Source organism: Tachypleus tridentatus, chromosome 9, assembly GCF_004210375.1.
Source record: "Tachypleus tridentatus isolate NWPU-2018 chromosome 9, ASM421037v1, whole genome shotgun sequence".
NCBI classification, from domain to species: domain Eukaryota; kingdom Metazoa; phylum Arthropoda; class Merostomata; order Xiphosura; family Limulidae; genus Tachypleus; species Tachypleus tridentatus.
The window spans coordinates 126,020,270-126,081,217 of NC_134833.1; the positions used below are offsets into that span (position 1 = coordinate 126,020,270).

The 60,948-nt window shown below is 33.0% G+C and overlaps 1 protein-coding gene across 1 annotated transcript; it reads right to left on the bottom strand.

Moving 5' to 3' along the window:
- Window positions 1-809: 809 nt before the first annotated feature.
- Window positions 810-58,667, bottom strand: LOC143227484 (uncharacterized). Its single transcript, XM_076458926.1, has 9 exons — window positions 58,570-58,667; window positions 56,432-56,568; window positions 50,635-50,747; window positions 39,918-40,095; window positions 30,861-32,229; window positions 16,260-16,357; window positions 10,040-10,146; window positions 6,169-6,340; window positions 810-3,728 (listed from the first exon to the last, which is right to left on the bottom strand). Exons 2-9 carry the CDS (start codon window positions 56,538-56,540, stop codon window positions 2,812-2,814), a joined length of 3,063 nt encoding a protein of 1,020 aa, XP_076315041.1. The 5' UTR covers window positions 56,541-56,568; window positions 58,570-58,667; the 3' UTR covers window positions 810-2,811.
- Window positions 58,668-60,948: the final 2,281 nt, after the last annotated feature.

Here is a 60,948-nt window from a genome sequence, read left to right on the forward strand (position 1 = left end):
GCTTTTATACTCATTAGGTGAGATTCTGAAATGTTCAACAATATTTTAATATACGCTAGTGTTTTAGTAAAACATATATTGTTGATTTTTACTCTCCAGAATCTTCTACAAATTTAGAGAACAGGCGGGGCTCGCGCGATACATTTCCAAAAATATAAGTCATATACATCAAACTGAAGCAAACGTAGATTTTAAAAATCTGTTACAGTATGATGGTTACGATGCAGTTTTTTTTTAATTTCACACTTTATAAAAAAACAACAATAACAACCTTTCCACCAGAATGAGAATATCATTGAAAATAAAGTACAGGTAACATTCCATGTTTAGTATGTTTTTAGTTGGTAAAGTACAGGTAACATTCCATGTTCAATATGTTTTTAGTAGCTAAAGTCATTACTTTCAGCCAGTAACGTCCTGAGCACATTTTAAGGTCTTTTTTTTTTATTTCAAACATTTGATTGTCAGAAAATCTTGTCATATTATGCCAACTTTACACAATTACTAAAATCAATACTTTATAGAGTTCCTACTAATAAGATATATAAACAAGTTAAACTCGAGAAATTTCTAACATAGGCAAAATAAAACTGTTTTATAGTACATTATTTATTCTTTTGTGTTTTTAGAACAAATTCTTCTGACTAAAATAACCAGGCAAACAGTGGTCAGTTTGAAACCTTTTTACTAACATAGAAATTTCTAACATAGGCAAAATAAAACTGTTTTATAGTACATTATTTATTCTTTTGTGTTTTTTAGAACAAATTCTTCTGACTAAAATAACCAGGAAAATAACAAACAGTGGTCAGTTTGAAACCTTTTTACTTCATAATATATTAAGAACTTACTGTTCTCAAAACATTTTCATCTGATGTATTTAATTTTAAATTTCTTTCAACTGTTTTTATTATTTCTTCAAATTTATTACAGGGCAAGTCAGAGTTACAGCAATCAGCTCAGTGTAACTACATTGAGCAGTTGAATAAACCAATAAATCAGTCTAATGTCACTTTATTTAAAAGCTAGATCAATATCAAAGCAGTCAGCCCAGTGTAAGCACACTCAGTATTTGAATTAAAACAGAACCCACCAGAAAGCTTAATAATAAATTATACCTTTCTCATCCACTACATATACATCCTTATCAAGAACTGAAGTTTGAGACTAACCATAATATGGTAAATAGAACAATGCAAAAAAGGTGATACTTACTAGTAAGCTCCATCTCCACATTTTCTTATACATAAGAACATGATTACTATGTATGTAATTTTCTTTAAGCTAGTGAGAATAAGAAGCCTACTTTAAATGCTAAATCCTATGCATTTTGATTCTATTAAAAACTTGGATGACTACAATGTCCAAGAAATGTTAGATTACCTTTCTATCTTAAGCAGATTAGAATATAAAATAACTTTTGTTTTGTGATTATCTTTGAAAATTTTGTTTGACACTTAGCAGTTCCAGTACTGTCTACCATATTCTAACAAAAAATTCTTTAATAATCATTTACAAGAGCTATATTTAAGATACGAGACCAGGTGATACCTCCTCACATGCTTTTGAGTTACAGTTATGTTCACAGTACAAACACAAAGTCTCCATACTATTATCTCTCATTTTTAAAAGATCCCACTTTAATTTAAACATTTTGCTACAAGGAGAGATCTTAAACATTTCCAAGCAGTGTACTTTCTTTGTCTTTTTAATCAGTTCTCTAACCCCAGTTTTTTCATTAAACTATATAACTATAAGGGGTAATCTGGTGTATGTTCATTATCTATTTGCAATTTCTCAGAAATGATATTGAATTGTTGTATAAGGTTTAGAGAAGAGCTACTAGGATGATACCTAGGATCATGTGGGGATATCTAAATTTATTTTTGCCTGAAAAAATATTAACTTCAGATATGATTCTGATTGTGTTGAAGTGTCACATTTAATGGAAAGAATGGTAAAACTAGGGAAAATGAATATAAATTTTAACAGTTGTTTTCAGTTAAGGCAGCTTTATTTTTCTTAAAGGGAGGTTGGACTTTGGAACAGGTTGTTTTCAGAAGTGTTTGATGCTTTAAATTTAAGGGATTTTATGGGAAAACTTTATAAATATTTTAAGGATAAGGACTGGCTTTGAATTTTTTTGAAGGTTTAGTTAAATTAAGTGGTTATAATACAAAGGCTGTCTGTGCTGTGCCAGCCACTGGTATCAGAACCTATTTACTTTCATGTCTTTAGATGTGGGGGAATGGAAGCTTACACAAATTTAATTTTTTTTCCTAGTGTGTATTCTCCATGGTTTAGTTAAGTTATAGTTACTTAAATATTTTCCACAGCTGTAGGGTTAATACCCAGTGTCTGTTCTTTCTTTTTTAAGTAACTACTTTCTATCAATTGCTTTTCACCTATTTGATAATTGTAAGACTTCTTCCCAAGTGTGTCATTTAATGATTTTGTAAGTAACAGATTGATACAAACTGTTTTCAACACACTCTACAACTGTAAGTGCTCATCCCAGAGTGTTTTCTTTGATATATTTCTAATTAACCCTTTGGTCCAAGCTGATTTCCACAATTTTTCAACTGTAGTTTCTACCCAGCATGTATTCACTGATGTTTATATAAATTATTATTTGTTTGAAACTGTTTCTTATAATCTGTAGAATTTTATGGTTTATCTTCAGTTTGTGTTCTTGAATGTTTTTTCAAGATACTTTGTACCACATTGTTTCACACAAACTCCACAGCTGTAAGGTATCTCACAATGGTGTATTCTTTGGAGTATTTCTAATTCACTCTTTTCTCTGTACAACTATGTTTTCTCTCCAGTGTGTACTCTTTGATGTGTTTTTAAGTTGCTGTTTGTACCAAAGAGTTTTCCACATACTGTACAACCATAAGGCTTCTCTCCAGTGTGTATTCTTTGATGTACTTCTAATTCACTCTTTGTCCTAAACTGCTTTCCACACACTGTACAACTGTAAGGTTTCTCCCCAGTGTGTATTCTTTGATGTACTTCTAACTCACCTTTTGTTCTAAACTGTTTTCCACACACTGTACAACTGTAAGGTTTCTCCCCAGTGTGTATTCTTTGATGCCTTTTTAAGATAGTACTAGTACAAAAGTGTCTTCCACATGTTGTACAACTGTAAGGTTTCTCCCCAGTGTGTATTCTTTGATGCCGTTTTAAAATAGTATTTGTACCAAATTGTTTTCCACACACTGTACAAGTGTATGGTTTCTCGCCAGTGTGTATTCTTTGATGGATTTTTAATTCACTGTTGGTACCAAACTGTTTTTCACACACTATACAACTATATGGTTTCTCCCCAGCATGCCTTCTTTGATGTATTTTTAAACAACTGTTTCTCTCAAAATGCTTTCCACACACTGTACACTTGAAAGGTTTCTCACCAGTGTGTGTTAATTGATGTATTTTTAATTCCTTGTTTTTTCCAAATTGTTTTCTACAAACTGCACAATGGTATGGTTTCTTTCCTGAGTGTAACATTTTTTGTTTTTTTAGGTTATCAGATGTTTTCCTATAGCTGTATAGTTTATCATCACACACAGGTATATTAGATGCTTTAAGGTTATTTCCACTTAAACCTGTTTCTCCATAAATATTGTTATTTGAGGTTTTCATGTCTTCTGTAAAGTGATCTTGTTTTATAACATGGTAACCATGAAACTGTCTCCCACTACAGATGTTCACACTAGTTTTTATATCTAAAACAGATATAAATGATGTCACAAAAACAGTTAATAATACATATATTATAAATATAATAAAAAATTTATAAAAACTTTTCTGCCTAGGTCAGAAAAGCACTGAAAACATAAATTGTTGGTAACATACCAAATTCAAGAGAAGTTTTAACTTGACAAAATATGAAATCACTTTTAGATATATGATAGTAGAGCGTCACAATAACCAATGTTATGTTTAGCCAGTACAATCTGGATTAACTGTTACACATTTTCTAACTACAAGTTGTTTATTATCATGATTTGCTTATTTTACCAAGTTAAGCAACTCCAATACTTTATAGTTGCTGTTCAAATATTCTATACACATTAAATGCATATCTATAAACATCCAGATTTAGACTAAACGAAAATATTTGTTTATGTATTATTTATCAATTTTAGGTATAATTTCTGGGATTAGAAGCTGATTAGTGGCTTTAGCATGTTAAATTAATAGATTGGATACATAGGATTTTATATTTCAGGTTCTATAAAGGTAGTAGTGATCAGAGAATCACATCTTTAGAAATAAATGTCGGCTGTACATTCTCTGAACTTGTTAAAACATTAATCTACAGAAATACGTTTCAACCGTTATTTACAAAGTTTATACATCAAGAACAAGAAGATAACAAATACTGATAAGTTAGGAAGTTTCTTAATGTTTCATTTTATAGAAACAAGTACTATTCTTTCCTTTTTACTTTCTGAAAAATTCTATCTTAAATGTTTTTAAATGTTTTGTTGTCCCACTTTATCACTTCAAAACCTTTCACAAGATAATTTTCAAGAAGTTGTAAAAATGCACTGAACATAGATCCTATATTTTATGGTTCAGTAATTCTTAAAATATCACCAATAATTCAAACAACTCTTTGACTGTCTTGGTACAGGTATGTTAAAGTGCAACCCACAACATTCCAAGGTTATTTACATTTTAAAGTTATCATTTTCCTATACTATGTGAAGGGTAGTTGCATGTGCTTTGCATGCTAAACAAGCAGCTCATACTGAGGGGTACTAGGTGGTGTGTTAAGTGAGAACATTTGTTTTAAATGTATTAGGAGGCAGAAGAAGATTCAGAAAAACTATTGTGTGAGTGGTGATACATATCATATCTCCCCTAGTATGAGAAATTTGATCTTTAGGTCTTCTCTAATTTATAACTTCTCTGAGAAATTTAGAATTTAATGTAAATTACTCATTACAGAAATTACTAAGGTAAAGAGACTTCAACAATATTTGTTTGTAAAGTCATACTCAAGAAAATCAGACCAGCTTCCCACATATAATCTTTCATAAATTGTCAATACTTCTCTCTGCCACTTTATACCACATTATTTATGGAAAGAAAGTATTTCGATCTATCAAATAATATATTATATCACATTATTTTTAGTACAGAGTATTGTCTATATTGCTTTGAGTTTCAAAAGTTCCTCTGCAGGTGTTTAGGGTAACAATATAAGGGAAACTTTACAATCTGTTATGCCAAGTAAATTACAATTGTTATACACCAATGTTTGCTTTTTATGTTTTACTCATTTGTGTTTTTAGGTGCAATACTTTAGTGAAGAAAAATTTTTAGTGTACTAGTACCATAAGTATCAGAAAATAGGCTTAAATGTATTAAGCAACCAACAGCAAAAAATTAAGAGAACACAATTAAGTAGTATATTTCTTGTTTTCGATGTGTGTTACATTATTATAATTATAAAAATAAGTAAAATATAACACCTATGAAAAATAATTAAAATAAAAACCCTTCTTGAAGTATGCTCATGAGCAGCTCACAAGATTGTCAATTATTACGATAATATAAGAAAAATATTTGCAGAGAGGTTTACAATTAGTGCTACAAGAATATTGGCTACATATTGGTGATAGGGCAGTAAAACAATACAATTAGATATATAACATTACAAGTTTTCACTACTTAAGATAAACAAACTGTAGTTTCATGTTACAATTTGCAGTCATTCTAGAATTTAAAATGAGGGTAATTTAGACTAATTTGTTTTTTTTTTTTAATGGTACTTGCATGGTCAGTGAAACTGAAGTCTTGCCTAAGGAGTTTGGGCAAATTAAGTGACTGATACAAGACAGTTTTATGATATGAAATTTAATAAATTTGACATAAAGACAGCATTTTAAATCTTAACAACAAAATCACTTTGCATTTGGAGTGGTCAACATTCTGACTCCATATGTTCATGGACAAATTTTCAGTAAAGACACTTTTTTTTTTTGAAAAAGGCTTGTACTATTTACCAAAAGCTTGCCAAATTATGTAAAAATACAAAAGCATATTAAAATTCTTAAGGTTGCTTTAGGGTTAAAATATCAGTTACAATGACCAAGCCTGTTTGGAAAGTGTTAAAGCAGTTTCAACAAACATATTTTAGATGTTTTTACTTACCAGATGTTTTTTCTAATCCAGATTCAATATCTCTTTGAAATCCAGTTTCTGTTTTCACATTCATAACATTACAGTATAAACTACCCTCATCATCACTGTAACTAAACTTTGAAATAACATCATCAGGTAACAGATCACCAGACTGCTCCACTTTCACTTGAACAAGTAGATTCTAAAATTAAACAATACAATGAAAAGTTTAACAGAGATAACAAATACTACAATCATTATATATAGACTTCACAGTTCATTCACTAATATGAAACATGAGGATTTAATTAATAAATATAACAATTCAAATATAGTTACGAATGCAAAAAATACTAAAACTATTTAAACACAACATATTTTATGTCTTATTTTCCAGACAAACAAAACACATAGGAAAAAATTTAGATCAAATGAGTTACATTTCTGTTACTTGTAATTACATAATTTGGATTGACATCCAAGACATTAAAACCACAGATTATTTTACAGGAAACGTCTAATAACAATTTTCTGATTTAAAAAAACAAGGAAAAAATGAGCTTATACAAACATGTTAAAAATACTAAAATTAAACTTATATTAGGTAATGATGAAATAAAGTAATGCCCCTGTGCAAAATTTCTAAGTATAACCTTTGGTACATGATGCATCTTAACACAACACTTTTGAAATAAGTCAATTAGCATAAGAATTAATTACTTAAAACCCGTAACAGGAAACAATAATGGGTGCAAGCAAACCTAATACTATTATAAAAATATATAAAAGGTATATCTGCCCCTTAGAGAATATGGTTCACAAATCACATACAATATGCCCAAAAGTATTAGCAAATCAATACAAATCCAGCAAAAACAAACTTTTTAGGTTAGTTCAAAGATTGCCAAAATTTACCCCAATTATTTACATACATAAAGCTTGTGACATCCCCATACTTAAAGACAAATTAGCAGCACTAGCCTAAAAATATTACCAAACAGCAAAAACAAGAAACTTCTTAACTGCCAAGCTACTCAATATGACTAGCATCCTTCACAAAACAATATACCTTGCTTCAAAAGCACCTTAGTTAGGTAAAACAATTTCTGAGTAAGGTTTAATACTGAATTTTCAGTGAAAAAAAAAGAATCATTTCTCCTTTTTTTCTAATTTCAGCACTGGGCACAGGGCATGTAGTATGTTCAGCATCTGAGTTTTGAAAGTGGATTTTCTCAGAGTATTACTGTTTACCTCCTCAAAAATTCTAGGGCAATTGGATTTAAAGATCCCAGCCTCCCTGTAACCCTGATTGTGGGAAGTTTATTTCTGCATACTTTGTTGAATGATTGTCTTCTTGCTTCTCATTTTCTTCTGAATGATGTCATGTCTTTAGCTATGGTTTTTCTCTCTCTCTGCTGTGGACCCTCCAGACATACTTCTGCTTCCCTCAAGTTTTTGAACTCATTAAACAATATAGAACCAGCCTCTCCAGCTAAAATTAAATGTCCCACAAATGTGACAAACAAATTATTTTGAGAAGGGCAAATGGGGATAGCAATATTCCTAAATGTGTCAGGATAAGGAAGTTTCTTTCCTTTCAAAACTAGATTCCTGTCACAAAACTTCTGTTTTCATTTTTTATGTAACATAAAAGCTGATCATATTCAGAAATTCTACACATTTATATTATGTAATATAGTGGCTGGTAACATAGAATTTTATGTAATCCCATTATGTAACATGATGGCTGATTTAACATGTGCTAGTAAACATTCACATCAGGTACAATATAACAGCTGATTTAATATGACTATACTCATTACACTTATGTACAACGTGACTGATTTGACACAGAATTTTATGTTCACATTACTGACCATATTATAATTGATTTAATGAAGAATTTTTCAAACTTTTTTCACTATAGAGAGTTGAGTGTGTTATGTTAGCACAATACTGGACAGCTAAATGAACAAATCATATTAAAACCACAGATGATATAAAGATGTCATGGAGTAGCATGCATCAGAACTACATTCTGACATTGTTTGGCATTTTATAGATAACATGATGCAACTGAAAATTGATCACATTTTGAAATTATGTACAACTGTCCTTTCTGACATAAAATATTCATAAACATACTCCATAAAGATACGTTTAGATTGGAAATTTAGAATTTCAAAAATGAAGATATTTATTGGAAATGAAAAAAAGGAATACTGAGCATTCTGAGATGCCAAAACTAGAGCTAGCTTTTGTAATTAATTTACTTTAAGCATTGATTAGTGTTGTAAAAACTAAATTATTAATTAAAATTACATAACTGATGGTAGGGTTATGATGGCTTATCATGGCTTATGATCTGAGGGTTTCAGTTTTAGCTCCAACTGCCAATAAGTTTGTTTGCCCTCATTCAATCTTCATTAATTAAAAAAACTATCAGTCACTACTTTTAAACAGCTGCCTAAAGAGAGGGGGGCAACTGGTTGGCAGGTCCCACTGTTACCTACTTAGATGCTTAAGTATTAAATAAAGAATAAATCTACTTTTTCTTACATTGTATCATATTTCTAAGTTATAACTTAACTCTGTAGCTGTGTTCTTTAATGTTGTATAAGCAGGCATGTATTTAGAAGAAGGGGCATAAAAGATTCTTTTATCCACATTTTTCAGAAAGTAATTACTGTATTACAGCAGTAATACAGCACAAGAAGGCATATACTGAATAATATATTGGTGTTTATGGTATTCAAACAATGTACATGAAAAACCGATGAACAGGCTATTAAATTATTTCTAATTTTAATCATGGTATGTTTTGAATAAAAACATTACCACTCTTATCAGTGATGATAAGATGTTTTCATAATTTAATTATCCACTTATCTGATTTACATAAGATCAATGTGAGGTTACTTCCAAGTTAAGAAATAAATGCAATGTTGACTAAATGGTGTTTTTAATGAACATTAGGGATTTACTTTTTAAGTGTGAAACATCCAAGTTTTCTTTATAGGAATTTTATAGAAATATTTTAATAGCGTATTTGTCACAACATGTACATATCACAATCTTCAGGAGAAATCTGTTAAATGTAATGAGTAACAAAAATGTTGAGAAACAAATTTAATCACTTAGCAAACACCACTATTTACTCAGCTATAGGCAATACTACCCAGACAGACCTGCAACAAATCATGGTATTCACAGCATGGCATATTGCAACAGATAAGAATCCACAAACATGAAGCTAAATGGCAAAAGCCATCTACATGCTTTAAGCAACAGTACACAACATAATCACAAAAGATCTATGTGAGAAACAACACAACTTGAGTACACAAGCTGCTTCTTTAACATATTTATTTGGTCAAGTCACCAGATGCACAGCTTACAGAGTCTGTATCAGTGAACTGTTGAAATGGTGCTAGTAAATTATCATTATGGTACAACTGAAGGATTACGGAAGGAATGCAGGATGGAACATTAACAGCATGTTTCACAATGAAAACTGTTGTACTACTACAGAAAAAAAGCACAGCTATCACACAGAACTTCATGACCAAGGAATGAAATTGTAAGTATTATAGGTAATTCAACACAGAATAAGTTTTACAGTCAGAAAAAAGTCCAAAGTTTTAGGTTTTTGTCTTATACAGTTCTTTATGATTCATGAATAAAAAGTGTACAGTAAGTTGACTGCAAACACCTGTACAAGAAAAAAAGTGTAGTTCATTTACTCTTAATAATGTAGCAAACTTGTCAGGGATTTCTTCAGCTTGTGACTAAAAATATATCATTAGTATTTATATTCCACACAAACAAAACTGAGAGACACAAATACAATTATATAGTCTGTTTAATACCACAACCATAAAATATTTAACCTACAAATTACCTCATTTTTCTCTGATTCTCCATCACACTTTACCTCTTGCTCCTCTTTTGTTATACCAAACTTCAAAATGGTAGGTGGAGAACTTTCTTCCAAAGAATTATCTTCTTCTATATAAATAATGTAGGTTTGTCTATAACAAGACTAAGCATAATTTGTACTTCATTAAAGCATAATCAAAATCAATATAATGTGTTCAGATGAACAAGATTTTTCTCTTAACTTCCTACATGATATACAGGTGCACAGAAAACAATAAAGTGTTCATCCTAAGGCAGGTTTTGAAAATATACCTGGAGTGCCATGCATATTGCTAATTGTTATCAAAAATGGTTGTTAAACAGGTAGGTAAGTTTAAAGAACAAAGCATTTTCCTGCACCTGGTAGAAGAAAAGTAATTAAGTAAAAACAGACACAGTCCTGGAATTAAAATACACAGCATCCAAAACTCATAAATCCAGCAAATTCATGCGAGCAACTGAGTCAGAAGATATTCAGGAAGAACTAAATAGTTAGTTAGTTCTTAGAAATGCAAAGGTCTATGTAATGAGGACATTGATTAAAGAAGTAAAAGCATGAAAATTAACCAACATGTTGTCCCTTCGTCCTATGAGACATCCATTTCAGGATGGATATAATACCTTTAATGTCTCAAGATGCAATACATGGATGTACCTGATGAGGTTGGAAACCATCCAGTATTTCCAGTTCACTTTCAGAAAGCATCACCTTCTAGTACTCCATTACAGGAGCACAGACAGCCCTTTAGGCAAACTATTACAGGATGGAATAATTTCAATGAGAATGTTAAACAGTTTTTACTGTTATATGTATCATGTCATCCTATAAGTAATGTCAGAAAATTTAATACAGAAAGTGCATCATTATTTGTCTTTGTAGAAGGTTTTAATGATTGAAATATGTAGTAGGATGTGTATAAAAAATGTTCAGACAAATAAAAGAAACTAACCCAATTCCACTTTTTCAGATCATTAATCAAATAAATCCTTATGAAGATGGATGTGTCTGAGGAGCACATTAGGCATAAAAGGCTTTATGAAATAGTGTAGCAGAAACTACACAAAACATTCAAAGTGTTTATGGTGCAGAGTCTCTCAATGAAAGAAAATCTCAAAAGTGGTTTCAGAAGTTCAGATTAGTTGACTACAGCCTAAGTGATGTGCCACATTCAGGTCATCCTATTGAGCTTAACGACGACTTGCTGCTGGCTGCACTTGATGAATATTGTGCTGTAACAGTTGAAGAACTAACACAGAAGCCTAATTCAACCCATTCAACAGATCACCATTATCTGCAACAGCTTGGAAAGGTATCCAAATGTGGAAATTGGGTCCCCCATGATTTGATAGAAGCCAACCTAAGAGCAAGAGTAGGCATTTGCACTTCTCTGTACTCTCGTGAACGTAACTCACCTTTGTTAGAAAGGTTAGTGACTGGAGATGAAAAATGGATATTTTATAAAAATGTTAAGTGCTGCAGACAATGGTTCAATCTAGGTAAATTGGCTAAAGCACAGCCCAAAATGGACCTCCACCCTAGGAAAGCCTTGTTAAGCATTCGGTAGGATATTGTTGATGTGATCCACTTTGAGTTGGTGTCACTCAATGTAATGATTATATGAGACTTCTATTTCTACAGTTAGAGCACTTGAATGTTGCACTGAAAGAAAAGAGGCCTGCTTTGATCAATTGTAAAGGTGCTATATTACACCAGGATAATTTATGGCCCCATAGAGAAAGGATCACATCTGCAAAGATTGAAGAGCTAGACTGGGAAAAATTTTCACATCCTCCTTATTATCCAGACCTTGCCCCCTCTGATAATCATCTATTCTGAAGTTTGCAGAACTGTCTTGATGGAGAGGAGCTTAGAACACATAAATATGTCAAAACTACCTTCTCCACATTCTTTTCCTCAAAACCTCAAGAATTTTATAGAAGTGGCATTCAGAAGCTTGTGGATCATTAGCAGGAAGTAATTAATAATAATGGAACATACATTATTGATTAAATAACATTAAAAGCATCTGAAATCCTTTCTCTTTTTCTGAACCTAAAATTGGATATTACTTAAGGGATGAACTGATATTATAATTTATCCCAGATGAGTCTCTGATTTATTGTGTTATGTAAACTATGTGTTAAGATTTCAAATATCTTGAAATTTGAATTTAGAAGTTGAATGTTGATATGTATCATATTTATAATATTTGCCAACAAGATTCGTCCACACAATTTTATTTTTAACACAAATATATTTTAATATACAAACAGCAATACAATTTACAATGATGGGTATTACCACTAGTTATTACAAATAATGATGTATATACAAAAGATTTACAAACTTACAAACAAAACTAAATCTTCTATCTGGCCTGGAACTGATTATTTTATTGATGGTTTAAGTCCATAATAAGCAAATTAATTTTATGTTGATTCATAGGTACACTCTACTTGACAGGAAAGTTAGCTAGCTCTTTTCTTGTCTGGTCTCACATGGTTTTAAAAGCTCACTTTTTATCAAAATCCTCATGGTAATACTAATATTTGAAGACAATTTTCTGAAGTTAAATGGTTTGTAATGTTTGGAATCTATATACATTTCTTGTCAAATCCTGTAGTTCTCTGATTAATAAGTATTTATAACAATCATAGCTTCAAAGACTTATAGTATATTGACTGTAGCAATTCAACAATATTCTGTTGTCTCCCCACGTATTATGATATGTACCTTTTATACTCATTAGGCGAGATTCTCGAAAATTCTGCTAGCAATCAGAAGTGTTTTATATAAATACACTGTTGATATTTCACTCAAGAATCTTCTACAAATTTAGAGAACAGACAGAACTTTTGCAATGCACATTTAACAATATATAATACATGCATTTCTAAATATATACTAAACTGAAACAAACATAAACATTAAAATAAAATGTTTAACAGTAAATCCATCACACTGCATAAATTAACAAACCTGCCTAAAAACAGTCTCATGTTTCAAACTAATTTTTCAACTACTGTAAGCAATCTTAATTACTATGGGTTCAATATAGTCTGAAGAAGTCATACAATACAATATAAAAATTGAGGTTTACAATTGTTGAATTTAAACAGTATGTTAAAATTGTCATTACATAATACTGTATTCTTTATCAGTAGCAGCACAACAGTGCAGCAAACCTTAACTCAGATATCTAAGAGAGAACATTCTAAAGGTTTATTAGTTTTCAGCAAACTACTACAAATCACAGAAACAAAGTCTAGGATCTCAGGAAAGTATTTGTTAGGTGCCAAAACATTGTAAAAATTTCATAAAAAGTAGCATTGTTGTAATCAGGGGCATAGATTTTTTTACACCCGATGGGGGGGGATGACTTTTGCAACCACTTATGTAGACTGTTCAATTTGTAAATTGATAATATCTGATTACATGAACCTGAGAGCTGTAAACATGCAGTCACAGAGTAATCTTGTTGCCATGATACTTGCATTATACTTAGGCCGACTGACTGATACTTACAAACTATTGCTTAGATCGAAAAGCTTAGAAGCACGCCTGTATTAAAGATGTACATTTCAGCTACTGAAAAATCATACATCTAAGCCTATTTATGTAATTTGACTGGTAAGAACACGAGAATCACAAGAACAAACACACAATTTGTAGGCCTGTGATGCAATAAAACAATTGAACAGACCAAACTGTAGGGGGAGATGATTGTATGTACCATACCCCCCACCTAAAATGAAGGGGAGATGTATCCCCCATCCCCCCAGGATCTATGCCCCTGGTTGTAATGCAAGCAATTTGGACAGAGTAGAGTTGGTGAGATAGCAAGTGTTATAGTAGAATGTTTTTACATTTCAACTATTTTATTAGAAGTAGTTCTTAACAGCATCAATATAAATATTTTTCTTACTGATGTAATTGTGTTTACTAGAAATTTTATTAAACTGCCCTCAAATAAATTCTTTAAAAATTAAATTCTAATGCTAAACTGAAGTTCTTGATTTTGATATCTTTGTGGGTTCTATTTTTAACTTTTAAAAAATTCATTAGATTGTTTTTCTAAATGACTTAAATGAAGTATAAGAAAGTTGGAACTAGCCATTTCATACTCAGACAACTGTTGCAGGTTAAACTTTTTTATTTTATTTATTTTAGCTTCAGGAAGAGATACTGGTGAACAGATGGAAAAAAACTAGTCTGGTGGAGCAGAAGAAACAGAAACAAAAGAATAGAGGAGGTCTCTATATTATCCTTTCTTCAATGAGATTTATGTTTTTAAGAGTAAAAAAAAACTAACAAAATGTTTGTTGTTGAACATAAAACTACTGAATGGGTTATTTGCACTCTGCCCAATTGTGGATTTGTAAGTATTTTTTTCATTCCTAGTTTATTCAGCTTATATTATTTGCTTTTCACTGCAGGAATAATTATCATGATTTGAATCTCTGGGTTTAGTTCCCATTGGTTCATATCTTGCTAATTTATTTTCAAACTCCTGATGACAGGAAAGACAACTGCAAAGATTTTTTTTTCATTTTTGAATTGATGACTGAAAAAAAGAGAAGTGGCTTGTACCACATAATTACTGCTGCCTTTGAACAATCAATTAGCAAATACAAATAAATCCTCATTCTGACTAGTCTTCAGTTTAAATGTGATAGTGTTTACACTCAATATAGAAAAAATATAATGTTCTTTCTGAAGAAAAAATATTTGACTTTAACTTATTCCAGCAGTCTTAAACAGTAGTGACAGCAGTCATGGAAAGGGGACACATGATGGAATATGCAGTGTGCTCTAAAGAACAGCTAATAAGTTGGCAGTTGAAGGAAAGGACAGCATGAATTAATAGTTCCAAGTTGAAAAGTTAAAGAAAAGGACAAACACTGAAATATCAACTGTGGGAAAGGAAGAGGTATCAATATGGATAAGATGTTACCACGAAATATTTCTGGTTTTATACGAAGTAGAAAACCTAAAAAAGAATATATGATGCAAAGTAGCTTCAAAAATTTTAAACTATATATGTTTCATTTGTTTCCATAGTATCGCTGGTGCCAGATGTATCCATTAACACTTTGTACACAAGCTCAGTCAAATAGACTGAGTATGTAACCATACAGTAACCACACTTTCCACACTATAATGTTTAATATAGTATGTACATTTTCATAAAACTTACCAAACTTTCATTAAACATTACAAGACTTTTGCATTGGAAAAAAAACATTTAATTGAGTATTTTTAATAAAAATTTGCATGTGAATATATTGAGTAGTTTTGTTAACTATCCAAGTGCAAAGTGATTCTTACATTAAGATTAAAAATACTTTTATTCCCATGAAAATTTTAAATTTCATTTCTGTCATCATTGAAACTTCCTGAATAATCATAATTTTGTTTTTCAGAAAAACTTTTCCTTTTATCAGTTATTTTCTCTACTCTAACTCTAAATAAAGTTGGTCAATTTGACACACCTATAGTTAGTCCACAAATGTTTATTAATCAGAGCCAACATAGGACCAACAAGATCCTTATACACTCAGTTAGATCCAAATACATTTGTTGGTGATTATTACTTCATATAGCAATAAAGTTTGTAACAGATTCCTTCTAAATTCATTGTCTGTCCATCAATGAGTTTTCACAATCAAATAGACTCAGCTAAGGTCTCAACTATAGAAGAAACTTCCAAAACAGCTTACAAATCAGACGAAAGGTGTATATGTAGATAATTGTGGGTATAATGCAAGTATTGAGGTTTAACCTCATTCACAGGTGATTGTTCGTTTAAAGATAAATATTGAGACACATAATGGGCCATCTATGCTCTGTCCACTATGGGTATTGAATCATAGTTTCTAGCACTGCAAGTCTGCAAACATACCACTGAGCCACTGGAGGTCACTGGTAATTGTATAAAATAAAGTTACAAAACTGTCACTGGATTCTGGTTTCTGATACCAAAGATAAAAATTACTAAGAAAATGCAGCATAATTTTACTTGTTAATATGAATCCCCGAGACATGAAATAAAGTCCTATGAAAAATTATGAAACTTCCAATCAGTGATGGAACATTACTAATTTAAAACAAGTAATATTCACAATATTTATGTTGAGAAAAATACAAAACCATTTAAATTTTAAATATATACACTTACTACTAGTTATTGCAAAAGTTTTACCTTTCTTTTTCATAAATTTTATATCAAACAAAGCATCCTGATTCTCATCAGCCAACTGTTCAACTTTCATCTTTAACACTTCCATGATTATAAAGAAGCTTCACCTTTATATTCTGTAACAAAAAAAATGCAGACCACAGAAAAATAATTTCAGAACCAAAGGTCACATATTTTAAAAAAAGCTATAGTCTTAAATAAATGCTAATATCAAAATTCACATTATCTTGATAAATTTTATATCTAATTATAAGATTTATCTTTATCGCATCTTGATACTAGAAGTTAAAAAGTAAAATTATATAAAGTAAAAATTAATTTTTTTTTACATAATATGTGAAGTAAACTAAAAGACCAAGAGAACCTTTAACAGTGGGTGAATTCATTTTGAACATGTATGTGATGACTGGAATTTGCAGTGTGATGCTACTTTGTTGACTAATGATTAGATAAATCTCATATATAAAAATTCACCAAAACACTTACGAACCATATACTAAATAATTCATGAGTTGAAACTTAAATTATTGATTTTTTCAGTCTTTTGATAGCTCTCAATGGATTTTTCCACAAATCTACATGGATTTAAATATTTGTACTAATGTGAACATGCACGGTTGATTTTCTTCGTACATATTAAGATAAATATATATATATATAATATATTTTATAAACTTAATACTTATCGTGTGGGTAGTTTCTGAGTTATAGTGGTGACAAGTTGCTGAAAATCAAGACGGGCTGACAAAAATTAATGTCATGGTTATTTATATGAAACGAAACTTAATAGTCTCTACCAGTGAGTTTCGTCCGCGATCAAACTTATATATATTATTAAACAAAATATATATCAGGCAAATCCAACGACACAAAAGTCAATGTGGAGCAAAGAAGATACAGAACTATAGTGTATGCTGGAATAGGCATACCACATACATAAACATATATTTACCTAAAATAACTGAGGTACCCTACGAAACATGTTATGGTTACTCGGAAAATTTCTTCGCTTCGCAGCAAAAGTTATATATTATTAATGAAGAATATCAAACGCAATCAGCGACATCTAATACAGCGCAAAACAAAGAAAATAACGGGCTATAATATACGAAGTTATATGCGCTGTTACTAGCTATAATGGGATATATACACTGCTGGCCAAAATCTTAAGGCCAATGAACATAAAGAAAAAGTACGCATTTTGCGTTGTTAGACTCAACCACTTATTTGAGTAGAGCTTCGAAAGATGAAAATAAGAATAGGGAAAATAAAAATAAACATTTTTTTAGCATTTAATAGGGAAAATGTGAACACTACGAAATTAGCCCAAATACTAGATGGTGAAAAGTTTGAGACCATACCAAAAAGAAGTCCTAAACAGGGTAGGAAATATCTAACAAGAAGTATCAGTAGTTAGTTGCACGGCCGTCATTGTAAATAACTGCAAACATTCGCTTTGGCATGGTCGATATAAGCGTTTGCAGAAGGCTTGTTTGTTTGTTTTTATTATAGCAAAGCCACATCGGGCTATCTGCTGAGCCCACCGAGGGGAATCGAACCCCTGATTTTAGCGTTGTATATCCGGAGACTTACCGCTGTACTAGCGAGAGGCTTGCAGAAGGCTTACTGGAGTGTTATTTCAAGTGGTGAAGATGGCTTCACGAAGATTATGCACTGTTTGGAATTGACGTCCATTTCTATAGACTTTCCTTGCCATCCACCCCAAAACATTTGCAATGGGATTCAGTTCGGGTGAACACGCTGGATAGTCCAAAAGAATCACGTTATTCGCCATAAAAGAAAGTCCTTTGTCCTGCAATCATTGTGGATTGCAGAGTTGTCCTGCTGAAAGATCCAGTCAATAAGGATGCTCTTTTCAACATGCCAATGCAGCCAGCTGCTGTTTGACGCCCTTGTATAACCTGAAGCTCCGTTATTCCATGGAAGGAGAAAGCACCCCAGATCATGATGGAACATCCTCCACTGTGTCGTGCAGAAAATGTCTCCGGTGGGGTATCCTTATCGTGCCAGTAACGTTGGAAGCCATCTAAACCATCCAGGTTAAATTTTTCTCATCAGAGAACAAACGTATTTACAATGCTAAAATTAGGGGTTCGGTTCCCCTCGGTGAGCTCAGCAGATAGCCCTCTGTAGCTTTGCTATAAGAAAAACACACACACACTAGTTAAATAATAAGGCATCGAATGTAGGAACACAAATTTGCGTTGTAAAAAATGACTTTCTTCACCAGAACTCTTATACAAACACGTAGTAGATAGTTTGATATTAAATATATTTCAATATTTTATTTGTTTTACAGGTTGTTGTTTTGAATTAAGCACAAAGCTTCACAATAGGTTATCTGTGCTCTGCCCACCACGGCATCAAAACCCGGATTTCAGCATTGTAAGTCCGCAGACATACCGCTGAACCACTGGGGTGCTGTTTTACAGGAATGACAAAAATAATTTGCAGACAACATATATTTTTCTTCTTTACACAAAAAAATGATACCAATCCCTACACGGTCCATTACAAAATACTATTGTATTTAATAGCTTTCTACACTATCCTAACAAAGCAGGCCCCGGCATGGTCAGGTGGTTAAGGCGTTCGATTCTTAATCTGAGGGTGGCGGGTTCGAGCCCCATCACACCAAACATGCTCGCCCTTTCAGCCGTGGAGGCGTTAAAAATGATGATCAATCTCACTATTCGTTGGGGAAAGAGTAGCCAAGAGTTGGCGGTGGGTGGTGATGACTAGCTTCCCCTCCTTTAGTCTTACTCTGCTAAATTAGGGATGGCTAGCGCAGATAGCCCTCATGGAGCTTTGAGTGAAATTCAAAACAAACAAACGAAACACCTGGATATATCGCTGAGAGGGCTCTCTTTCAGCATAACAAAGAAAGATAAACTTATAAACTATTTTTCGTTTTTTCCCGGTAAAATTTTAAGAGCCCAATTCGACACTGTTTTCACACAAGTCTCTCAATACAGAAGTATAGTACGTTTCTGTGAACAAATTATTTGTAACATCAGATAAAAATGAAGATGTTGATAAGTATGACCTAAAACAAGAACGTCCTGTTTTAATTTCACATTCTAGGGCTAGAGATAACACAAACAGTGCTTCATAATTCCTGTAAGGCGTTTTATTTCTATCAAACATTCGTTATTGCTTTTAGCAATCCAAAATCGAATGTTAGTTGATAGTCTTAAGTTAAATGATATTTCAGGAAACGTCAGGACATAAATCATATCAATTAAGGTTCACAATTTCTCTACAATTATAGTTATTTTGTGGCAAATAAGTATTTGTAAGGTCAGTAATATTTCATTCCTTGCCGATCTTTGCACTACCAACTAACTTGAAATACTCCAAGTTTACGAAATTGGCTAAAATTAAAATATGATCTTGGTTCATTTTATGCATAAAATCAAGATACACAAACAGTTTCTTACTCGCAATCACGGTTGCAAGTGCCCAATGGTAATTTAAAATGTTAGCAGGAAGTAACCAAACATCATGATTCGCATAAAAAATCAGTCTTTTTCTTCTGCACTCAGTAGCCATGTCATGAAATGGCTGCTGGAAAATTGAAATATCTATGGCATTTTTTTGTGCGTAATATCAAGAACGAGTCAATGTCCAAAACATTCAGCCATATTTATGGTAACAATATATTTATTTCTGCTTGTCTAAAAGACAAATCTCAAACCATAGCTTTTTTTTTTTTCAAAATCACTTTTTGTAAATTGTGTATGAGACCATTTACGAAAGTAATTAGCGATTGTAAGTTCAAGGGACATTTCTCTTTCTATAAAATGATCAAATGTAGCAAGGAAAATACATTTTACATACTTTAAAAGAAAGCTGAATGAATTTCTTTCTCTTTATTGTCATGCAGAGGAATGACAACTTTCTTTTTAAAACCTTTATGTCTGAAAAGAACATGACATAAAAAATTATTACAAGTGAAAGTAGTATCATATCCTAAATACAAATCAAGGGAATTTTTTGACACAATGCTTCTCAATTCATTTTCCAAACAAGATACATTGAAATTATATACAAATGTATATATAGCTGGCACTGTTAGAACTACGTTTTAAGAACATAAGCTATTTTGTCAGCAACATATACATCATCATTACCGAAAAGCTGTTTTTCTTTATCATTTTGTATTTTATTTCTCAGCTGTTATGAAGACATTGATAATATTACCTGTACACGACATGGTTTGTTTTGTTCTTAATTTCGCGCAAAGCTGCACGAAGACTACCTGCGCTAGCCGTCCCTAATTTAGCGGTGTAAGACTAGAGGGAAGCCAGCTAGTCATCAACACCCACCGCCAACTCTTTCACCAACGAATAGTGGGATTGACCGTAACATTATAACGCCCCCACGGCTAAAAGACCGAGCATGTTTGGTGCAACGGGGATTACAACCCGCGACCCTCGGATTACGAGTCGAACACCTTAACCCACCTGGCCATGCCGGGTCAGGGTATGTGTGATGCTGCATGCTAATTTTTGGTACTTTGAATTCGTCTGATTTTACTCTTTAATAATATACAACCTTTGTGTGGAACAGACATTTTAAAAGTCACCAAATCATTTTCATCGCCCCAGTTGCTTTATACCTGTATGTGCGTATGTTATGTGCTCTTATTTTCTTTGCTTCTCGCTGATTTTTCCCCTTCAATGCAATTTATATAAAATGGATTTCTTTATGGTATCAGTAGTGTATAATTTTACTATCGTAGTCACATTTCGTTTTACACACACAGTCGCATTTTTATTAACACTTGATCCGCAGATTCATTGGCTAAGTACACAGAGAAATAAAACTGAGTAAGGTTTCTCAAGTGTCACTACCGGTATTCCGCGAAATAACGATCCATCCGCATTATAACCACAAGCTACATTAAGGTAGCACTGACCCTTAAGGAGTATTTCAAAAATCACATTAGCTAAATTTTGTCTAAACTGAAAGTTTAATTTCTTCTCTAGATAGATAACTCATTTTTGTATTAATGACTATTTTGTCAGAACTTAGTTTTCACTGTAATCACCAATTTAACACCACGATAACTTCATCTTTATAACCAATATCAGTATGAAATTGAGCAAATTTGTTGATATTATATTCTTTCATGGTTTAGTTTTTCAAATTCAAAAATATTTACACCAGTTGTATTAAGCCTAATTACCACTAACAAAGGCATCAATTAAAATTAATTGCCCATAGCTTATTAAGAATGCAGAAGATTCAAACTCATAATTCAAGCTTTGTGGATGTTTAAATATATATACGTGTGTGTGTTTTTCAAATTTTTATCATTCCTATGTAAAGTTATGGTGTTACAACGGTTTATGCAATATACTTCATTACCCTTGCCGTATAAATTTTGCATATATGGCTGACAGTGCACTTTCAGAGATTATGATATCATTTTTTTGCTTTGTATTCAATTTGAAGGTTATAAGAAGTGTTTTCCCCAGTTCTAAGGTTAAGCAGTTTAAAGAGTGTACTAAACCCTTGAAGAACAGTTACTTGTCCCTATAAACTTATGTTAAAACGTAGCTAATACAGAAACTTACCTTTCAATCTTAGCCTCGATTGTTTCTGAAAATATGGCATACAAAACGCCACCACATAAGAATGCCATAATCATGCTTACAACTAGGATAAGTTTTATAATTCTTGAAACTATGCTCCTTCCCTACATTTGCTTTCTCTTCGCCATGAACATCCTCCACAACAAATAAAACAAGTAATTTTCCACAGTAACCGCTTTTGAGTTTAGCAATGTTTGTCGTTAAAACATAAATATAATAATAGAAGTTAGGCAACGTAGGAGCTTTGTTAGATGTTTAGCAGGCAAAAACCATGGCGCATCAAAACCAACAATATAATCAAAATAATATAAAACATACATCCACCCATGCCCAATATGGATTAATGAAAAACACACACACGTAAGAGAACTGCAAAAAAGACAAAATACTTAACAGCCTATTAAGTACGTTGCACCAAACATGCTCGCCCTTTCAGCCGTGTGGGCGTTATTATGTTATGGTCAATCCCACTATTCATCGATAATAGAGTAGCTCAAGAGTTGGCGGTGGGTGGTGATGACTAGCTGTCTTCCCTCTAGTCTCACACTGCTAAAATAGGGATGGCTAGCGCAGATAGCCCTCGTGTAGCTTTGCGTGAAATTCAAAAAACATAAAAACAAACAAACATAAATAAATATGCAAACACTGTCCAACAGACACCCACACAGCTCGCCAAATTACTTCTAAAAAATTACCTTTCTTGCGAATTCAACTGCTTTTACATATAAAACGATATTATCTCTAAGTACCTCTCACCAATTAACATTTACTTAGGATATAAAAATAAACGAGAGCCATCCTTAGATGTGACTATACTTCATCGTTAGTTTGCTTTTTTTTTTTAACTAGGAAAGCATTGAAAAGAGTACTTTGTGTAAACTATTTTACAGAAATCAAATTAATGAAAAATGTGCGAAACACATCAGGAAATATTTGCAATGTGCATTTGTGTGATAACGAACCATGAGAAATGTGTTCTTCATAGTGAATATTTCCTTAATTACAAGACATGGACATGACCAAAAATGAGGTTAGAGTACATACAATTAGCACAACCTTTGATCCTCATGTTGTAATTACTAAATTATGCTCCAATAGTAATCAAAAGCAGCGGGAGGAAGAGGTCCAGGTAAAACTCACCATCCCAGGTCTACCAAAATATCCAAGTACCGTTAAAAAGGAAGGTTTCCAAAGAGTTACTAGAGAATTTTTATATACAAGTAATAATATTTTAATAGAGGATATGTTTTGATATCAAAATTACATGAATTTCTCATTGAAATTATACTTCATTACATCCAGAGGGAGCTATATACCAAAGTTCTTGAAAGATTGTGTGAAATACAACTGTATGTCATCAGTATTCTGTTATTTATTTTTCTAGTGCACAATTGTTTCTCACCAATAAGTATTTTTGTCGTATCTTGAGGATATTAAGACTTCTATAAATTACCTCCTACACCATAAGTTCATATTCGTCTTTATGTCTAAAATAGAAAGAAATGGCAATAACACATATTTCTTTATTTGATGAACTTCTAAATGCACTTTAATGTTCTTACACAACTTACACAAATCACACCTGAAACTATTAAAACTAACTAAGTAGTTATGATGCAGTTTTCATTGTTTCATGCATAATAAAAAATGTTCTACCTGGATGAGACTAGAACTGAAGATAAATCATTGGTAACATGCCACATTCAAGAAGAAAAATTGTAGTAGAAGCAGTCTAAAATCACCAATATTACTTTCAGCAAGTTAGCTCTTGGAGACATTTTAAGATATTTCCTTACTTTTAATGTTTAGTTATTACAAATTCTTACAATTTATCAACTTTACACATTGGATAACATCAATACTTTATAAACAAGTTGAAAAAACATTAAAAATTCCAAAATAATGATGAAACAAAATTGTTTTACTATTTATTATTTATACTTTTATCAAGTGGAGAACATACTTCTCTGACTAAAAACATTACAATTACTGGATTCTTTATAACCCAAATTCTAGAATCTGGAGAACTGCAAATGTTCAGAAAATTAAATCCCTAGAAAAAAGTTGTGGCACTAGATTCTTAACACATCTTAAAACATTGATATATACAAAGAGTTTTTGAGCATTACACACAAAGTCCACACATAAAGATCTAAAAAAGCAACAAAAACTGTTCAGTTAGAAAGGTTCTTATTGTTTCATTTCATATAAGTAATTACTATTTACAGTTAAATACAACTGTTCTGTTATTTCATCTCTTCAAAATATTTTATGGATAATTCTCAAGTAGAGTATTCAAATCAGTGTAACCATATTCTGTAGTTGATTCAAGAGGAAAGTAGTGGAGCCAGTCCAGTGTAACCACATTCAGTAGCTGGGTTAACACCATAGTAGTAAACCCACTAATAACATTCTGTAGTATGACCAACTCCAAAGAAGTCAGTCCAGTTTTATCACATTCAATAATTAAAACATGAAAAAAAAAATCAGTCCAGTGTAACCACATTAACTCGCTGAATCAACACCAAAATATAGTAGTGAGTTCAGTGTAACCACATTCATTAGTTGAATCAAAGTAGAAAGAGCCCAGTAGAAGTGTTAATTATAAATTCTAGCTTCCTTATATATTTCACACATCTTTTAACACAAACTATGTGAAGGCTCCTAATGTGGTAGACAGAACAATGCAAAATGCATTACTTATTAATAATTTCTACCTTCCTCATCTACTATAAAAGGACAAGCAAGGAAGTATTAAGTATTTTTTTTACAGATAATTTGAAGAAGAAATACACATTGAATGCTAAATCCTACACTTCTCATTTACATTCCATTGAAAACTTGGATGAATACAATGTCTAAGACATGTTAGATCATATTTCTATCCATCCTAAAGAAATATGAATTAACTATAATTTGTTCTGTTTTATGGTTATCTTTTTTTATCTTATTTTTTCTACCTTTGGAACAAAACTTATAATTTTCTCAAATAAAAATGTATTTCAGTAGGTACTTCCCTCCTCTCACAAGATCAGCTTTTCTTGTATTTTTTTGCCTTTCGTATACAGAATTTTTCAGAAATGCACGACACAAACTTTCATCATCCTTCTGTTGGAATCCAAAGTTCTAACATCTTTCTCATGTAAATCATCATGTGTCATCTCTCCACTGATAGGAAAGCACCACTATCATATGACACACACAACTTCATTTAGATGCCACTATTTACATGCCAGAAGACAAGAGTATTGGAAAACTTTGGGTAGGACGGGTGGGAAGTTTGATTGAAGGGAAGTGCCCATCTAACTTTCATTAAGAAAATTATAATTTCTTATAAGGTTCTCTCCTTCTGTTCACAAGATTAGCTTGAATCCCACACTGAAACAGAGAAGGAGCCTCTGTGAGACAAGCACAGGCATATCCACCAAAAGCATCTGGAGAAAACCTCCAAAATAAGAGCAACAGATCAGATGATCTGAGGATGGGCACCACACCACATCTGAGTCAAGTATCTCTTCACCAGGTACATCATCATGATCAGGAGTGCCAGATATGATAGAACATGAAGGAAGCACATCCACATGTGAGAGGATAGTTTAACAATGAGATCTTAAAAGAAAGCAGAATCACTCAGTTCCATAATGGAAATTGTAGAAGTGAGAAAGATGTCATCCAATATCTAAGGAAAATTCATTACATGCACTCAACCCTTGTGGCCATGAAATCAGTTTGAAACAACCCCAGTTGTCACCAAACAAAGGAAAACTCAGGACAGAAGTAGAAACAGGTGATCCAGATCTTCGGTGACCCATAACACAGAAGACAAGTCAAGAGGGAAAAATGGACAACCTGAAACCTGTGTAAGGACTTATGTTGATTGAATCACTTGTTTTCCTAAACCTCACTTACTGGAAACTGACATCCACATGAATGTAAGAGGAGAGTACCCAATCAAAGTGGTGAACTACATGTGAATGTCTCAAAGTTTGGGAATTAGTAACTTGTCCCAAGGATTATGTGAACTTCCTATACACCAGTTAAACAACATTGCTGTACTCTGAACTGAATGATTATAGCCATCATTGTGAAACCCATTCAGCAGATTGCCTCCATTGTATGGCAGGTAATCTCCTTCTGCTTTGTATATGTTATCCATGGGTGGTATGGTTCAGGATGGGCATATGATGATGCAATTATCATGAAGAATTTATACTCTAATGATCTTGTGAAACACACTATTCCAAAAGTGAGTGTGCAAAGTCATGGAAAACGTATAAAAATCAACATGTCTTATAGTGTGAATTTGATAGCAAGATGTTTGCAAGTGGTTATAGCTATCCAAGTGGAACTGATTCTATGTACAGATATAATATCTTGTCAGGCACCACTAGCCACAGAGCAGTATCCAAAGTGAAACTGAAACAGGGGCCCCTGAAAGAAATGAAAGCATCAGTAAGACTAACCTCATGTCACAGCCACACTGAAGCCAACAGAATAGCCACAAGTAGCAGGCAATACTCTAAGGAAGCAGAAACAGCAACTAGTTATAGGTAGTGGGAGAGAGATATGTGAAATGTTGTCTACATACCTGATTGTAGAAACTCCTCTCATGGCTGATGAAGACAGGAGGCAAGGTAAAAAGGAAGGTGATGGATTTCATGGGAGGAAATGTGAAGAGATTATGCCAAGAAGGGCATTATAGAGAATAGGCCAATTCGACAAACACTGAACTAAATTGGTTGGGGTGACCAGGGAAAGATCACAGGAAGAGGAAGGTTACTAAGGGATAAAAAGGTGAGAATGAGGTCCCTGAAAGGAAGCCATCTGAGAAATACAACAGTGGGCACAGTCAGGACAGAGAAGTTTATCCATTTCAGGACCAGGGTAGAGATGAGAAATACAGGGCAGGCAGATACAGGAAAAGAAGAAATAATTTTCTTGAGCCATAGAGGTCTTAGGAAGGAAAGCACAATCCTCATAGAGGATAAAGTAGAAAAGTGGTACAAGGTCCTTCTACTGTCTGGGGTTAAAATATCCAACCTATAATGTCCACAAATCTAGGAGGAGGAGGTAATATACCTTCAAAAAGAAATGAAACAGGGAACACACAGACAGTGGTTCAAACAAAGATAAAGTAAGGGCATGAACAACCATGTAAATGTTTTAGGGTCAGAACAAAGAACACCTTGGTGGCCAATGGAGATAGAAGGAATGGATTAACATGGAAAGGACAGGAGAAGCAAAGATCTTGGGGAAATATAGATAACAGAAGGTATTAAATAACACCACCCAAAACCCAGTATTCAAGCAGACCAAAAAACTCCTCTCAAGCAGCCATATGAGAAATTCTGTGATATAGGAAACTATAGAGTAAGAAGCTGGAAAACTCCAAGTCCATGCTCAGGAAAAGAAACACTTCAATTATGTTTTGATAAATGGCAAAACAAAAAGAACAAGTGGAATGAGCTAAATGCAAAGCTACTCTGTGAAAGAATCCCAAACTTCTTGCCAAGTACATGTCAGAAACCAGGCATAAGGATGAAAAACTGACAGTGTGGGATGGAACACTGGTAATTAAGGTTGAAGGAGCAGGTCAGGACAGAAAAGAAGAAGAGAAAGAGAAGGAACTACCTACAGTTCGAGCAATCAGAAGGACTGTGCTGTAAGTAGCATACATGAGGGAGACCATCCAATGTGGCGAACAGATGGGAGGGTAAACATAAAGGAACAGTTGAGACTAATACAGGCTGCAGGTATCAGTAGCACAGGCTGAGGAATTGGAACTAAAACCAAGGTAACTTGTGATTGAGAGCAGTGGCAAAGACAATGATATAAGGCATACCCAGATACAGACAGAGCTATAAAAAATGGCAGGATCCAGGAACTACTCTATGGGATAAACACTAAACAAAGTCAATGTGTGTGGGCCCAAAAAGAAGATCTAGAGTGCAAAAACACAGGGATCTGGACCTGTTGCCACCTTGGTGATTGACATAAACCACCACAGGAGAACTACTGAAATGAATCATAATCAGCCAGTGGCTAGCATGAAAAAAAATGCACCAAAGCCTGACAAACAGTCAAGAGTTCAAGAACACTTCTGTGAAGGGAACTCTCCTCTACAGACCAATGACCCCAAATCTTCTTGTCATCCACTGAAGCACCCCAGGTCTGAAGGGATGCATCCATGAACAGATGTCAACTTGATCATGGTGGATGAAGCAGGACCCCTATTGATGTGCTAGCCCTGTTTAACCACTAATAGAAATAACCTAAAAGGAATGAGGGAAGGGGTATAAAATAATCCAAGGGATCTCAGGCAAGGTTCTATTGATTGCAAAAGACCCAGGAGTATGAGAAGGATCACAGAGGACTACATCCCCAAAAGCATGAGACCTTGCGAGTTGTGAGGAAACACATAGGGCTTTCTTAATAGCTCATTCCATACAATAAGGCTGGAGAGGAGAATGTTGAGTTTGACTGAGACGGGTATTGAAGAAAATACCCAAATAAATGAGGTAAAGTTAACCAACCAGCCCAACCATGTGACTTTAGCCAGGAGCTGGCGAGTATGACAGATCAATTCCTATTCGTAATGAGCAAGAAGGCAGCAATCATCCAGATAAACATTGAAGCATAACCCCATGGCATAAATATACTGAGCAAAGAAATGGACATATACAGTGCTAAGCCAAAAGGTGAGGTGCAAAACTTGTACCTAATCACTGATGGACAAACTGAAGATATGGATGTAAATATTCTGCTGCAGGAATGTGTAGGAAAGTGTTGGATGTATCCACTTTGATCATCCAAAGATCTAAAGAAAATGCCCAACCAAAAGAAAGATGTGTCCTCTATGATAAAGTGAGAAGTATGAAAATATTGATCAATAAAAAGATGCCAGTCCCTGGTCTTCTTAAGAACCACATACAGGTGGGAGTAAAATTCCTGTGAACCTGGAAGCTGGTTCGATACCCTGGTTGCAATGAGGTCTTGAACCTCCTTTGACAAATGCTGAGGTGTCGAGGAATCTTAAGAAGAAGCAAGAGAAAGGGAATAACATATCTCTCTGAGAGTATGTGTGAACTCTGATATTGGGAAGAAAAGGTCCTCACTGATGAACAAAATTCAAGAAATTAACTGCACTGGACATAGTCATTGGCGCTGCAATTGTCAGATTGTGTGTTGTCAAACTGTAGTACTGTGGGAAAGTAGGACATTTAAAGCATAGAAGGGGAAGGACAAGGGACAGAAACCAGTGCTGTGCTCAGCCTCAACTGTGACAAACAAGCTACCAAGTTAATAATGGTACAATGTTGATGGGCCAAGGCCATCTGCTACTCTAAAGATTCAAGAACCAAGTCAAACATATAATGCTGTAAATGGTGCCATTAAAAGCCTTTAGATGAAGGTCCTGAAGACGGGTCCACATCAAAACCATGTCATGGCCAAAAAGGTCTCAACAACAAACAAAACATGTTTGAAGTGCAAAAGCTGAAAACAACAGATGAGCCAACAGAGAAGAAATAATGCAGAGGATTTCAGCATAAAACTCTTCAGGAGCCTCTGGCAGAAAGTGAAGGCAGGAAAAGTACCATAATAGAGTTGTAAGAGTGAGATGAAGGCAAGAAAATTGGGGTTGGGTAAGCAGAAGAGGGTAATTAGGAGGTGAGAGAGTGCAGCTCATGTATAGCTTAATCTCCTGGTAAATAAGTAATGATATATCTTATGATGGGCTATCTGAGCCCATGGCTGAAAATACACCATCAGTTACTGAGGAAGCACCTGCAATAGTGACTATAATTTCAGAATTCACAAGCAAAAAAATTGGCAAACAAAAGAAAGTAATACTTTAATAAGAATGTTAACTCTACAACTGTGAAGTATAGTTAATAAAGAATGTCTGAATTTGACAGCTGCCAAACAAGAAGTGATAGTTCAGTAATTGCTTGTAAAGTGAGTCACATGCATCACATGATAGTAGTGTTATCCTATTGCTAGAGAGATGATGATTGATGATTTTAATGAGAGACATATTGGAACCTTGGATTCCAAAAAAGGGATGATGAAGGATTATAGCATGCTTATCTGAAAGAAGTCTGCATACAGAGGGCAGCACAAAATGAGAAAAGCTAATCTTGGGAATGAAGGAAGAGTACCTTATTGGAAATGAAAATTGTTTGGCATTTAATATTTCCAGTATAGGATGGTTTAAACTTTACACAACTTACCAACTTCTACCAAGAAATTTTTAACAACCATTTATCTGGGCTATATTCTAGATACGAGAGCAGGTGATACTTTCTTATGTGCTTTTAACTTACAAATATGTTCACAGAAAAAAAACAAAAAAAAAACTCCACACTGTGTTATACCTCATTATTTTCATATCCCAATTTCATCCAAACATTTTGCTACGATGAAACAGCTTTAAAGTTTATTTTCATGTCCTTGAATCAACTATTTGTTCCTCACTTTCTAGAAACTATACAACTATGAAAATTCATCCAGGTGTGTGTTCTTTAATGTATTTGTAAATCTCAGAAAGGATACTGAATTGCTGGGAAAAGACAACTTTTATTTTTCTGAAAGAATGACTGAACTTTGAATCAGGTTGTATTCAATTGTGGTGGATGCTGTTAATTTAAAAGAACTGAATGAAAGCTTGATAAAAATCTTAATGATAAGAATTTGTTTAGAGTTTTGTTCTCTTTTTGAGAGGTTAATTTAATGAATGCAACAGCCGTGATAAACAAAATGATCCCCTGTTGTCCTTTAATGTTACAAAATATAATTTTTAGCATGGCAAACTCTTACTTCTGAGATATAGGAGGAGTTTACATAAATGTAGCTTTTCTTTTCAATGTGTAATCGAAGAGATTTTTCTAAGCTACAGTTACATAAAAATTTTCCACAAAGACCTCAACTGTAAGGCTTCTTAGACAGTGTGTGCTCTTTCATGTATTTTTAATTCCAAATTTGCTAAAAGTGCTTTTCACAATCTGTACAACTATAAGGTTTCTTCCGAGCATGTATTTTTTTATGTGTTTTTAAGATACCAGTTGTATTAAACTGTTTTCCACATACTGTACAGCTGTAAGGTTTGTCCTGAGTATGTATTCTTTGGTGTGTTTTTAAAACACCATTTGTACCAAATTGTTTTCCACACACTGTACAACAGTAAGGTTTCTCTCCAGTGTGTATTCTTTGATGTTGTTTCAAGTTAGAATGTGATATAAATTGCTTAGAACACACTGTACAACTGTAAGGTTTCTCCCCAGTGTGTATTCTTTGATGTATTTTTAATTCACTGTTGGTTCCAAACTGTTTTCCACACACTGTACAACTGTAAGGTTTCTCCCCAGTGTGTATTCTTTGATGTATTTTTAAGAAAGCATTTGTACCAAACTGTTTCCCACACACTGTACAACTGTAAGGTTTTTCCCCAGTGTGTATTCTTTGATGTTGTTTTAAGTTAGAAGGTGATATACATTGCTTAGCACACACAGTACAACTGTAAGGTTTTTCCCCAGTGTGTATTCTCTGATGTATTTTTAAATCACTATTGTTTCCAAACTGTTTTCCACACACTGTACAACTGTAAGGTTTTTCCCCAGTGTGTATTCTTTGATGTATTTTTAAGAAAGCATTTGTACCAAACTGTTTTCCACATACTGTACAACTGTAAGGTTTCTCCCCAGTGTGTATTCTTTCATGTTGTTTTAAGTTAGAACATGATATAAATTGTTTTCCACACACAGTACAAATGTAATGTTTCTCTCCAGTGTGTATTCTCTGATGTCTTTTTAAGGTACTGTTTGTACCAAACTTTTTTCCACACACTGTACAATTGTAAGGTTTCTCCCCAGTATGTGTTCTTTGATGTATTTTTAATTCACTATTGGTTCCAAACTGTTTTCCACACACTGTACAACTATGTGGTTTCTCCCCAGCATGCCTACCTTGATGTATTTTTAAGCAACTATTTCTCTCAAAGTGTTTTCCACACACTGTACAATTGTAAGGTTTCTTGCCAGTGTGTGTTATTTGATGTATTTGTAGCTCATTATTTGTTCCAAACTGTCTTCCACAAACTGCACAATAATATAGTTTCTCTCCAGAGAGTAACCTCTTTTGTTGTTCTAGGTTATCAATTGTTTTTCCACAAGTGTATAGTTTATCATCACACTGAAATATATTACATGCTTTTATGTTATTTCCACTTAACTTTGTTTCTTCACAAATACTGCTTCTTGGGAATTGTATGCCTTTTATAAACTGATCCTTTTGTTTTATAACATGACAACCAGGAAATCGACTCTCACTACAGATGTTCACACTTGTCTTTATATCTAAAATAGATATAAACGATGTCACAAAAATAATTAATAAGAAATATATAACACAGTACTTCATTTGATGAGCATCTAAATATATTTTAATGTTCTAATATGATTAACAGAAATATACACATCAAAATAGCTAAGCTAAAACTAATTATGATGTAATTTTAGTAGTATCACAACTTGTAAAGAACTATTTCCCATCTAGATCAGAAAACAAACTGTTAGTAAGATACCACATACAAGAGAGGTTTGTACTAGATACAGCTTTAAATCATCTGTGTAACTATAGTGGTAAAGTATCACAATAAACCATTACCCTTCTGGATTAACTGTTTAGAGATATCTAGCATGAAGTCATTGATTAACATGAAACCTTCTAATGGTTTGTCTATTTAACATGTTAATTTTACACAAATACTTTATAGTTCATGTATTCTGTATATGTTGAACAAACATTTATAAATGTCAAAATTCATACTAAATGAAAATGTTTATTAATATATTATTTAACAAGTTGAGTTACAATTTCTGGGATTAGAAACTATTTGATTAGTGACTTCAGCATGTTTAATTAAGAGGATGGAGATTTAGGACTTTATGTCTCAGGTTTTATAAGGGTGGTAGTGATCAAAGAATCATGTGTATGTAAATAAATGACAGCTCTACAACCGTAAGGCTTCTTCCCAATGTACATTCTTTGATGTTCTTTATTGTTAGGAAAATTTGTTAAGGTGTTGTTTCAGAAAAATTAGTTATCTTACTCCCATTCATTTCAAGGCAAACTTCATCTGAAAACCTTTTCAAATGTTTTGTTGTCATTTTGTCACTTTAAAACCTTTTACCCAATAATCTTCAAGCAGAAGTAACAAAGGACACATTTCACTAAAATCTATAAGTTTCAAGTTACTTTTGTTTCAAATAGCACAGTAATATTTAGAAGATCACTACAAATTCAACCAAATGTTCTGATCTTCTTGCTACAAGTAGGTTAAAATCCATGTTACAACAGTTTAGGGAGTTATTTACATTCCAAATATAATTCATCTGTTTTGTCATTCTTTAATATCCAAAACTTGGTTTTAAAACATAGTTAACAAATCTAATTGTAATATGTAACATCTGAGTTCTACATTTTATAAAGAATTACTGAAAAAAAAAACTCTTGAAATCTTCATAGTGTGAGATCTGTGACATTTATCCTCTTGGTTGCTCCCTCTTCTTTAATTAATTTACCATTCCTCTAAATAAACCTAAATTACCTTTTATTTCTTTATAGAATGGCTTCAAATGAAGTTACATTCATTTCTCTTAAATATCTTTAAACTCGTAACAATATAGATTTTTTTACTTAAATTTAATTGTTTTATTGTTTGTTGAGCTGTGTTAACTTAATATTCCCACTACACAAGTCATAAATCACTTGGAAAACATATAACTATCATTAACTTATTAAATTACTGAATGCATGGTCAACTCATGTGAATACCAAACAAAAATTATTATTTTACCTGATCTAACCTATTATAAAACAAAAAGATTGTAATTTTTTACATTTTAGTAAAGTTACAATAATAAATAAACAATACACATAGAAAACAAGAAATAAAGTACTTACCCAGGTCTTCAGTTTTTGGTATTTTTTTTGCTGCCAACTTGATGACACTCGTACCTACTTTTTTACACTTATGGTACAACTGCATCATATAATGTTTTATTTAATCAAATGATGCACTAAAGAACAGAGTATAACAGCATGCAAAATCAGACAACTTCCCATAACTATCATAATTTTTCAGGCTTTCAAACAACATGACAAGAGTTTTGTAAAATTCAGGTAAGCTTCTCAAAGTGTTTTCTGTGTGAATAAAGTTTAAACTGGAAGCAAACTAGACAATTCTATGTACAAAAAACAATATAATATGTCACTGGTATACTAAAACAAAAGTTTTATAACAATTAAAAGAGTATGGTAATAAACATAAGAGAGAACTATTGGCAATCTCTAAACGAGGATGTAATTCTTGGGCATGACAAATGGGGAGTGATTTTCTAGTTTGTGACTGTGTATGTAATCAAATAAGATTGAAGGATATAAAAATTGCACTTTGCCTGAGTAATGATAAAATTATAATGAGTAATTTACATTAAAGCTATAATTTTCCTGTATTAAAAATATGTTTCTGATAGGTACTTATCTTCTTTCACATGAATAGCTTTTTTGGATTCAGTGTTGCCCTCTATATGCAAAATGTTTTCTACATTCCACAAGCCTTGAGCTCCCATGTATCAAGCCTTCACCAAGAAGAGTGCAATGCAATTTCCTGACGCATGTGACACCCCCTATTCAATTCTACCAAAATATGACTTCTTGTTTCGCAGTACTCATGTCAAAACATTTTTGTAATGTTTTTCATCATGTTTATTTTGTTTATCTTATTGATTTACTTAAGTATTATTCCACAGTGGATTTGTTTTCTGGTCCTTTAATGAGTTTTCAGATAACTTCTTTTTCCAACTTTTCACTTTTTTTCCCATCATCAAACAATTTTGTTTGAATTTTCATTGTTACATAATGAATTCTGAAGTTCTGATTACCCCCTCTTGCAGGTAATATCTTCAACTAGCATATTAACAAAGGCTATGAGAAAGGATTCTGACTAGTCTTTGGACTTATCAGCTATCACCTGCTGTGAGATTTGTCATAATATGAGTCAACCTACTTCTTCTGATCTTTCCCCCTATTTCTCATGAACGTACAGAACCTGTTTGGGTCAGCAAAGAAGTTGACATTGTTTTACCTCCACCTGATTTCCTATGCCCCTGTACTGCAGAACCAATTAGGCCTAATATTGCTTTTTCTAGACATAATTTTGTCAGCTATGTTCTGTTTTATCTATTTCCCTGACTTCATATCATCCCCTTCCTTTTTTTTTTATGTGATGCTTCTTCCTCTCAGTGTTTGGTTTTCCCTATTCTCCAGATATCAGGGTTCATGATGAGCATTTTCTTTCTCTGAATATTGATGGTACCAGTGTGATTCACCATTCACATGCTTTAAATCAGCTTGCCAGGGCCTACCATCAAGCTGAATGTCCATGTCTCAATTTTCAACAGTTAAAATCGATTTTGCTTCAGTGGGGGTGGATCCTGATCATCCTCTTAATTTATTTTATATCCAATTTTTCCACCTTCATCTTACCCTATTGACTCTTCTAAGCTACCATTAACTTCCTTTCGAAGTTGATGCACAGAGATTCTGAGGGTTTTTTAAGGAATAGCCTTTCCCTGGTTACCTCCATGTCAGTATGTTTATCTTCTTCAGCTCTGTCCTTACACATGTGGTTTCTCTGGTGTTGGGATCTCATGGGGAGGGATGTTGCACTGTCCCAGTTTTATTCACCACCTATTCATCTCCATGTTTTATGTATGACCCCCTTTCTACAGCTGTATGTTTTTGGTAATATTCCTCAGACTTTGGAAACCTGTGCAGAGTTGGTGTGAGAATAAATTATCCTTTCTTCCTTGGTGGATTGTTTGTCTCTTTCAGAGTTGAAATACACTTCAATTATTGTCTTTCTCCTTCCCAGCCCTTACCTGTTTCTACCTTCAGGGGTTCCTCATCTTGTCATTTTGTTTGACACAAATGGACATGTTGCAAACTTATAGGGTTCTGGTCCACTGGGGGCTCATTCAACCAATTTTGTTCCTCTTTGTGACATTTTGCATGAGATCTGTGAGTTATTTGGGCATTATCCAAGGAACCTTTTCCTTCCTCTGTTGTTCCAAGTAACTGTTTCCTTTCCATTGCCTCAGGATTCTGCAACCAGTCAATGTTTCTCCAAGGCAGTACAAAATCTATTCTCACAGTAGGCCACTGAACTTGTCAGTTATCCTTCTCCAGGTTTTTATTCCAGGCTGTTTGAGGTACCCAAGAAAGCTGAGGACTAAAGGCCTGTGATCAATTTGTCCCACTTCAACCAATTTTTGGTTCTATCCTGATTTACCATGTAGTCTTTTCTCACCCTAAGGTTGGCCTTTTCCCTGAATTTGTAGAGGATTAAGGCAGATGTTGCAAATGTTCACCTGCATGTCCCAGTATCTCATCAGTCAAGGTGCTGTCTTCAGTTCATTTTGCATGGGGCATTTTAACAATTTACTGCCATCCCCTTTGGCTTCCTTAAACCTAGTATGTCTTCTGTTGAGTGATAAAGGCTTTTCCTCATTACATGGACAATTGGCATGCATCCTTCTAAACTGGGATGTTAATGTGGTTCTTCACTGCCTCTGTTTGAACCCCTGTCCTTGTGCTTGATTTTCCACCTATCCATAAAGACTTATTACTTCCTTCTTCTATCTGCCTATGTACGTTGTCAGTTGGATTTATTTGTCATCAACGTTGCACATACTCAACATCATTCCACATACATTCTCTTTTACCTGGATCAATCTTTACTCCCCTCAACTTTAGTGGCTCAGAAAGTAAATCCTCCTTCTCTCTCAGTTCACTTCCCTCCATTCCCAAATTTCATCCTTGGTCACACCTGAATAGGCTATTATATTCTGTTTCATACTCTCTGTTGTTATGGTGCTCATTACTGCTTATTCATTTCTTGGCAGGCATCCTCTGTTTCTTACTCTTTTTCCACTCTGACCAACTGGGTTTGGTTCTAATTTGAATTGTTTATTCTTACTTATCTTCTTCTTGTAATTTCTTCCAGGTGGCTTCTAATCAGATCAGGCACCTTACCTTTTCTTAGGCATTTCATCTCACATGGTCCCTTGGATGAGATTCTTCAATTGGGAATATGAATTGCCTCATATGCATTCATATCTCACTGTATACATTGGATCTGTGTGTCCTCATCTTCTGGTTATTGTCTTCCACCTGAAGCCATTCTTCAGTTTTTGGTGAGACTGTGGCTTGGTAATCTTTTACATATGTAAATATATCCTCTTTTCAGGGATTATTCCATTTTCTTTTCTTTTGTTTTTAATTTGGATCCCACTATATGGCAAGTGGTGCTTGACCAGGTATTTTTCAAATAGTAAAATCCAAACTGTCAAGCCATGTTTACTGTGTATTTCTAACTTCTATGGCCATAATACACTCACTGTTAAGATGGAAGAGTTCCTCAAAATCACTTATGGGTTTTTCCTCACAATACCCCTGTTTCATTTATTAATATGCCCATTCCAAACCATATTCATCCATGTACTTTATGGGTGAAGCAGAAGGAGATAGCTGCCTTCCTTGCCATGCTTTTGATTGACTAAATCAGGCATAGCCTGCTTTTCAAAATAGGGTTTTTATGGTCATCCAGTTCCAAGCTGCTGGACTGGTGGTCCATAGAGGTATCCCCTTGATTGTGATATTGATATACAATACAAATAATGTTACAATCAATAGGATGGTGGTGTTCTGTTGGTGCAGATGATGAGATGACCTCCAATCTGATGCTCCATCTCTGTATGGGTTTATTAAAAGGGATGTTGTATCTTCTGAGTGAGCCATAAAAATACAGTCCTTCCCAATCAATTAGAATCCTTCATCCTACCTACACATGAATATTGGTTCCTAGTGCCTGGGTTTTGAATTCAGAGCTGAACCAGTAACCATAAGACCTCAAACATGTCTTAGACATATTTCTGTATCCTCATTCAATTAGACACTCATTCCCCACAACACTTGTGTTGTGGGTCACAGTGGTTATACATGTAGATTAATATGATTCTTTCTCTTATGCTATCCTTAACATTTTCTTTATCAAGTGTGTTTTTGAGCTGGAGAAGATTCCTGTCAAACAGATTTGAGTGAGTTAGTTTCCATTATCGAGATACTTTCTTATGTCAGTTGTCCATAAGTCAGGTTCCCATATCAGTCAAAGAATCTATTACATTGCTATCATGTGTCCCATTCATGAAGCAGTGGGTTCAGAATTCCCTCCATTCTGCTGAACTTGAGGTGAATATGGTTATGATCCTCATCCTATTATCACATGGATGTTGGTTTTCAGCGACTAGTTTTGGATGCAGATGACTTGCTGTGTATGGTCTGTTGCACCCTACCCACTTTATACTTAACAGCATATCCTTTTACTTTCATCTATATTCCATTACTCTATGAGACTGAGATTTGTTATATGGTGAGTTGGATCCTCACCCCATCATTGTTCTCTCCTGTGTTTAAGTATTCCTTTATTTTACTGCCCATGTTTATGACACATAACTCCACATTGGGTGAAGAGTATACCTAGTATGGATATGGTGCAATCTCCCTCGTATGATCCTCTACTGTAAGGATCTACTCTTTTAATGTTCTTAAGATACTTTTGAGAAACACTTTTTTTGTTCTTCTCTTCACCAGTCCCTCCACCAATCCAATGTGAGATTCTAGCTATTTAGGTGAGAAGAGGTAATGTACCATATTGGAAGTTATAATTTTCCTATATTGAAAATACTTTTCTGAGAGGTACATATCCCTTCTCACACTTTCCACCCTTCCTCCCCACTGAAAGACAGTGCTTCCATTTTCTGCAAAAAGTCAGTGATAATTTGGTAGAATCAAACAGAGGGAGTTGCATGTGTTTCACTCTTATTGTTGGAGGATTGTCGCATGATTGTAAGATACGTGGAAGCTCAAGGCTTATTGTATGAGAAAAATGTTTTGCATATAGAGGGCAGCATGAACAAGAATAGCTACTCATGTGAGAAGAGGTAATATTCATATTGGAATTGCATACTTTTTGGGAGTGGAAAATAAATCATGGAAGAGGAAAGCCTAGAAAACAAATTTCAAAACTCTTACACTAGGGAAATTAAGGATTTGTTTTTAATATTGCCTCATGCAATTAAGAACCTAAATTTCGTATATAATACTGAAATTTGGAATATTATCTATATTTTTATGTTGTATTTATTGGTATATCACAAAAAGAAAACAATTAAATTAAATTTTTAAAATATCTCACTAAAATCTCAGGACTTACATAGAAAAGATGCCTGAGAGAAAGTGTTAATGGAAAAATCTGATATTTTGTGTAAAAAAGGCTTGCAATATTTACTGAAAACCAGCCAAATCTTGTACAAATACAAAAAAAGTATTAAAATTAACATTATGGTTACTTCAAGGTTATAATGTCAGTCACTCCAACCAAACCTGTACATCTAGTGTTAAGCCAATCACAAGAAGAGTAAAGAGTTTTAGATGTTTTTTTTCCAATCCAGATTCAATCTCCGTTTGAAATTCAGTTTCTGTTTTCACATTCATAACATTACAGTGTAAACTACCCTCATCACTACTGTAACTAAACTTTGAAATGATAGTAAAAAGTATCAACTCCATAAACATCTTAAACAAGTACAAAGAGGCCATGTGGGCAGTCACATTGACCAATACTGTACTGAGAGTGTTAATTATATTCTGAGTGTAATTCACTAAATCCTTGTGACATGCATAAAAAAAATATGCCTGTAGAGAAAGTGTTGACCAAAGAAAATCTGATTTTTTGAGTACAAAAGTCTTGTAACATTTACCAAAAACTGGGCAAATTTCCTGAAAATATAAAAAAACATTAAAATTTAGAGTATAGAAATGCATCTGTTTTTTTAAGAATTAAAAGGTCACTCAGTTCAACTAAACCTGTAACTAGTGTTTAGCCAGTGTCAGGGAAGATAAGGTTTATGTTTCTACTTACCAGAAGTTCTTTCCAATCCAAATTCAATATCTCTTTGAAATCCAGTTTCTGTTTTAACATTCATAACATTACAGTGTGAACTACCCTGATCCTCATCATCACTGTAACTAAACTTTGAAATAATATCAACATGTAACAGATCACCAGGCTTCTCCATTTTCACTTGAACAAACTGGTTCTACAATGAAACAGCACAATGAAAAGATTAACAGAAAAAATAATGCTAACATTACAGTTTGCTGATTTAAAAACATGATAATGTAATTTAAAAAACCCAATGTTTCAAATTTAGTTATATAAGTAGTTCTAAAAGTATTTAAATACGACATATTTTATGTTTGATTCTATACATAAAAAAAAAAATAGAGAAAATCAGTTTAATTTCTATTACTTGTAAATTCTAAATTTTGCTACATTAAGACAAAAATTATTTCAAAGGAAGCACTCAATGACCAGTTTCTTATTTAACCAAACTGAAAGTAAAAATATTGCACCAAGTCATCTACAGAAAGCACTGGATATTTAAGAATGAGAAAAAGTAAAAAGGTAAATACATAAGAAAGAGATCTTCATTTTGCTCTTATCAAACCAAGTTAAATATATATATATATAACTAAAATAACTAAAAAGATCTATAACCAGTAGAAATTCAAAAAGCATGATCACTCAGGATAGGCAAACTTTGGGACAAAATAAGTCTAAAATGGTGCTTCTGCTGGTATTCTTAAAGGAAGAATGAAAACAGAATGTGGATACTAATCATTGAGTGTCATAATGGCCACAGATTGACAAATCAGCCTCAGTAAAATAAACTGATGAATAATAAAATTGGCCACAGTAGAGACTTGTCAAAACAACTTTCTCCTTATGAATCCCACTGAAGCTAGATGACCAAACAACAAGAGAAGGCTTTAAGCAGCCAAGCTTCTAGTGATTTTGCTCACCCTAAATTATCTTCCTACTAGTGTGAAGCCTTGCCATAATGACAGTCCTGAAGTCAACAGAGGGGACAGGTAGGACTGTGACAACACAAGAACAGATGACTTTACTGAGGTGTCAGCAAGTCCATTCCTCAATACAAAGGCCAAAGGTAAGAATAAAGATTATTTATTTTCCAAAAAGCACAGCTTACTGAGGTACAAAAGCACAATGCCAGGTATGATGCTGTGGAAAATAATAGAGCTTAGCATTATCCTATTAAGAAGGTTGTAAACATCTGATGTAAAGTTCAGTGTACAAACTCTGGACCAGAAAAATGCAATAAGCCCTCATGCTGAATGAAGCTTCTGATGATTTACATGGTTCAACATCTTGAAGACAGAGATCCATAGTCCAACTTTGATTGAATGTGTGATGAAATTAGATCTTTAGGCCAATGCAACTGGTCAAACACTAACATCAGATAGATACTACAACAATGTGTAGGAGTCCTTACCTATATTCCAAGGCAAATCCAAGTCTCATCAGGCTAGACATATCTGTCAACAATTACTTGATAAAATTAGAAAGGGGTACTTCACTTTCAGTTAACATCCTAGCCCAACATCTCAAATTAAGTGGGAGGCTCAATTGATCTCTTACTGCAGGGAAGGAACCACTTTAAAGAGTGAACTCTCTTTATAAATTTCTACAGCAGCTCAAAACTCAAGAAATTAGTTTTTTGTGCTCTACGATAATAACAAAGTGGGTGGAGGATAGTTTTCAAAGGGCAAAATATAAACTACAATAATGAGGCACAACTGCTGGAACACATTGAGTTACTAAAGACAGCGAGTATGAGGCAGGTTTGAGTGCAGAATTACATTTGATTCTCTCTGGTTTTTTTGTTGTTTTTTCATCAAGCTGTGAAAATGACCATATCAGTTTTATAGATATTGCCTTACAAAAAAATCCATCTCAACTCTGAGTAGTGAGCAAGAACAAATGGATTTAAAATTTTACCAACTTCCTCACTCAATATGAACTTTTGGTAAACATTTCTTGTAGGAAACACTCACCATCTGATAAGGAATTCACCAAATACAATGTTATACATGTTGAGTGAGTGGTAGTATTGTGGTTTATTTTTTCTCTCTTTTTGTCATTTTGTTTCAGGTTGTGTATAAAACAATATTGGTACACACAGTTCTGACCTGAAAAAATGTACAAGATCACTGACAGAGATAAAAATTAGTCAACAGTGGGTAGTCCAAAGAGTTGTAAAAATGAAAGGTACACATATCCACCCTCTAATGCAAGTAATTGGAGATAAATGTCTAGGGTGTAGTTCTCATACCAGTCAGCATGATCTCCTCCATTATTTAGTATTGAAAGAAAGCAAAAGAGCTGTGATAATCCTGATCTGATGGGAGGCTATATTACAAAGTATTTGTTCAAACTTACCCTCATGTAACAAAAGATTGAGCTGATAAACCCAACCTGCAAAAATGGAAGAGGTTAATTCCTTAGAGAAGGTAAGCTATGGGAAACACATGCAGTGGCAGTGTCCCTGAAAGAGTAGTCGGGGAATCCTCTATCAATCCATGTCTGATTAGGTAACATTAAATAATACAATTAATTTTTTAAACAAATGGTCTTGGAGAAGGAGGGAGGTGGAATGAATCCAGAAAAAACAACAAAAATATGGAGGACAGGGTGAGGGGCTGAACATTTTTACTTCTCTTCTTCAGCGAGGTCAGTTTATAAAATAATAAAAAGTCAGTTATGCCATGACAAATAAGAAAAATCAACAAGTTAACATTACATTCAGCACTTAAGTAGCCAGACAACTTGCAGTAGGTGCTGTCAGTCAGTTGCCTTGTCTTTAGCAGGTAGTTTAAAATTAGTCACATTGGCAAATAGCCTTAGTAGTTTTATAACAACAAATAAAGGTTGGACAAAATGAACAACAATGTGATTTCAACCAGAGATCCTCAAAACACAATTCACTTCCAACCACTACCACATAGCTTTGTGTTTAACAACAAACATAATTGTAACATTCTAATTACTTGTATTATTGGAACAATTGAAAACCATAATTATAATTACTAATTTAATAATTTAATTTAATCAGTTGTTGGAATAACTGGAAACCCTAATTTTAATTAATTTATCAATTTATGATATATTAACTGATCTAATCACTGCTGATAAGCAATGAATTAAATTGCCCAGTTTTAAAAAAATATAAAGGTTCATGCTATGGAGACAAAAGTAGTACTTAAAAGTTAATAACGTGGAAGAGGATAAGTAATTTGAGAAGGAGGTAAGCCTTTGGAAAAGCATGCAATGGCAGTGTCCATGAGAGAGGTCAGTAACTAAACAATATTATAAAATGAGAAAGTATAAATTTCAAAATATTTTAAAGTTAAAACTCTGTGAAATGATTTTAAGTTGATATATACAACTGTTTTAAACATTTGTCAGAAAAATATAGGACAAGTTAGTAAAAATCCTGTAACAACCTGCAAACATGATTAACAGCAAGATGTGAGCTTCTTCCTACACATTTTCATAAGATCACCATATCAAAACTACTAAATATTTGTTGATAAGAAAAAAACATTGTTCTGATATGTACTTATCCTCACTTGTATAAATAACTGTTCTCATTTGGTGCTACCCTTTATATAAAAAAAAACACCTAACCATGATGCGAGTTAAGTATCAACCCTTACCAATAAGAGTGTGATTTTCACTCTTGATGCACGATTCTCTCCATTAATTTCACTGAACTATTGTAATTATTGCTGATAAGCAACAAATTAAATTGTCATGCTCTAGTAAATAAAAAGATTCATATTATGGAGACAAACACAGTACAAAAGCTATGGTTAAACCAAGTTAGAATCTTCTACATACAATAGTTTGAGGTAATAATGATGCTCTGCCAAGAGTCAATGTTTAGTTAAACTGTAAGACTGTTATTTTTACTTTTACAAGACATTCTTTCATGATGATAGCTAAAGGGAGGTTAATGTAGATAAATAATATCTTGTGTAGGGGTAAACAAACTTTTGTAATTTATTAAGTACTCAAAGCAAAGAAAGTGGTAAATTTTTGTGTTATTAATAATTTTGTTTGTATGATATTTGTCTCTGTTTCTCAATATCTCAAGTAGTTTTATGTTTGCCAAAGTTGGTATACTTCAATGAAGAACAAAAACAGATATATAATGCAGTTTACTTGAGAAAACAAAAATTAACTATCAATTTACAAACCAGTCTATTGAAAAATAATTAGTAATTAATTGTAATGGTATGATCATGCTATTCAAATGGTTAATTATTTTAGTTTATTAGTGATAAAGCAGGGACTAACAAAGTAGTAAAGAAAACAACTGTTTAAGTAATACACATCTATAAAGTTAGTTTACCTAAAAATATTTAATCTATACAGATTGAAGTCTTTACTAAATCAAGCAATATAATTTATAAGATTATTATATGTTATAATTATATATTTTATATAGGTGTTTTGACATAGTATCTCCCATTAATCCAACAAATATGGGCTGAGTGGAATCCACTAAGCTCATAACCATGAATGTATCTGTGAAAGTAATTATCATATAATTTTGGTAATGTATGTGCATATTCGTAAATTTCCATAGGTTATTGATAACCATTACAAAGCTATTTTACAGAAAAGATTAGTTTTTTTTTTAATTAAGTATTAATATTTTTAATTAAAGATTCTCTAATATTTCTTTCAGAATGTTGACTACCTAAAATGCAAAGTTATTTTGATTTTAAGATTAAAAATACTTTTCTTTATCTGAATTATGAAAAGTATTACAACTAATTTAACAGAGAATTTTTGTCACTTATATTCTCTACATTATGATTAATTTTATACAATTTTAAACATTCACATTATAAATAATAATATAGCTGATATGATACAATTCTAACGATTCATATCATGTACATCATGGTTGATTTGAAAGAGAATTCTATATGATACATTATACACAACACCACATCCACTAAATTAAACCTTAAAGTAAAAATAAAACAATTATCATTAAACTTTTCAAACCTTCCATTAAAGTCTCATAAATATAAAGCATCAACCACATTTAAAGCCAATGTATTCCAATTTTAGAACACCCTATAAGAAAATTAACACGTTTCTTGACTGAAAATGTTACCAACTCAACTAAAAAATTGTCTTCCCAATCCTAACATTCTGTTCGTTATATATGAAAAGGAATGATTCATCAAGCCTATCAATTTATTTAACTATTAAATGCACCAGTCAGATTCCCTATAACTCATTTTCTCAAGAGAAAACAATTTCAGAAATCTCAATCTTTTATTTAAAATCTTTAACATCTAAGGGATCATCCTAGTGGTCCTTTAGAGAACAATTTCAAATACTTTTGCAGCCATCTAGTGAACTTTTTCCAACAATTCAATGTCTTTACTTTGGCACAATTCCAAAGACTGAGTATAATACAAAGAATTTGGCCTAACCAGTGACCAATACAATAAAATTATAACATATTGAGACTCGTACACAATAATTCTGGAGACATAACTTAAAGTCCTATTTGTCTACAATTAGCAGTAATACATTGTTCAACAGACTGAGCAACCAGAACACCAAGATGTTCTTCCATAATTTGTTTAGATGATTACCATCATAGTTAATCATAATTGGAATTATGATATTACATATAAATTACCAAGCATTCATTATAACTAAAAGCCATCCATTACTTATTTGCCAAGCTCAGCAATAAATCATCCTTTTGTAAAGCAGTAGCATCCTCTTCACTGCCAGCAACACCTAAAACCTTAATATCTTCAGCTAACTGAAATAATTAATGACAATTCCTTCATCTATATCACCAATGTTAAGCAAAAATCTTAACACTTAGCCCTGAGGTACATCACTTGTGACATTAATCTAGATTGACTGAATCCCATTCATAACAACCCTTTGGTTTCTTCCAATAAACCACACTTTTTGTACATTCGGCCAACTTACCATACTTATCTTGAGAGAATGATTTTAGAAATGATTTCTATAAATCTAGATACTCAAATCCACAAGTAAAAAATCAGGTTGATTCACAAAAAATTTAAGAGAGAAAATTAAAGAAAGGGATAATAAATGTAAGAAATTTAAATTGACAGGTATGACAGAAGAATTAGAGAATTATAGAAGATCAAGAGAGTTGGTGAAACAGGATATTAACACATCAAAAAGCATCTATGAGAAAAGGTTAGCTAAATGTTTAAAAATTACAGTTAGTATTTCTTTAAATACCTTAGGAGTAAACAAAATATTAGAATGGGGAGCAGGACCCTTGAGAGGTGATATAGAAAAACTGGTACATAATGAACATGAGAAGGCTGGGTTGTTAAATTTTACATTTTCTAATGTTTTACTAACAAAGGTTTAAGCAGCAATATACAACTTCAGTAGATGATAAAGGAAAAAAGGTAAAACAAAATGACTACATTAATTCCAAAATGGTTAAAAAAATTGGGAATGATAAAACTCCCAGGCCAGATAATATTTCACAAAGGGTTTTGAAGGAGGTTAAAGACTGGAAGATGTGAGCCTCTTGCTAGCAGTTTTTGTTAGTCATTAAATATTGGGTGGACAACAGAGGATTGTTAGTTATCTAATGTAACTCCTCTTTTCAAGAGAGGTAATAAATATTGTCTCAGTAATTACAGACTTACTAGTCTGACATCAGTTGTGAGAAAAATTTTGGAAAGCCTGACAAAAGTTGCTTTACAAAGCCATTTAACAAAGTTTAGAATTTTATTGAGTGGTCATCATTGTTTTACTAAGAGAAAACCTTGCCTTACAATTCTTGTGGCATTCTTTGAAAACGTTACTGCTTATGTAGATGATGATAAGAGTGTAGATTTTGTGTATTTGGATGTTCAGAAAGCATATCACAAGGTTAAACATAAAAAAAACATGTAAAAATATTGTCTATAGGTGTGGGGGACAAGTTAGCGATTTGGATTGAAGACTTGCTGAACAGAAGAAAGTGAAGGGTTGTTAAAAGTGGATTTCAGTCATACTGGATCAATGTCACAAGTAGTATACCTCAGGGTTCAGCCTTAGGACTTTTGCTCTTTTTGATTTACATCAATGACATAAATGAGAGATTGGTCCATAAATTATTTACATTTGCAGATATTAAGGACTTAGGTGTTACTAGCTGTGAAGAGGATGCTATTGATTTACAAAAGGACTTAGAATCATTTAGTGAGTTGAACAAATAAATGACAAATGCTATATGTAAAAAACAGCTGGTATGGATAGAGAAAGCACTATGTAGAGATGCAAACAAAATTTTGACCTTCTTTGGTCATCATGAACTTGATGATAATCAAAGGAGATCGAAACTTGGTTCGCTTCTTTACACAGTCCTTTCTCTACTCATACCAGATGTTTGTTTACACATATAATTATCTCTACAAGTGGGTTTTCTTTTCATCATGAAATGACAAATGGGTTTTAACTGTAATAAATGTAAGATAACACATGTGAGTTATAATTTGGTTAGAAAAATCCTTAATAGTGTTATAAATGAAAGGGATCTTGGTGTAATAGTTGATCAGTCTCTAATGCCATCCATACAATATGCTGTTGCTAGTGGTAGAGCAAACAGGATTTTAGGTGTATCTACAGAAATACTGAATACAAGTTTAAAGAGGTTATAATTTCATTGTACAGGTTGCTGGTTAGGCTACATTTTGAATATAGTGTTCAGTCTTGGGCATTACCTTAGGAAAGATATTGGATTGTTGAAAAGGATTACTACCATGGTAACTAGGATATGAGAGAAGCTTGAGATCTCTCAAATTGTTTCTTTTTTTCTTTGAGAAAGAAGGGTTAGTGAGGGATGTGATTGAGATGTTTAATACTGAAAAGGGAATGATAGTATTTATACATCATCTTTTTTTTTCATACTTAGCAGTAAGAATACTAGGACCAGGGGACACAATTATACATTTTGACAGGGTTAGGGATAATCTTCAGCTAAGTTTCATTTTTCTAACAGGGTGGTTGACCTTTGGAATGAGTTGCCTTCAGATATTGTAGAGGTAGAAATTTACATGAGTCTAAGTAAGGAAAAGCTTGATGAATATGTGAATAAAAACTGCCTTTAAAATACATGTATATGTTAATTATTTACTATAATTTGGAGGATGGAACAGTCAAGATGAATCAATAGGTCACATATTGTCCCAGAATGTTATGTTGACTACTCCAGCACGTTTTATACCTTTTTAAATGACTACATAAAGCATCTTCTATCAGACTTCAAAATCTTATTATTAATGTAAGAAAGAATTATAGGTCCATACTTAACTTACTGGTGCAAATTTTATCACCATCAAGAAGAAGAGTAAAATCAACTAATTTTGAATCTTCTGACACCTGCTCACTATTCAAGGGCCTACAAAAATACAATGGTTGATAAAACACAGAAATCTTTAACCCTATCCACACAGGTGAAAAACCATGTCACTGCATTTGTTGAATTGCATTTAAAATTTTATTGAACTATTATTTTATTAATTTTGGTACTAAACTATAGATTATAATTTAAATTTTCATATACATTACTAAATTTCTTATTTTAAAAATAAATATAAAGAACACTCATAAAAACTGATTTTTGTGTTGAATGCAACACTGGTTCAAACTAGATGTTTATGATGTTAAAATACAAAATCTATAAAATTATAGGAACTCAAATTACCAATAATGAAAAGCTAGAATATAAAATAAGAACCTCCTGTTTTTCCTATTTCCTGAGGCACTGTTAATGTACTGAATCAAACACAGTGGCCCAGTTCTCCTGTTCCCTTTTTTAGGAAATGGTCCTTTATATACACTTACTTTTGTATATGATGTGAATAACCAATCAAAAGCTCAAAATGTCTCCCAAGTGGTTTGTTTTTTCCAGCCATTTACGAATATGACAGCAAACTTTCGTGCTGGTAAATTGGTTCTTGAGTCTGTCCAAAATTTATGTTTTTTAGACACAGAAAAATGAGTTTAAAAATTTATTTGCATATAGTAATAATGTATATACATATATCATGTATGTTAACAAAATACTAGCCCACTAAAACATAGCCAAGACAAGTCACTTTGTAAAGGTCAGTTTTATATTAATGGATATAATAACGAGTGCACATACTTTAAGTCATTGTAACTTCTGTGATGTTAGCCAACAATGGCTGAAAGGTAATATAGTAAAAATAATGAATACATATAAATGTATAATGTTATGACATTTAAGCTATTTAGACTAAACATGTCTTCTTGACTTATAATTTGTAATCATTCTAAAAAGGAACAAAAACAATTAATATTTATTTCTTTTTTTATGGTGATTATGAGGTCATTCAAATCTACTGAACACATACAAAAATTCTGATTTAAAGCAAAAACAGATAAAATATAAAGTTTTTTAAAAAACATTTAATAATTAAATGGAGATTATAAAGATTTCACATGTGACATTGGAAAATTTTCTGATGCATAAAAGTATTTTTAACTTTAAAATGAAATTATTAATCTGCAGGATTAACATTCTGAAAGAAAAAATATTACAAGAAAATCTTAAATTAAAACATCTTAATACTTAATTCAAAATCCTCATATTTTATTTATTAAAACATTCTAATGTGTACCAATTACCTACAATTTTTAAACACATTTGTATATTATAAAAAATCATAGCATAATTGCTTTCATGGATGCTTTCATAATCATGAGCTGGGTGGATTTCACCCAACCTATAATTGAATGGTTAACACAGAATTCTACACATTCCCATTATGTAACATATAAAAGGTAATGGAAAGTTGCAAAGAAAGTTTAATCACTTTAAAAAAAATATTGCTTAACTGATAGCAAACACAACAAATTACTCAACTATTAGAAGAACCATCTACAGACCAACAACAATTGTGGTGTCAAGTAATAAAATAGAATCTCTGAACAAAATGTTAAGTGGCAAAAGACATCCATGTGGTTAAGGCAATAGTACCATACCATAATAAAAAAACAATAAATGTTGTAAAAGTAACACAACTGATGTCCACAAACTGGCTCCCTAACATATCAATTCAACTGTTGCATACCTCCAGCAGAAGAAAAATGAAACAAGTATTCATGCTGTTTCCTTGAAAGACTAATTAGTCAAATAACCAGATGCAGTGGTCAGAAATAGGTAATTATGATATCTCTGATAACTAGAGATTTTATGGAAAAATGTAGGACAATAAATTACAGCATTACAATAATATTTCACAGTGGAAACTCACCTGCTGTAGATCTAAGGTGAAGAAGCTCAGCTATCAAACACAGCATCACCAACAGTGTAAAGAAACAATGAGGAGAGATTCCTGGATAGGTTTAATATAACACACTAAACAATTGAAAATGTTATGGGTGATTTAACATGAAATAACTTTTATAATCAGGTGATGCAGTTTTCATAAGTAATTAGTAAAAATATCTAGTAAGCTATACAGAAAATCTGTGGACTAGCAATATTACTGAAGCAAAAAGAATTATACCAAGTTTATTCACAGCAATACAGCAAACTTGCAGTGAGTTTCTTCAGTTTGTGACTATAAACATCTCATTGTTAACAAGACTAAACACAAAGTCAATAAAGACACAATTACATTACATATTATCTTTAACAACACAACTGTAGAAGGTTTAACCTACAAATTACCTCACTTTTCTCTGATGCTCCATCATACTGTTCCTCTTGTTCCTCTTTTGTTATACCAAACTTCAAAATGGTAGGTGGAGAACTTTCTTTAAAGGAATCAGCTTCTCTTGCAGCTAGAAGTGCAAATAATATAAGTTTGTCTATAACAAGGCTCAATATAATATATACTTCACTAAATCATAATCAAAATCTATACAAGTTATAATTTCCTATACTGAAAATGCATTTCCAAGAGGTACTCACAAGATTAGCTTTTCCCATTTTGCATTGCCCTATACATGCAAACTTTTTTATAATGCTTGCCAAAAAACCTTCTGCACAACTCCCCCTATTAGAATCAAGTGTCTCTAATGCAAATTATCGTGCATTAGCTCTTCACCATTAGGAGAGCACTTATATCATGTAAAGCATGTGACTCCCAGTATGCATTACTACCGGGCCATCACTTCAAAATTTGGGCAGAAGACGTAAGCATTGGAAGATTGTAGGGAGGATGGTTGGAAGCGTGAGAAGAGGGAAGTATCTATCAAAAGTAAACTTGCAATGTAGGAAAATTATAACTTCTGATACAGTACTTTCTACCATTAACAAGATTAGCTAAAATCCCACACTGGAAAAGAGGAGGGAAGAACAAAAGGAACTACCTGATTAAATATTAGGACAAGAAGACAAGCAATAAAGGAGAACAAAGGGCCAAAAGAAAAGTAACTAGTAATTGAGGGTGATGGTGAATTCTTTGTAAAACCAATGAAATACAAGGGAATTAAGGGATCACTTCATCAGGTAAACCTGACTGGGTCAGGAAAGACAATCCATCACAAGGCTGAAAACTACCAGTATGTGACTTGCCATCAAACTAATGTGATCAGCATGTGTCCACAAAAAGATCCAATATTATAAAATACAGAGATCTTGACCAGGTGTCACCTTTATCACTGATATGAGCCAACACTGTTGAACTATTGAAATGTATCATGGGAAGGTAGATAGGTAGGTATTTCATGTTTATTAGCACAAAGCTACTAGGCTATCTGTGCCAAACAAGAAGTAGTATACCATAATGGTATACAGAAATGAAGGTAAAAAATATGTAAAATTAAAACCTGCCAGGAAGACTGAAGCAATAAGTTCAAACTTGCTGTCAGTCACCTGAAGTTAGCCTTTCCAGTCCAGGGTTTAGGTCAAAATAAAAGTAAAATTTGTAAAAGAAATCATGCTTAAGTTAAAAAGACCAATGGCTCTTAAAAAATGTAAAAACATGAGTGGGGCAGCCAGTATCACCTATAATACTGACTAAGGTCAAGGGCAAACCTACCTTAAAATATGTTTAAAATGGTGTCATCGTTCTTGGTTGTAACTACAGCATGAAAATAAAATATGTAAGATTGTGACCTGAGTGACACACAGACCACACATTGGTGCATCAGTACCAGATAAAAGGAAGTGATGAGTTAAAAAACTGTGACCAATGCATAGTTTAGCCAAAACAACTTCCTCCCTTTGATCTTTACAGAAACAAGATGGCCATAGAACTAAAGGAGGCTTTATTTGAAAAAGCTTATTATTTTGCTGCTCACTCCAGGTTGACTGCCAACTGGTGTATAGCAGGGTTTTGATAACTGGACCATAGTCCATGTATGGAACAGGGACAGTGGTGATAGAGCCAGAGCAGATGGACTTTGCTGCTCAGTGAGCTAGTTCATTCCCACAAATACCAATAAAACCTGGTATCCAAAAAAACTGGACAGAGACAGATGATAGAGAGATGGGCCAGTTTGTTTTGGATACTGATAAGAATAGGATGGTAACTAACATGAAATTATGTCAGGGCTAATAAACAGCTGAGTGAATCAGTATAGATCATACAATTGATATATTGCATAGTTTCAATATGATTGAGGGCAATAGAAATGGCATACAATTTGGCAGTGAACACAGAAACTGTAGAGGGGATTCTGTGTGCTACAACCGAACTGTAACAAACCATGGCAGAACCTACAGAGTCACCTGATTTTGAACCATCCGTATGTATGGGAATGGATGGATTGTTTGAAAGATATTCAACAAATAAAGAGAGTGATATTTCCAGTTGGGAGAACTGGCCTTCCTCAGATCACTCAAAGATAGGTCACAGTTGGGGATAGTAACTAACAATGGTGGAAGAGGCCAAACTGTTGATACTGCTATGCTATTCAAAGATATATCCAATTTTTCTGATTGTGCCTGAATATGAAGGCTAAAAGGAACAATGGAAGATTTTCTATCATAGAAATGTGTAGCCCACTGAGGATGGAAAATACAACCACAAGTAGGATGCTATGGTACAGAGCGAAGTTTGGAAGCATACATAAGAGACAGTTACAAATGGCAAATATACAGAGGGGGTTCATGGGACTCCACATACAAACTTTAGACTGTAGATATAAGAAAGGCCAAAGTCCCTGATGGTGGATAGGATCCAGCATTTTCAGTGCTGAGATTCTGGCAGAGCCATAAACCATCAATCAGCTCCTCAAGAGATGGAAAAGAAGACACGGAGGATGTTTAGTGCTCTTATACATTTGACATGAAGTTGCTTGATATGGGAAATAAAGTTTCATTTACAGTCAAATATAAGACCTAAGATCTTTGCCTCAGGGATGACAGGAAGTACAGCATTATCAATACGATGTTCTGGATCTGGATGAATACCCCATTGGCATCAGAAATGTACACAAACAGTTTAGAGAGAGAAAGTTGAAAACCTTTTGCTGTGGTCCGCTAAAGTATACGACTGATTGCAGTTTGTAGCTGCTGCTCAATAAACCTCATGTTTGATGACTGACATGAGATGTGAAAGTCATCAACGAAAAGACCATTTGCAACTGCAGGAGGTAGCTGTTCACTAATGGTATTAATCTTTATAATGAAACATGTGACACTCAGAACACAGCCTTGAGGGATTCCAAGTTCTTGTCAGAAAAACAGGAAAGTGTTGAGCCCACATGGACCTGGAATCAGCAGTTCATTAAAAATGCTTAATAAAAAGTGGCAAATTGCAACACAATCCGTTTGAGTGAAGGTCTTGCAAGATGCTGTATCTCCATGTTGTATCATAAGCTTTCTCTAAATTAAAAAAAAAAGAAACAAGATGTTGTCACTTCAAAAAGGCTCTTCTAACTGATGTTTCAAGGTGAATTAAGTGGTCTATCATGAAGGGTTGTCTTCGGAACCCACAATGAGTGGAATCCTGGGAAGAAAGGGAACTAAAGCCTGAAAAACAGCAAGGAGTTTGGGGACATTGATGGGAAAAAAACATTCCCCTACAGATCAAAGACCCAAAGCCTCTTGGTGATTGACCCATACACCACAACCCTGAAGAGATGCATCCATGAACAGATGTAAATCTGGCTGCAGTGAAGGAAGTGGTATGCCTGCCAATGTACGAACAATGTCCAATCACCATCAGAGATCATCTACAATGTATGTAGGAAGTGTGACGGGAGCATCCTAGAGATCCCAAGCAAGGTGCCACTGGTTGTGGAGGACCTACTGAAAGGATTATATATGAGCCCAACAAAGGGAAAAAAAGGAATCACAGAAGATCACATCCCCAAAAAGTGAGAGAACCTAGCAAACAGAAAGTAAAGGAGCAGAAAAAACATTCTGAATATCCAATTCCATATAACAGAGTTGAAGAGAAGAAAGTTGGGACCAAGAAAGATGGATGCTAAAGAGAATACCCAGAAGAATACAGTACTCAGTAGGATGAAGGAAGGACTCCAATTTCGTTAACCAATCCACCTGAGCAGTTTCAAGAAGAAGTTGATGAGTATTACAAGCTGATTCTCATTCTGAATGAACAAGAAGAAGCCAGCCATCCATGTAAAGATGAAAGTACAACTCCAGAATCTGAAGATGTAGAGTGAAGGTTCACATCACCCAACAGAAAATGTATGGTGCCAAAGCCAGCCTGAAGAGTAGGTACACTGCAAAATTGGTACACCACTCCCCATTGGACAAATTGGAGATACTGACAAGAATGCTCTGATATGGGAATATTCAGATAAACAGTGAAGACATCCATTTTGGTCATCATAAAACCTAGAGAAAAAGCCTACTGAAAAGTAAGGTAGGATTCTAAATTATGTATATGAATAAAATAATACCAAAAAAAATACACCTGGTTTTAAAGGGCAAAGGAAGAGTCATCAAGTGTTATGGAGTAAAAATGCTGCTAAATACACTGAATTTTATATGACTCAACTATTTCTATAGTAGACCTAGAACCATATGTATCCATTAAGAGATTGAAAACTTTCATACACTGCACAACTCTGATGGTAAGTAGTTTTTTTTTTTCACCATTTCCCCAAAACGTTTTGAACCAATGTTCCATTTAACATAGCATGTGACATACAAAAATCTATATTTAGGTGTGTTCTTTTAATATCTATTTTTCTGTTAAGAAAATAACTAATATACTTAAAATTAAATTATACTTTAAAAGTTATTACCAAAATTATGGACATAAATTTATAAAATAGTCATTCAATAAAATTTTGAATACAAGTCAACAAATGCAATGACATAGACTTTGACCTATGACCCATCATGATAGGGTTAACAGATTAGACAGCTTCATACACTGCACAACTTCAATGGTAAACAGCATTTTTGTGGAACTTGATCTCACCAAAAATCATTCTAAATTAAACTGCAATTAGGCTAAACTTAAAGTGTTACAATTAAAATGCTAGCAAAAATACCAGCTTGTTCACAAAAACATATTAGCTATTATTTCAGCTTAATCAAGTAACAGCTTATTGTGTTCTTCATCCAAGAGTGTAAAATATGAGGATGTGAAAAGGGGTAGACTTGGAAGTTGAAGCAAACTCACCAGTCAAAGATTAAAATTAAATAATTTCATTGGCTCTTACTATTTCTACCCAACTGGACCCAAAATCTTTTATTTTAGGAAAAAAATAATGGGTAGATTTTGTCTAAAAGTATGACTTCAGGCACAAAATACATGTAGATACAAAAATATTTGAATACAAAAAAATTTAAGATGTCAATTTCTCTCAGAATATGCAGCATCTACAATATTTTAAGACACAACCATCTAATATAAAACTATTCCCCTTCTGATATGCAACCATATTTTTTTACATAATTTGCTTTTATTAATATAACAATTTTAATTTTTCTATTCCTTTAGTCTTCTCTTTCTATTGAATTTTGGCATAAACACATGCTCCATGAAACTACTACTGGATTTTGTGGTATGGGATCCAGTTCCTTGAGCAACCATTCAGATCCAAATACATTGATAAATCAAGTTAAACAAACCAGTGGCATGATCCTTGTATACCAATCTATTCAGGTCTAAATACATTTTTTTGGTGATTATTACTAGAAGTATGAAATAGATTCTTTCTACATCAATGGGCTGTATAAACAGTCAAACAAGGACCCAGGTCTCAATTAGAGAAGGAGAAACTCAGTACAGCGAAGTTACAAGGAAATTGGGGGTAAGTATGATGCATGTACTCAGGATTTACCTCCTTTGTTACTGATGATATAGAATGAGATTATGAGAATGTTACTGGATTCATGTTTCTGACAAAGACCAAAATAACCAAGACTATGGACCTTAATTTTCTTACTGGCATAAATTCCACACACAGAAAAGTTATTAAATTTCCAATCAGTCATGGTAAATTCAGACATGCTGTTAAACTGCAACAAGTACATTTCACAATAATTATGTTGGGAAAATGATAAAAACATTTAAATTCTAAATATATTCACTTACTACTAGTTATTGTGAAAGTTTCATCTTCCATTTTCATTGATTTGATGCCCAACAAAGAATCCTGCTCCTCATCAGAAAAGGGTTCAACCTTCATCTTTAATACTTCCATGATTATACAGAAGCTTCAACTTTATATTCTGTAAAAAAGGAAGTAGTTAGTTGACAGAGAAATAATTTAATAACTAGAAGTCACATTTTCAAAAACATCACAAAATTTTCAATAAATACTAATCTCAAAATTCACATTATTTTGAAAGGGTCAAGTAATAAAAAATACATATTTAGTGTCCCCACCAGCTTCCTTTTTTCTTTTTTTTTTGCAATCACCCCCTCCTCCCAATTTTTTTGGGATAGATTTGTTTGTTTTGAATTTCATGCAAAGCTCCATGAGGGCTATCTGTGCTAGCCTTCCCTAATTTAGCAGTGTATGAACAGAGGGAAGGCAGATAGTCATCACCACCCACCACCAACTCTTTTACCAACAAATAGTGGGATTGACTGTAACGTTATAATGCCCCCACAGCTGAAAGGGCGAGCATGTTTGGTGTGATGGAAATTCAAACCCATGACCCTCAGATTACAAGTCGAGTACCTTAATCATCTGGCAATGCTGGGCCAATGTTTTTTATATTTCTTTTTTTGAATAATATGATAAGCTGAATACAGTTGATTCATTTTGCTCCTTTTCATTATTTGTCATAAAGTCTGTATCATTTTGATGAAAATTGAAACAAAGAAGACTTCTGTTTGTCCTTTTAAAACAATGAACTATCATTAAACAAAAGGTGTTAACTTTCTTAAAAGAGGTCATTAAAAAAAAAACCTTAATCTTTCTCTCTAGAAAACTCCAGATACTAAACATTTTGGTTTTTTTAATTGTCCTAAGTTTTATACTGATTTGGAAACAGTATGTATAGTAAGAAACCAGAACTATCCTTTTTATGTTGTTGAAACATGTACATAATAACTTGAGAATAGGCTTTTACTCTACTGACTTGATATACCTCATATATGAAATCACACTAAAACATAGCAACACAAGAACTATCAAAGTACCATTAAGCCATTCAGAAGTTAAATTATCAATAGCTTCATTCTTTCCATACTCCTCATGGATCTTCTACATTCTTAAATAATTTTAACAAAATATTTGTACTTACAAGCTACCTGAATATGTAGAAAGGGTTTTCTTTAAACAACTTTGTGACATAGAGAATTCTACTATTATTTTGTTTACAGTTCATTTTTATTCCTTCTGTCATTTAGTTCAACTGTGAATTTTTATACATTAAACTGCTAACTCACCCTCTAGCTAGAGGATATTACATTCAAGTAAGTTTGTATTATGAAACTCTTAAAAGCTTCCCCTAGTGAAGACATACACCTATTAATGTTATGAAAGATTATGTAAATTAGATATTTACACCAAATATAACCTTGTGATAAAACCACTAAAATAAAAACCTTGCCTTTAAACTTAAACAAGTGAGTTCATGAGATACAGTTAAAACAAATTATTGATGAATGTTGCTCAATACTGTTAATAACATTGAAAATTTTAATTTCTGAATAATGCACTCTTTCAGAATTAAAATTTGTTACTCTTCTTATTCTTTTCCAAATTCCTTTTTTAATTAAAACTACTAATATGAATATTTAAGTTGTACTTTTCATTAACATTTATATCAAGTTCTGCTCAGGTACGTATTTTTTATGATTACTTTTACTTCTGTGAGTGATTAAAACTTAAAATTCCACATCGTTTGAATATTTTGTTTTGGATTTCTGTTGTTGGTGTTATGTTTTTTTGTTGTTCAACCCTTGTTACAACGGAATATTGTTTTAGGACTAATTATCTCTAGTAGTTGTTTTATTTAATAGTGCTATCTGAAGTAAAAATACTAATAGTAATAGGATTAACTATTTTAATACACTTGTCACTCGAGTGGTGCCAGCCCTTTAACCTCTTGAAACAATGGAAGCAATATTTATGGACTAAAATAAGTACAATACCAAAATTACTTTCACTATATAAAATAAACAACAGTAAATTAGGAAATTAATGAAAATGAGCATTACTTAAACAATCTTACTAAACACATGTAATTTAAAAATAGAATATAACAACTAGCACTTACATGTATCTTATAATTTTGATATTTAACTCGCTTATGCCAAGTAAGTGTACATTACTGCCATAGGGATTTGATTCGACTTGCACGGAATGCAGTAGCGCAATGGTCAAACTGTGAGGTTTTTGTATCAATTAAATAATTAATATTGAAGAATATTGTAGTTTATATTAACTATTTAAATCTATTAACATAAAGATAATGATTAAGCTTGTAGTGAATCACAAAATATGAATTATTTTAAAAATTGTTCTCACGCGAATATGTACAGTAGTTTTACTTCCTACAAATTAAGAGATAAATATTTTTTAGTTTCTTTTCAAATTTAATACCTCCTGTGTACTATTATTCATTCTTGGTAGGATTTTAGATTTATAATTTTAAATAACCAGAGATGTTTAGAAATAAACATTTACACTCGCCTCTTTGGTGTTTCAGAGAGATTAAGTGAATTCTACCTTGCAAAAGAAGATGAAAATATATGATATAAATAATTAATGAGAGGATACGCCACCGCTCATACCAGTTAAGTTTAACTTCGCAAAATTTTAAGGTAATGAATGAAACAAACGATCTCAATTTCATTTATAAAGAAATGGAAGATTATGGAATTGATAAAAAGGCACTTTCACTGAATTGTCAAACCTGGGTTCAAATCCGTATTATTCAACATGCTCGTACTTTCAACCGTGGGGGCGTTATGTTGAAACGGTCAATCCTGCTATTCATTGATAAAAGAGTATCCCAAGCATTTACAGGGGGTGATGTTGACTAGCTGTTTTCTCTTTCGTCAATAACTGCTAAATTGAGGACGCACAGTGCCAATAGCTTTGAAATAGCTTTGCGCGTAATTCAAACCAAGCAATTGAATTTTCGATTTTACGTCAATCTTAGTCAACATTTTTTAATAATTATTATTTTAAATGGTTTTCTTCTCATAAAATCAGTTTTAAGTATTAGTAATTCTTGAGTTGAAGAATAATGACAATAAATCAACTAATGGTTTTACATAAAGAATTAATAATTTATATTTTGGAGGTTTGGTGTGTTTTGAATTTCGCTCAAAGCTACTACAAAAGGGCTATCTGCGCAAGTCGTCCCAAATTTAGCAGTGTAAGACTAGAAGGAAAGCAGGTAGTCATCACTTGGGCTCCTCTTTTTACTAACAAATAGTGGAATTAACCGAACATTATAACGTCCACACGGATGAAAAAAGGGCGAGCATGTTTGGTGCGCCGGGAATTCGTGTAGCTTTGTGCGAAATTCAAAACACTCTTCTCAATGCTGATAAATATTGGAAGAAGAAAGTTTTGTTTTTCCCCAAATTCAGTGTGGTTTGAGTAAACTATATTCCTTTTAGATTAATATTTGTTGGTGTTTTTAATCCATTTACGATAGAAAATACATAAAATTATAAATATGAATAATTATTGCAAAAAATACTTTAAATATTAAAAAATAACGATCAGTTTAGTTTGGAATTTCGCACTAAGCTACCTAACGAATATTGGCTGTAAAAACACAAGAGGGGAGGCAACTAGTCAGGGAAACCCACAATGAACTCTTTGCTACCGGCCTTTTACCAATGGCGTAGTTACTTTGCGGCATCAAACATCAAACCTTTTACCCGTGAATTATCTGAAATGTTATAATGCACCCATGGCAGAAAGGGCAAGAACGTTTCATGAAACGGGGATTCGAACTTGTGTATCGAGTGCTCAATATGACCTTGTAAAATAATGAATAATGTGAGAAAATATTTTTAGCCTTATTGAAATGTATCACTTTGCTTTCAACTATAATTGAAAAAAGAATAAACAAAATCTGATTTAATACAACTGACAGAAAACAAAATAAACTGTGAAATATTAAGTATAAAATATTAGTATTTACATAGCTTTAAATTTAATGTTTCTTGTAACGTAAAATTAAGCAGTTTGAAGAATGCTAGTAAACCCTTGATGAATAGTTACAGACAGAAATTATCTCTGTGAACAAATGTGCACGCATTAGCCCCACTTACCATTAGTATAATTCTTATAATGCTTGAACCCATGCTCTCCATCCCTTTGCCTCATGACGAAAATGAACGACTGCAACAAAGCAAAATAATCAAGTTCCACATAAAGTTTATTTCTGGTTAAATGCACAATTTTTTAGCACCAAACTAAATGGATTGAAGCAGGGCCTCTTGAAATGTAAAACAACAATAAATGGATCCTATCATTCCAACTTTAGTCATTGTCAAGAAAATAGAATATCATCTCTCAATGGCTGATAGAATCTATCACTTCTTTGGACTTGGGATAGTATGATCAAAATTTGTATTGTTTGATGTTTAGTTCATGTATTACCCTTTAAAAAAAAATCCAGAAAAAATTAGAT

What these genes read in the sequence shown, in the direction of transcription:
- LOC143227484 (XM_076458926.1), bottom strand. Translation starts at nt 56,540, where the DNA reads ATGGAAGTATTAAAGATGAAGGTTGAACCCTTTTCTGATGAGGAGCAG. An exon ending in GAGCATCAGAGAAAAGTGAG is followed by an intron (nt 40,096 to 50,634) that starts GTAATTTGTAGG and finishes GTTTCATTGTAG; the next exon opens with AACCAGTTTGTTCAAGTGAA. An exon ending in TGGATTAGAAAAAACATCTG is followed by an intron (nt 3,729 to 6,168) that starts GTAAGTAAAAAC and finishes TATCTGTTTTAG; the next exon opens with ATATAAAAACTAGTGTGAAC.